We start from the raw sequence: 72,089 nt of genomic DNA on the forward strand, positions 1-72,089 counted from the left end.
ATCCAGCTTGATGATATAAATTGAATAATAGTGTAGCTGCCCCGGACACAGCCAATCAGGGCCCAGTGGCGGTAAGTACCCGTAATGTGACCTTTAATACTATAATAGTGTCACTTCCAGAAACAACTGACGAACTTAATTGAAAACAAAACAAACTGAATGTAGGTAATTGTAATTTGTTTATTTGAAACTTCTTCTAATCGTGTGTCGGTGACAAACGCAAGAGCTAGACTAACTATAGGGTTTATCACCGTCAGTCGCATATAGTCAGTTATAAAATAAATAATAACACCTTTCATGCAACTTTAGGAAAATGCATATACATAATTTATATTGTATATTATGTATAACATCAATAGCGAATAATTATGCTTTCATGAAAACAATTGGCTAACCATTCGATTTTCGTCTAACCAAGACTCAACTCGACTAAAAAAAAATACCTTACCAATATTGTGATATTTCGATTTGCATCAGCTCAACTGAACTGGCGCGTATCATTCAATAAAAACAAATTATAATTCATCAGAGTTATACTCAGACTTTTTGATCTAAGTACTTTGATTTACGTTTTTATCTATATCTTCAACCGGTCTACATGGCTACGAGATTACACCAAAAATCCTCTGGTCACTTTTACGGGTTTCTACGGGCTGGGCGTTATTATTTCTTTACTTAGGAACTGAACCTACCTCTCTGTGGTTCAGTAATAGAAGTAAGAAGAGTTATTGCATAAAGAAGGCTATCACCTGATATCTGAAAAGTTACATGATCCACACTGGCGGATTGCAAGGCAGTCGCAGTAGCTCTCTAGCCTAAATTCTAAAGTGTTTTGGTGTGGACATTTTGTATGTGGAACTTTTTCATTGCTCGTGAGTGTATTATACTCCCGTACATATAACTGATCTCAATCAGATTACTGCGGTGGTCGAAATTCATCGAGGAGGATATTCAAATAGCTTAACGAACCACAACTATGTCTATAGCACTTATATTAAATAGAGAGAGTCAATAGCTAGGTAAATAATTAGTATTTCCTTGTACCTAGACTTGATTTGCTTCTCTCACAATACTTTCTTATTATCTTCATAATGATAACTTATTGATGTTGTTTTTATTCCCACGGTGTATGCATTGGCGTGTGCGGTAGTCATTACGACAAGTTTAGCTTCCGCTATTACCGACTGTACGCCTATAGTTTACTGTACCGCTACTAATAGACACTAATTACACGCCAGATTTGACCGCTTAGATAAAGTATTAGTTCATGACTGTGTGATCTATTGAGATCGCTTAAGTTTGAGTGATTTTTTAAGAAATGATTTATTTTTACAGAGGTAGTTAATAATAATATTATAGGTACCTAGTAAACCCTGTAAAAAATAATCTAGTCAACGCCTCATTCAGAACTCCCAACTCTAAGGAGGACTGGATGAAAAGACAAGGTAATGTTCATGAAACAAAGACATTATAAGGATATTCATGCTACAGGTTAGTTCGAGATTAAATTTAATTTGGGTCCACTACTAAACATTATTAAACCTTAAGGAAATAATGATGCATCAAAGTCGGTGAAATAGTGCAGTGTCATGGTGGTGATTAGTTTCTTTTCGCATACAAACTACATTTGCTACGCTTTCCGAACCTCCACGGACGCAGCAAAGAATCTTTTAATCAAAGCCGTGGGAGGTAAATCAAATTAACCACCATTCATTGTTGCTTTAATTCGTTATTACACGAAATATTCCTCCTCCGGCCATTTTAATGTACCTAATCTAAAAGTTACTTCGCCGGGCCAAATTAATAAATGACGCGATTGTGAATTCAATTTAAGTTACAAAACGTGCTTTGAAATTATACCTATCTGAGTACTTAGGGTTTTTTGTCCTGATTTGAATTTTATAAGGAGTATTTTCGTTTGGTTCACAATATTTGATAAGGATAAACAATAATATATACCTATGTCAATGAGGATAAAGAAAAACATGCTGTTGATTGTTGAGAATTATGTTTTAAAATATGCTTTCAACAATGACCGCAAAGAAATGATACAAACCAATTTAGTTATTTAATTTATAATAAGGCCTTCCTCATTTATTCCAAAAGTCTTCTATTAACCCATTCATTTTTAGCGATAAGGCCGTCTATTGTGTTTACTCTTTTTTATAATGTGAATTATATGGTCTGTTTTTATAAATAAAGACATATTATTGTATTGTACTTTATAATTGGTTAATTTATACTATTTAAGTCAATGTACAAAAATATTTAGGTAAGTACCCTTTAGTATGTTAAAGCTAAAGGTATGGATCAAAATGAGCAAAAAGTTGGCAGTATACATAACTAGTATTTGCAACTGAACTAGGTTAAAAAAAACTACCATCATTTATGTCATTTATACTTGTCAGTATTGACATCATAGCATCATAGACTAGAATATTATGATTGACATGATTAGTGCCATAAAATTACCTGAAACACCAAGTGCCTAGCAAAAATAAATGATATAAGTAATTATTAATTAAGGTTATTACGGGGAAGGCAGAGTGCATATTATTATATGTGCTATGTGAGGTGCATATACATTAGTATCAACTGCTTACCTATTTTAACAACCAAATATCCTAAAAGCTCTTCTTCAAATTAAGAGTTTTAAACATAAATGTGCCCACTGTTTCCCGATTCTTCACAAAAGAAGGCGCCAATTACGAGAGCCATTGACACGGGTGTCTCCAGGACGCCGGCCGCCGCCGGCGCAGGTAGACCTGCCAGAGGAGCGAGACAGATGACCCCGCCTCTCGCTCGCACCCGCAGGCCGGCTGTCGCAACTGGTGGGGCGCTGGCGCGGGCGTGTTTGCTCCAAGCCTGTGCTACATTTTTATTTAGTTTGTAACCGTTCTCTGGCGCCGGAGCACAATGCTCCTGCGGGCCCGCCGCATTCCATATTAGTGTTCCGATAACCCAAACAGATGAGTGATAACGAGATATCCTTTTGAAAGCTTATCCTCGCTTCGGCGCCACATAGCCTTGGCATGAAAGGGCTAAGCAGAATCAAATCCGCGGTCGCGCTGCTTGCCATCGGCTACTGCAGTTTCCTGGTTTATCAAGGTGGAGTCAGTTCTAACTTAATCCTTCAAGTTAGTAGACCAGCAGCAGTGCAGTTTGATGAAGATGCGAATCTTGTGGAAAGGACAGAAAGTGTTGTTACTAAAAATGCAAGCGGCAAAGAAAGCGTGGATAAATCAGTTAATAGTGAAAGTGAACAGAATAAAAACATTACGTTAGATGACATTTTTATTGGTGTTAAAACAACAAGATACAACCAAAAAAGTAGGTTACCAGTGATATTGAAGACATGGTTCCAATTAGCAAAAAATCAGGTAAGAATTTTGTCTTAATTTGAGAGCAGAAGACACGCATGATAATAATAAAGAAAACAAACAAGTTTACTCTGCGCAGACGCAAAGTCATAAAAACTTAACAAAAATATTAAATCAAGCCCACAAACCTGTTCAATGATTCAAATAACACATCGGTTAACATTTGTGAAACATAATATAAGAATAACAATAAAATTGTATTGAAACCTAATACTTCCAAGTTATAAGAGTAACCTATGACATGAATTGTGTTGTGGTTCAACACTAAACTTAAAACTAAAGGAACGGTAATAAAAAGACTGCCTGCGGAGACCCCATACAATAACACCAGTGATTAATGCTCCAATATCTGGAGTAATGTGTCTCCAGCTTTATTATTATTAGCCTCGGTTTACGATAATAGAGATATCATCATTTTTATAAACCAGCCCTTTACTATCTGCTATGTCAATATTATCAAAACAAACTTTATCAGGTAGGCAGCGCGACTTCACGGTAAATTCTCAGAAACGCTTTTTTGCAAGATTGTTGTGGTTTGTATTGTGCAAATCAGTGTCAAGGATTGTATATTACGAAGCATGCAATCGAAATAATTACATTTACCACATCTGTAAGAATATATTCCCTCCAAAGCTTTCTTCAAGGCAGTGAAATCAACAGAGGTAATTGTCTAAAATGAGTTTCGCCTTCAAAAGTGCAAGTTTCACATCACGACCCGACCATTCTAATCTATCGATCTTTAAACTGTTCAAGAGCAAACAATAGTCACTGGTCGGCAATACGGTCGTGCTTATAATTCTCGTTTCCTGAATCTGGAGCGTGCATAATCGTGGGCTAATCCGGGCCGAAGGACCAACATGAGTAAGTGGTCCTGCGCCTGCGCCGCGCGTGTCTCGTCGCGCGCCCGCCACGTGACCCCATTCCGGACCTACGGCCCTTTATGTTTCACTTTGTACTTGTAGCAGTTTTTCGCTATTCAATCATGCCGGTGTCATTCAACTTGATCTTGTCTCGTTCTATGGTTCCCACTAGGGCATGCAATACCGGAACAATTTTCAATACCGGTATTGAGTTCCGGTATTACAACTCAATACCGGGATCCCGGTATTAATACCGGTATTAGACATCCTTGTAATAAATGGCATAAACTGTGATTAAAGGTCGTATACATCAAAATAAAACAAGAAAATACAATCATGTTCTGTATTTTGTTGTAGATTTTTACGAGAATTAAGTTTTAGAGTTTAAATTTTAGAATAAATTATTTTTTTTACATCCGGTGCCTGTTTACGCATGGTCAACAGTAGATTTCTAGCAGCCGAAAACTGCATAAAACGGTTGGGAACAAGTGCGCTTTCATAGTATATAGGAAAATAGGAACACAAGGCTAACTAAATCTTAATCGCTTTATTTATAGCCTAAAAAGTCCGATTCCGGTATTACTTCAATACCGGTATTAACTTTCAATACCGGTATTGAAAAAAGCGGGAATTTTGTCCGGGATCCCGGTATTACGGATACCGGTATTGCGGTATTGCATGCCCTAGTTCCCACATTTATTTATGTTTATTCGTGGATCAAATGAAATCAAGTTTTATTTTTATTTTATTCTATTCTATAACTTCAATGCCTTGCACGCGTCTAAAATTTCAATAGGTCTGATCTGTATGCATGTATCCATCTGAACCAGCCAGCAATGCATGAAGCTATTTACAACCTTTACATAATAAATATGTAATATAATATAGGTACAATACATCAGTGTATTTTGGCAATGTTATATCGGTTCAGGCTCATGCTTCACTGCTCACAATATTTGACGACCTGAATCCAACACTTTGAAGCACCTATTCTGGATTTATATGTCGTAAATTCGTACCCATGATGAATGAAAAATAACCAAATTAAATTATTAAGTTCATCAAAAGGTTATCCGATGCAAAAACATCTCCAAAGTAATTTACCAGTAATGAAGTTCAGTGGTCCAAAGTCTACACTTTTGCACTACGTTGTACTTTTCACGTTGTTTAAACAAATTTTATCGATAAAAATATTTTTTAAATTGAAATAAGTACCTACCTACTTATCTATGTTTTACTACACGCTCTGGCATTTGGAACTTATTACGAAATAAGATTGCCCAAGGAATCTCATAGGTCATAGGGTGTAAATTAACTAAAATCTCCCTTTTGATTAAAAGTCTTTGAACTATTGTTTGTTTGTTTCAGACATGGTTCTTCACGGACATAGACAACCCGCTTCATCAGTATCAAACAAGTGAGTATTATTAATAAATTTTTTTGATTCGAAGCCTAGTTAACTACTGCGATTAGGTACAAACTCAAAATTTTGAATACAATTTGGCTTAAAAATTCAAATCATTCACTAGTCATTGAATAGATAGTTATCTAAGTTTTCGTACGTACATAGATGAAGATAAGTACACTTGTCAACTTTTCGCTGAAAGCTTCTACTACTACTAATACCATATAATTTACTAATTAACAAACCTAATCTCTATCTCACACTTAATAATGTTTTTCTAGACGGCCACATGGTGGACACGAAGTGCTCGCCTTTGCACGAGCGCCAGCACCTGTGCTGCAAGACCGCCGTCGAGTACGACCACTTCATCAACAGCGGGAAGAAGTAAGTCCAGATTGTCATAGATAACTAAAGTACATATAGTATTAATAACGTGAATGACAATGCTTAAGGTACCTTTAAACACCGATTTGCTAGAAGGTGCGGGGCAAGGTAGTTATAATTGCCTTGTTCAAAGCACATGATCATTGTCAATATGAGAGATCGATATGATTTTTAGTTGTCATTGAAAATTCTCAATGACGATTAAATCATATCGATCTATATTCTTACTAAAATATTTGCGACAATAAACGTTCGGATGAGTTTTTCGGTATTCATTGATACCGCATCGAAAATTCCCTTTAACTCAACAGACATACGGCGCATATACCACTAGCGATAGCGTGAGCTTCTAAAATCAAATGAAATTGTGAAATCAATGTAATTTTACAACTTCTTTTTGAATTTTAAAATAAATAATTAATCTACATTGTGAAATATAAACTTTGCCTTAAGTACCAACATGATGTGTTGATGTTGAGGCCTTAAAAATCTTTTTTGATATCTGATAATATGATTCGATAAACACGATCAGGGAGAAATTCTTCAATGATATAGGAACATAACATAGCATTAGCAATGAATACCATTATTATTAACATTAATTATTCTGGAGCTATGAAGTACCTAATACACCTACAGTAATAATATGGTACATGTCGACAATTATAAGGCAATCAACAGAAGATTTGTTTCATACAAACAGTGATCATGAATGACAGATGTTATTAATCTGCTCACTAATTACTGAATGAATCTCACGAGTATAATAATATACTTATATATTAATATATACTAAGTTAGTGCTCACTTATCCACAAAAAACGCAAACTTTGCGTAACCTTCAAAAATATTTGAACAAGAAAAATCTATCTACAAAAAATACTTTTAAGTTGAGTACTACAAACCAACATAAATGATAAAATTATATTCATCGTGGAAAACAGTCACATTACAAAGAAGAAAATTCAAAATTGATGCTGATTTACAATTCCTATCGTATCCACATCAGGTAGAGTAAAAATATACAAGGCTCGAACAAGATTTTAGATATTTAGACGATGTGCTTACTTTACGTCGTACGATAATAATGAGAAGTTTAAAGGAGCCATAGATCCCATTCCTTTCATATTCAGGCTGTAGCAAACACATTATTGGAGACATAATATTATTCTAGCCTCAACATCAACTTCTCATTTTGATGGTCAACAGAGTGGAGTCGAAAAAACTACAGTTTTAACTAGACTAGTGGATATCGCTTTTTAATAAAAACAAAATGCACTTAGTTGATGTTTTTGAAGGCCTGAATGCTTCGGTATTACAAATATTTACTCAACTACCGATTGCTAGGCAGTAAGCTGTGTTTTTTTTTTCATTTTATAATGAAAGAGCGTTGTATTCTGTGAGCTGGTCATGAGTTTAAAATTTTTAAGTAAACTATATAGTGTTATGAGTAGTTCTGATTTTGTGGTTTCAGAAATAATAAGATGGTTTTGTATTGTCTTAATAATAACTGAAAACGTGAATTTAGTTATTGTGAAATTGTAAATGACATTATTAGAGATTTTACTTTTTCATTATCATCAACGATTATTATTTAATCATATTCCTAATTATTTTGCGTCTATAGCGACAATAATGTACCTATGTATTGAAAAGAATTGGAAATCGTCAAGAAAACACAGAATGTAGGTATAATGAATAATACCTAATTTTGGAATCTTGACTTGTTCACCCACGCATGTATAATGCCTATGCTTAAAAGCAATACGAGCCCTGTTCCCGATGCTATGTAAATGCAAATAAAATATAGAAATCATGTAAAGTTAAACATAATACAATTCAAAGATATTAAAATCGAAAATAAATATTTAATATATATTTAGCACTGTTCTTTTTAGTTCAAAACTCAAAAAGGTACACAATATACATTACATAATATAGGTACCTATAATTCTTCATAATTATTTGTATAAAAAAATATAAAAGGGTCCTTTTGCCACCTTTGACAATGCGTAATGATGTTGTTGAGCACCTATTCGTAAGCGCCATTACAGAGCGACCGACATTTTATTTATAATAGCATGTAGATACAATGGAAGTCCGTCTACATTTAGAGCGTTATAATGTTGTAAATGAATCCTTATGACGAACAGACTAAGAACCATATACCAAACATTAAGTGTAGTATCATAAATGGCTGCCACTGTACCAACGTTAAACATACGCATTAATTTTGCAATCGCTCGCAAGCCACTGGAACGTGTAATCAAAAGGTTGAAATACATGGCCATTTGTCATACGGTTTTGCTGCAATTAAAATATTATCTGGAGTCGCTTATACGCACTTCTGGCTCCTGTTATTTGCATGTCAGGTAATGTCACTAAATTATACAGTTACTGCGTTCGTAATGATCGGTCCAAGAATCGGACCTCTTTAAAAATACAAGTTTATAAACTACCAGCGTGCGCTGAGCGGCTGTGTTTAAATTGTGCTTGGCATGGATGTTAATTAATAGTAATCAAGTATAACATTGACTTGCTTTAGTTTTGTAAGGATAAACAAAAAAATAAGTAATTTAAAATCAGACATTGTTAATCGATTATTTATCTCTGATAAATTTCTTATTTGTGTAAATCTAGAAATTCTGGACAGAACCTATGCTTACTTCAGGCAATATCACAGCGATTCCTTGTCAGTGGTGAAATAAGCATGTTGGACGTACTGACTGAAAATTGTAAATATTCAGTGTCTATGATTTAGTCTAAATCCATGGGGCCCATCAGCGAATTTACAGTATATTTTTCTAGTTTCAAATTCTCTCAACAACCCTCGCTCACAGACTTCCATTGTTCCAGATGGTTCTGCCACTTCGACGACGACAACTACGTGAACGTGCCGCGGCTGGTGGAAGAGCTGAGGAAGTACGACCCCATGCGGCCCTGGTACCTGGGCCGCACCTCCGTCTTCAACCCCATGTTGTATCCGGAGAATGTGAGTTCCTATAGGATTATGGTAGCCGTACCAGCTTGTACCTACGAGTTTTGATAGTTACGGCTCTGGTATACCTGGGGCACATTCCGTCTTTAACCCCGTGATGTATCCGCAGAATGTGAGATCCTATAGGATTTTTATTATGTTACCCCAGTAGAGGTTTTGATGGTCTGTGCTTGTGAATCTGAAAACTGAGTTTAATTGTTTTGATGTGATGAGGATGATATACTTACTGAAAGCTTTTTCAAAATCATTCTGTCAATAATTATAAGATGGAATTAAATTTTAAATGATGCATCATAATAATAGTTCACTTAAATGAAGTATGTACTCTCACATAAACATAGTACAACCAGTAGTATAACCAACATTGGATAAACTAAAATGTATGTAACTATAGTCGTTTGCAATAGAATCCAACAATCATGTAAACAAATATGGCGGACTGACATTGACAGCGTATTGTTTATGCCCATAGTGATGTCATAGTGTTCTAATTAGATTAAATATATAAGCCATAGACTATAAAATAAAACTGATTATATATAAAAAAAGTGTAAAACAAATTTAAATCTTCGTCTTCGTCATCATCACTATCAGAAGTGTCGCCAGTGACCGTAATTATAAATGGAACCCATGGAAGTAATAATACAACAGGAATGCGCACTGCACCGAAAAAACGAGCCGACAGAGATAGTCAGCACGGAGCCCTCCATCTCTTTCTATTTTTGGTGACCATAATTTTAGGTAATTCATGAGACATCACTTCTAATCTATCATGTCGCGAATAGGTGTCGATGGTCTCAAAGTCACCTATTATTCGAATAATTCGATTGCAATGTAGGTACGAATGTATTTAGGTGATATGACAATTGAGTAAACAAATGGGGTGAGGGTAAAATTTGTATAGATGTGTTGTTGCAGCGCAAACTGCAATGTAATATTGATTTGTTTTTTTTTTCCATATCAATTAGATATTCCCAAGGTTTGAACTAGCAACAACAATCTGTCTTTTTACCAAATTCTACTAAGATGAACTGGTTTTAATTTTATTAGAGAGTTAGGATTGACGTAAATAATAAGATGAGCGAAATCAAACAAGACACATTTTTATAATGAGTATAATACGAGTACAATGTATTTATTGGATCTTCTTTATTTACACGTTTTACTATTCTATTCTATTTTCTGTGGGGAAAGTAGGTACCTTATTAAATTAAATTAAATCTGTCCTTCAATATGCTCCTCAAAGTTGAATGAAACAGGTCCTAATTAATGGAAAGTGATTCAAAAGTACGAATGAATGGTCACCCTAACCATAACGTCTCTCACAACAGTATAAACGTCATCCGTCATCTTGACAACTTCGGTCTTGTCCTAAAGTATTTAGAAAAACTACCAATATTTTTTATATTATATTGAAATTATTATTCATACAAATACCACATATTTCATTAAAATTACATGTTTATAATGATTTACTATAAATTTGTTTTTGAAAATGATATGATATACTGTAGTCTATGAGTTAATTTAATATTTTTTTTACATAGCTCTCTTCGTAAAAAATCTACTAAAGTTTACACAACTAAATCCTGGCAATTGTTAGAAAGAGAGGAAGGGCTCTGTGGTAACCCTCTCTATCGGCTCGCGGCCTCTTTCACTTCAAATATAAATCTTAAGGTGAATTCGTTAGGTCTAGGGTAAAAGTACTAGTAACTGGCAGTTTAAGCGACTAGCAACACAAAAAAATATATTAAAAATAAAGTATTGGCCTGATTTAAGCATTGGTAGGCTTGAATTACTGGCAATAAGATGACGAACAATTATAGGCATAAATGGTAAAGATATATGATTAATATTCGATTTTAATGAAGTTTATATCCACTACCCCCAAAAAACCTAGTAACTGGCAGTAAAAATTAGTAACTGTCACATGATGTTTCAGTAACTGGCACCTTTTAAAAAATCATGCAATTAGGTCAATAAGTACTCTAAAATCAATAATATATTTGATATTAGGTAATGTACTATTACCTGTCTAGGTTTTGTACCGGTAAGACTCAAAATCACCGTTGTAATGGTCGACTTCTACGACAAAATGACAGTACAAGTATGCGACGAATCGTGGGTCCATATGAATGCAACAAATCGAGAAACCCTTGTGTAGTGTTTGTATCTATACAGTAGATATAACGCCTTGTCTCATGTACACAAGTAGTGAGGTAGCAGTCGGTGGCGGGCTGAGTCAGTCTGTGTTTGACCGGCGAGCCGACTGGACGTGTGCCTGCACGTGCGGCTTGGTGTTACAGTGAGCCATAGGTTTTGCGTGCTGTTCAGCTATACACGATATAATTGTAGACCCTACAAGTGGCGACGAGGAAAAAGGTCAGTGAAAGTTATATTTATGTATGTACAAAACTTTGGTTAGGAGATATGTGGATTTTTCAGCTAAACACATTGCATTGTGTGGTAACTAGTTTACAAACGTTAAAAATGTGTGAGATCATAGTATATGTGATCATCAAGTTCGTTTTTCAATATCTTATTAATTGATTAGTGTGATTACTTATGAATTTCAATGCAATATTATAAAAATGGCTAATCAAAACATTTTTTGGTGAGGGTAGTCTTACATTTTTATATTAAGTAGTCAATAACTTGATAATGGCTGACGCCACGCCATTAAATAATCTTATTTACATACATTATGTTTGAAATATATTTTTTGGTATTTACTGTGTAGTCCTTAAGTAGGTACCAGCAGTGCTCATATCACATACTGAAAAAAAAAAAACAGTTGTGTCAAATACAGTGACTTGTCAATATAAAGAGTCAATGTAGAGTCAATGTAGAGTCAATGTAGAGTCAATGTAGAGTCAATGTAGAGTCAATGTAGAGTCAATGTAGAGTCAATGTAGAGTCAATGTAGAGTCAATGTAGAGTCAATGTAGAGTCAATGTAGAGTCAATGTAGAGTCAATGTAGAGTCAATGTAGAGTCAATGTAGAGTCAATGTAGAGGCAATGTAGAGTCAATAAAGAGTCGATGTAGAGTTAATTCAGATTATTGCAGAATGAGATCTGACAACTAGGTTAGTAAAATAAAAACAAAGATATGCTTCGGACTTCCATTAAATTGGTAGTAATTGGTTATCATTGAATTGATGACATGGATTTCCATTAAATTGGAGATAATTATGATTCCATTAAATTGGATTGGTGCTTCCATTAAATTGGATGAGTTATTCCATTCAATTGGAGATAAAAAAAAGACCATTTAATTGGCGTAAGCGTTCCATTAAATTGGATGAATATTTTCAGGGCGCCCCAACAACTATGGCGAACATGCTGCCAGCTCCAGAAAAATTAGATCTCGAAGGCGACAACGCTTCTGTAGGATTACGATGGGAGAAATGGAAGAGATCATTAGAAATCTATCTTGAAGCAGCTGATATAAAGTCTCCATCGAAGAAAAGAGCTACGTTGCTATTACTAGGGGGTACTGGACTACAGGACATTTTTTACAATCTTCCATGTGCCAGCGCTGTGACTCCAGAAACCGATGTATTTCAAGTAGCAGTTGAAGCATTAGATAATTTCTTCCGACCCAAACAGAACAAAACTTTTGAGAGGCATGTCTTCCGATTAATTAAGCAAGATGAAGGTGAAAGTTTCGAGAAGTTTTTGGTTAAATTAAGGGACCAAGCGAGTAAATGTAAGTTTGATAAGCCGGACGATCACATAATAGATCAAATAATTGAACGGTGCCAATCGTCAGAGCTGCGGAAGAAGATTTTGATAATGGGAGAGACGGTGACTTTAGACAAAGTAATCACAGAAGCAAATACATTAGAAGTGGTAAATCAACAGTTAGTATGCTACGAACAGAAAAACAAGGAAAACACGAAAGATGAGAATGTGAATTCTATAATCAACCGAAATACAAGGGTTATCAAGAATGATAGGAAGGTTGAAGAAGGAAGTAATAAACCAAAATGTGGCAGATGTGGCAACTTTACTCACAGCCCTAATGATTTTAAATGCCCAGCTAAGGAGAAAAAATGCCATGCTTGCGGTAAATTGGGCCACTATCAAAGATGTTGCAAAACCAAATCAAACCAATTGAAACGGAAAATAGAACAGGGACCAACATGGAACAGAAACAATTTGAAGAGATTACGGCAAGGAGATGCAATAAATTCTCTAGAAGGACCAGATGAAGAAGTTCAGTATGTTTTCAATGTTAGCGACGACGCAACGATTGATTGCAACGTAGGCAATGTCAAACTAGAGATGCTAATAGATTCAGGTTGCAAACTCAATTTGATAACAGATAAGGCGTGGGAATACTTAAAAAATAATAAAGTGAATTGCTCCAAACAAATCAAGGAGCCCAATAAAATGCTTATGGCTTACGGGTGCGTGGAGCCCTTGCAGGTTAAAGGCTCATTTGAGGCGGTATTAAATATCGGCACACGGTCTGAGAAAAGCACCATTTATGTAATCCAGAATGGGACCCGGAATCTACTTGGGAAAGACACCGCATTACGATTAGGCGTTCTGAAGCTTGGGTTAGGAGTGAATCAAGTTCGTGAAGAACAGAAACCATTTCCGAAATTTAAAGATATTCTGGTTGAAATTCCGATTGATAAATCCGTAAAACCGGTGATGCAGCCTTACCGAAGGATTCCTATACCAATAGAAAAAGAGATACAAGAAAAGATAAATGAGTTACTGTTTGCTGATATTATTGAAGAGGTACATGAACCGTCTTCGTGGATTTCGCCAATTGTACCCATTCTTAAGGACAATGGGGAGGTTCGATTGTGTATCGACATGAGGCGTGCAAACACGGCTATACTAAAAGAGAATCACCCATTACCCTGTATGGATCACCTGTTACCGAAAATCAGGAAAGCACAATACTTTTCTAAATTGGATATTAAAAATGCTTTCCATCAAATTGAGCTCCATCCGAATTCACGCCACCTGACTACCTTCATAACATCCAGTGGTCTCTACAGATACAAAAGACTGATGTTCGGAGTGACCTGTGCGCCAGAGTTGTTCCAAAAATTATTAGAGAAAATGCTGATAAAGTGTGATGGGGTCATAAATTTTATCGATGACATTTTGATTTGCGGTAGTAGCGAAGAAGAACATGACACGAGACTGGCAAAAGTTTTAAAGACACTGAAGGAAAACAACGTTCTCTTGAATGAGGATAAATGTATCTACAAAGTGCAAAAAGTTAATTTTTTGGGACATGAACTGACACCGGGTGGAGTTAAGCCCTTACCGAAATACATGAAGAGCATTAAAGAATTTAGAGTGCCCAACACTGTAGAGGAATTACAGAGTTTCCTTGGACTCGTCAATTACATTAATAAATGGATACCTAATTTGGCTACCATGACTGAGCCATTGAAAGAACTGTTGAGACTGAAGTTAGGAAAGAAAGCGAGTATCACTCAGTACTGGACAAGGAAGCAAGATAAAGCATTTATTACGTTGAAGGAGACATTAACAGGAATAGAGACATTGGGTTATTATGATGTTAAAGATAAAACACAGGTGATAGCTGATGCCAGTCCTGTTGGTCTAGGAGCAGTGTTGGTCCAAATTGACTGCAGCGGGCCTAGAATAATAGCTTACGGAAATCGTACACTGACAAGTTGTGAGCGTAAATATAGTCAGACCGAAAAAGAAGCGTTAGCTCTCGTATGGGCTATTGAACACTTTAATACGTTTCTTTTCGGGAAAGAATTCGACCTTATTACGGATCATAAGCCGTTAGAGTTTTTGTTCAGCCCAAAGTCACGACCCTGTGCGCGCGTGGAACGTTGGGTTTTAAAGCTACAAGCTTATCGCTACAATATTAAATATAAGCCAGGAAACACAAATATTGCAGACCCCCTATCACGGTTGTGTAAAGAGGTGAACAATATAAGTGAAGACAAGGACTACGTTAATCAAATAATACAAATAGCGAAGCCCCAAGCAATCCGTTTAAAAGAATTGACTGACCATTCGGAAAAAGATGCGGAGATACAAAGTGTGAAAAGGGGAATTTACCATGGTGAGTGGGATGAGTCCGTTAAAAAGTACAAGATTTTTGAGAACGAGCTTTGTTTCTATGAAAACATTCTTTTGAGAGGCAATAGGATAGTTGTTCCTGAGAAACTTAAGAAGCAAGTACTGAACGCAGCCCACGAAGGGCATCCCGGCATAGTGGCCATGAAGGGAAGATTACGCTCAAAAGTTTGGTGGCCGAGAATAGATAAAGACGCGGAGACAATGGTGAAGAGTTGCAAAGGGTGTACACTTGTGTCTCTACCCAATCCACCAGCTGTAATGAAGCGTCGGGAACTTCCAGCAGAACCCTGGTTAGATGTTGCGATAGACTTGCTAGGGCCGTTACCCAGTCACGACTACCTGTTAGTAGTCGTTGATTATTATAGTCGATACAAAGAAATTAAACTGACCAAAACTATCACCAGTGCACAGATGATCAAATTATTGAAGGAGATATTTAGCCGCCTGGGGTACCCTGTTTCTGTAACTGCTGACAATGGACGTCAATTTGTGAGTGAGGAGTTCAAGGATTTTTGTAAGGAATGTGGCATAAAACTCTTCAGTACTGTGCCGTATTGGCCCCAGATGAATGGGGAGGTAGAGCGTCAAAATCGCGATATTTTAAAACGCCTCAAAATAAGCCAAATAGAACGAAAGGACATCAAAGAGACGTTATATGAGTATCTCATGATGTATAACTCAACCCCCCATTCAGTAACTGGGAAATCACCATCGGAGCTCTTCTTTAAGAGGCAAAATAGGGATAAAATTCCAATGATTAGGAACATGACCAGTCAAAGCGATGATACAGAGATAAGAGACCATGACAAAATTCAAAAAGAGAAAGGGAAAGAATATGGAGACCGGAAGAGAAGAGCAGAATCACCCGACATGAAAGAAGGAGACAAAGTGTATGTAAAAGAAATTGAGAAAACTAATAAGCTTACTCCCAGCTTTAACCCAACACCACATGTAGTGGAAAAGTCCTTGGGCGGGGACATTACAGTGAGAAACGAAGAGACTGGACAACAGCTCAGAAGGAATATTATACACTTGAAGAGAGTAGAAGGCCAGTGGGAAGCTGTAAATGACAAATCGGTCGAGCAATGATATGTTAGTTGTTGAGACACTCCAATTGATTATTAATATAAATTGTATCTAATTAATGTGATTCTGGTGAGGGTATATTGTTCTGTTAAACAATAATAAAAATATTGATAAGAAAGGGATGTAGTGTTTGTATCTATACAGTAGATATAACGCCTTGTCTCATGTACACAAGTAGTGAGGTAGCAGTCGGTGGCGGGCTGAGTCAGTCTGTGTTTGACCGGCGAGCCGACTGGACGTGTGCCTGCACGTGCGGCTTGGTGTTACAGTGAGCCATAGGTTTTGCGTGCTGTTCAGCTATACACGATATAATTGTAGACCCTACACCTTGGATTCGGAAACGGAAATGGAGAAAGCAAATGCTTGTGGACCTTGATGTATTCATTCAGCAGCTTGGGAGAAGTGACCTGGCTAAGTTGAAGACTGCTGACGGTAGTATAGTTGCCTCTAAGCTGAAATTTCTTGAGGAAATTTTAGGATTTTACGGCTTTCAGCTTCACATGCTCTGGGTAAAGACATAATTAGTACAGCTCTTCTGAAAGCTATTACTATGCTCGAACAGCTTCTCTCTCAGCTCTCGAAGCTCTTTAACAAATTTTGTTTATAAGTCATGTTTTCAAGCTGTTTTATAAGGTCATCACGAACCGTGTTTCTATCAAGTTCTTCAAGGACTATAAGAAAGCCTTTGATTCCATTTAGACCTGCGCAGTTCTGGAATTCCCTCGTTGTAACATGCATAGCGGCCTTAATGCAGCAACAGTATATTATGTCTACCTTGGACAGTCTATTCGACTAGGCAGAAGGAACTTCGAAAACGAAGCTGTAAGGTGCATAAAACAAAATATGTATTACTGGATTGGACTGCATAAGGGAAGATTTGACAAATTTTCACATAACTAAATGCCTGAAGGCAAAGGTCTTCAGTCAATGCGTCTTACTGGTGATGACGTATAGATCATAGACGTGGACACTGACGGTTGGACTGGTCCACCGAATCAATCAGCGGGCATTGGAAAGATTGGTGGTTCTTTGAAGGACCATATCAGAAATAAGGTAATCCGTAAGAGAACTTGAGTAACCGATATAGCTCTTAAATTCTGTATGCTCAAGTGGCATTAGGCAGGCCATAGCTGCCGAAGAACCGATGACCAGTGGGGCAAACGCGCTCTAGAGTGGAGACCACGAACAGGCAAGGGTAGCGGCGGATACCTTCGGGCCAGCTGGACCAACGACCTTATAAAGCTGACCGGTAGTGGCTGGATGAGGAAGGTTGAGAACAGAGTGCAGTGTCACTGCTGGTGAGAGGTCCAGCAGTGGACAATTACAGACTACTGTAGATTGCCTTGATTTTAGTCATTTTTCTGAAAAGAAACATGAAAGAAATGTTTACCGCACCAGTAAGTGCCAGTTATTGGGGCGTAAAAAAATGTATGCAGATTAGTAACTGGCAGACCCGTGCCAGTTATTGAAACAAAGCTGCCTAGACACTGGGGGTTTTTACAGTGCACTTTAAATCGTATTTTCTGTCGATAGAAGGTATAAAATAGCTTAAAATCACAAAACCCAAAATATTAGTAACTGGCAGGGGGGTGCCAGTTACTAAGTGAAGATATAAATTACATTTCAGTAACTAGCACCCTCAAATATAACTCAAAAGCAACTAAAATCACAGTGAATCGGGCTATTATGATATTGATTAGACCTTCCCCTACTTCCTTGTTATTGTCACACTATCAAAATCTTATTTATTTTCGCGAAAACAGGCCATACAAATTTTGGTGTCTCCTTAAGAGAAACTTAACGCACGTGCATTTTTTTGGCGATCTTCGCCGCTTTGACTGAGATAATTTCCAGCGCCGGAAAATACCCACCTAGCGCCGTAAAATTAAACTATAATATCAATGAATAATTGGAGATTACTGTAAACACATCAAAGATGGTCTTAATATATCCAAAAGCTTAATATATTTAGTTTTATAGTCAAAGTGCCAGTTACTGACACATGCCAGTTATACCACGATTTACCCTATTTTTGTTTGCATCATTTTGATGAGTGCGCATTCCTGTTGTATGTTGTAGTTGTTGATGGAACCACTGTGTCATCGCTTGCCGTGTCTAAAATGCCGTCTAGCTTTTTCATTTCTTCCTCTTCCTTTTTTCGTTTTGGTTAATTATATTAAGCTCTTGAAAAAAAATTATTATTGTATTCAAATAATATTAAATTAAAATAATTTATTAAATTAAAAATAAAAGATAACTTCAGATTACGAACAACACTAACTTTTCAATGACTTATAGAGTTCGATGAGTAAAAAACTAAGATGACAGCTTGTCAAATACTTCGAAATTTTTACGTTGCAAATGTTTTAACAAATTTAACTTATAAATACAAGTTAAATCGTGTTGAAGATAATGTGAAAACAATGGTGCGTTCGTTGAAATCAGACTATGTTCATAATTGATCGTCAAATGTGTGTGATTACGGAGTAATCGTGACAATTTGGTTTGTTTACATGATTGTTGGATTCTATTGCAAACTACTATAGGTACTCATACAGCAGCAACTTTTTTGATGACCAACCAAACGAAACAAATGTACACAATTTGTTATATTTACCGTCTGCTTATACGGTATAAATTGAAATTAATTACCAAAATAGTGTAACATCTCATGCGCTAGCACGAATTTACGGTTGAATTGAAAGGAGAAGCTCGAGTCCGATTAGGTAGCGATAAATCTCGGCACCCGCGCCCGTTCATACAAAATCAACTTAAAGGTGTGAAAACGTGCTCCACCTATAGACCAGCTTAATGCCCTATTCATGCGTCGCTCAGCGTCTGATTTCATAAAAGGTAAACGTCGCTTTCAGTTGCCTACCGCCTGCCTACTTAACTCCTACCTATTGGATTTACTAAGAAGATATTTGAAACTACAACAAAACTTACTTGAGTGAAATAAAAGTGAAACAAATACTGCTTTGAATTGGCCATGAAACATCCAGAGAAACCCTACGTTGTGTTGTAACCCAATAAACGAAAGATAGTGAATTAAATAAAACTATGACCTAGAACTGATTACATACTTCCTACCTGCCTATAATTATTGACCTATATACTACAACTTTGATGTATAACTTTTATTTGTACGATAAATACATATTTACAGGTAAGTACATAAAGATAATAATATAGATAATAATGTTTTTTGGTGTTGGTTAATAAGGGAAGCCCCTCCATACGCTTTGTAGGCCTTGATCACTACACCCGATTGAATCAATATATAAGACTCTAAAATAGATAAATAATAGCAAATATTCAATCGGAGCCCTCGTGGAACACAACCATTGACTTGGACATTCCTCCGACCAACTTATTAATCACTTCCCTTGCTCCTAACCTTATATATTTACATGTTTTATATTTATTTCATGTAAATAAATCAACATGAATACATGTTGTCAAAGCTAAAGGGACAATCATATTTATAATCATAAATTAACTGAAACTAGAATAGTTCAATAATTTACAGTATAGTAACTTTATTAAATCATGAATTTCATAATAGATAAGTATTTGAAAACATAATAATATGACTCTAATTTTGTAGCCAAGTGGGAAGTGATTTAGGTATTATTTTAAAAGATTAAATATATAATATGAAATAGTGAATATTCTTTGATCTTATTGGAATATAGGATAATTGTTATGAAATAGTGAATATTATATAAACTTATTCAAATATATTATAAATAGTTGTAATAAATATATCCTAGCTAACTTTATTCCTACTATATCCGTGCTATCTTTATTTACATTAGAATTTATTGATTTAACAAGGAAACAAACACTTCTATGGGTAAGAATTTACATAACTTTCTGAAAATATGCAAATTGGACAGGAATCTGATCTACCTTCAAGCCATTTGTATTTATTGAGCAATATAGGACCAGAAATGATTTAGTTTAAGTATCTAGGACCCTTATTTGTGATATCTTGACACTTATTAGAGTAAATTTCTCCGTCAATCAATTCTTTCCCTGCGCTGTTACTTGTTTTTAAACTCAAAGTCAAATAATCTTCTCTGCCATATAGATACTACAATAAATCATCTTTGAAAAGTTTATTTAAGTATGTATCTACTTTATTCTTTGAATAATTACTATAGCATAGATTCTATAGAAGTATTTATTTACCTAATGAAAAATCAATAATTTGAACAAAGAACCATAGAACAAATTTGAAGGTAGGTGTATATTTTTTATTTGATAAGAATTTATTATTTTTGAAGTGAGATCTATTGTCAGGTTTTAGTTATTTGATAATCATCATCATCATCATCACCAGCCCGCTTCTGCCTATTTGTATCTATCCAGAAGTCCCTATTCTAAACTAAAATAAGTTGAACCAAAGCTAAAATAAGGGAATGTGTAATGTGTAGGTTTTTCTCTAGCTAGCTAAATACTGAATGAGCGAGGTAGAAGACCTTTAGTGTACCTATCTAATCCCTATACCAGTGTGATGGAAATTGCAGCCGTGGGTTAGCGTCCTTCAAGAAATAAAGTGTAGGTATAACTTCTCAATCATATACGAGAGACAAAAAGTAAATACGAGTAGAAAGGTGACTTAGCTTCGCACACGGTGTTCCGCCTCGGCTCCACGCGCCTGGTCCTCAAGCTCCCACGGCACCGATCACTCCCTCCATCTGACCGTCTGCTCACCACGGCTGCTCACAAAAAAGTGAAAAGTGCCCACGCGCTGCTCGCTTACGTGGATATTATCCTCTACCCTCAACTCGCCGATATCAATATTAAGGCTCACCTACACTCAGAATAATTATCTTGATTATTCTGTGATCCGAAATCGGTACAACGAAGCTTGGCACGAAGTTAGCCGACACCCTGAATGATTTAATAGACAACTTTTCCAAAAATCCCACGGGAAAACCCTTCCAAAGCGCAACAAATCCCTCGGAACATCCAGCCGTAGTTTAAATTCATTATTTGCGAAATAGTTAATGTTTCGGCATCGATGGAACATTACATTCAACCCCTTATATTTTTGTAGTATCGCAAGTATATTATATAATTGAGATATGGAAAAAATATACACAATAATATACACCACCCTTTATTTTCGCAAATATCAAATTCATAGAATTTAAACGATGAAAAATTTGTAAAAGGAAATTCCGATCATCACCTCAATATGTCTGTGTGTGTGAGTGTAAAATGACTCAGATGATTAGCCAACAAGATCCCCAGAAATTATCAAAAATCAACGACCATCCCTATTATTATTTATTATTTACATAACTATTGATCGAATACTTAGTAGATTATTCATGCTCCAATAAACCGGGAACAAGGGGATACCCTGTCGATCAGAAGGATCCAATACTAAATGAGAAACCACAGAACCTTAAATTTATTTTTAAGAATTCTATGGCATCTTCAGCACGCCCTCTTAGAGCACGAACTCTCCCACGCCCTATGTTTTCGACGATGCATCATCAATAGAAATTAATAAAGTTCAAGTCTCATTCTAACAATCCCCAGGAACAATGTCCACCAATCTCCGAGCTTGATGTAGAGTGTAGAAATATCAAGTATCACTTTACCAAAACTAGAAAGAGAATTATTATTGTGAACCATTATTGCATTCATGTTTACAACTGATTCACAACTTTTCAATCCCCCTCCAATCCAGCAAAATGACAAAAGTAAGTACATGTTGAGTATAGAATATTATGAAGATACTGTACATACAACAGTATAATTTGACTATGCTGTCCTAACCTAACACCAAAATCTTCATAAATATTCTCTTTTGTATAGTGTTGTGTGATTAAGGTGAAATCGGAATCTTTCCTTCAGTGCAGGAGAACAGCCATGATATTTTACTAAAGCCACTTTCACATAACTACAAGTTTGTAGGTATTATTTTTTTCAATACATAGGTTCTTAGATATTCAATTCACCACAACTCTCATCCTCTTTCTCTGATTCACGCCACTCTAATAAACATCAAGGCCTTTTTCCTCCCCACTGATTAAATCAATAAAATATCATGTATCTAATTATTAATTTTCTTTTCTATCATTTACCTACCTAAATTGAAAAGAAAATACATCTAGTTTATTTACACTTCGATCAGAATGTGTTTTTGGTGTAAAGTGTATTTGTTTTCCGTCATGATCAACTTTTGTTATGTAGATATTTTTCTAAGCAAATTGTTTCAAAGTAATTATTTTTTTTTTGTGTAAAGTGTAGTGTGTCGTGTGGAGTCTGTAAAAGGTACTTTGTAAAAACATCTATAGCCTGTATAGACGTCTCATGTGTTAATGCGTGCATAGCTAACTTCAATAATAAATCGACTAAAGCGTTTGTACCACGTTTGTGCCCGAGTAGAACCGCCTTTCTTCGCCAATTTACTACAAAAGCAAGACTAAGAGTGTATGGTGTGTAAATTACTTGAACCAATTTGCACACTACTAACTAACGGTCCGATACCCATATTGCAGGCTCTGCCTAATTTAGGGTCGGATGACCGTGTGTGAGATGTCCCCACATATTATTAAGTTAGTAGTTTTAAAATGAAATTAACTATTTTTTTATAAAAATCTTTTTTCTTTTAAGATTTTACTTTTTTTTAAAAAAAATTTATTAAAATACTTATTACATAAGTAGCAATAATTCTTGTATCTACACTAGTTGATCATTTGGAAAATATTTGTGAAATAAAGGCAACTTTTGGAATAAATTTCTTTTTTTTTTTAGCTAAATAAGTACCTATATAATAGGTAACTCAATCAAGTTTTACAGAAACAATATACCAAAGTTTCCCTTATAAATGTGTGTGTGTGTGTGTCTGAACGAAGTATCAATAAACCCTTCATTTCCCAGTTGTATTTGTCATGATTATAAATCGCACTCAATATTAAATAAGTAAAACTTCATTCTTCATCATCCTTTAATCAACTATGTAAGACCTGGCCAGGTACCTTTAACATTCTTATCATTCAGACTTTAAAATGACGTTTAAAGTAGTTTTCTTCCTTCCACATTCTTTGCCCTTTCAATTTTTCGAAACATTATAATCACGACATAATCCCCGGGAAATGGCTATGTAAATACCCTACCATTTTGTTTTCTCTGTAAAAGAAAATTATATCAGATCAATTTTACCAAAATTGAAAGTTCCTACTCTCATGTAACAGACAAATCCACCCCAATATTCCATCGATACCAAAACATTAAAATACCGCCATCTAGTTTTTTTTCGTCAACCTATTACACTAATACACTATTTATTTTATCAAATATGTCTAACTACTACTTCTACTTCAACCATTTTCTACCCTCAGTAACTACCTAAGTCGAAAATAATGTTACTAGGTAACTAAACATTTTTCTGAGATATTACAACTCTCCCTCAAAACCCCTATTTGAAAAACACGGTCTCCATAATCCTTATTCTAGGCTGTTTGTGTAAATGTGCCTTACCTGTCTAACTGTCAAATTTATTAAAACTAAACTGTCAATGTCAACCTGACATAACCTTAACCTGTTTGGCTGTTTTTTTTTTCTGCACTAATCAAAACAAAAGCATGCGTCGTTGTGTTCAACAACATCGATCGCACGAAGAAATCTAAAGTTTACCCGATTAAACTTACGAAACTCTAAAATAATGAGTGAATCTTACAGGTAAGTGTCATTATTCTTTCAAATACCCTGTATGCATGCTACTAAGCTAAGTCCTCATGCCCAAATTATCGTGATTCAAAATAAATAACCTCTGAATTGTTAGTTATTTATACATACAATAGCTCTGTTTTACGGATCTTGTGTTTATAATAGACTTATTGTTATACACACCCTTTCTTCTATTGTCGCACACCCTTTCCTTCACACTGACCAAATCTAACTCAATTAAATATCTCCCATACAGTATTGAATTAAAACTGACAAGACTAATCAACTTATTTTAACTTATTGTCAACCCCTCACCTATAAAATAAACATCCTACTAATCCACTCTTGCACTCCTACATTTACTTAATGTTCTCGCTACTTTATATGAATTATGCCTAAAGAGTGATTTGATTTATTTCAGGAACAAACTTAACAATGTAAATCCAACCACACCCCTTGCCGGACCAAAACATATGATAAACCACTGATCAAACCATCCACTGTGACAAAACATTCACAATGCCTCACTACTTATAGACCAAAGTTACTATTCTTCAATAAGTAAGTACCCTTTTTTTACATATTGTAATACATTTTTTTAATACTTCCTCTACTTAAATTTTGTTAGACTGTTATGAAAATCATACCCCTGTAGATCCAATATTGATTACCATTCATAAAGCCATTCCCTAAATGTATTATCCTATTAGTCTACTTAAGTTATATTGAACTAAATAGTCATTTCCTGAATTTTTATAATTATGTAAATCATCACAATACTTAGCTTTTCTAATTAAATTCTATTCTTCTTTTCAGGATATGACATACTTTGTGAATGCTGATGATGATGATGTTCTATATTTGACAACCAAACTCTGAGACTATATACTATGAAGTAAACATCCTGACTCAGGTGAAGAAGTGTATTGCAACCGCGCTCAAAATAGGAACAACTAAACTACCCGCATAATTCTTAACTTACAAAGAATATATTGACACTAAATGAGGTCCTAGCCTACTTTATATGGTCTAACACTTTATCAACAACAGTTTACTTGATCTACATTAATTGTTTTCTAAATTTATTGTTATGTCTGACCAGTACCCTTTCATCACAAAATATTTTTTATTATTTTTTCTTTCAAATGAGATTAATGTTATATTTTCTTTTCTTTATTAACTGTAACTCATTGTATTTGTTTAGGAAAATGTCTGATAACATCTGTTACTAATTGGCTCTCTGGAATCTGATAATTAGACATTTGGACCTTTCCGGTTACTCTAATTTAGGATGATAGCATAGATAGTGTTACAGTTCTATCCCAACTCCTATGATCAATGTTGTATAATATATTATCTACTCTTTCAAACATTCAAGTATAGTAATTTTAGAGCCCAGTTTTTAAGCACCTAGTCGATGACAAGCAAAGATCCAATCCAGAAGCACAATCAACCACATCAACAAACCAAAGAACAACAAAACTCATACAACCAATACCAAACTGAACCAACCCAGCCAAAAGGATGATTAATAATTATAGACTAGTTGCTATAACTACCGATCCCCCCCCAACCAGGCCAGTCCAATCCAGCAGCAATCATACAAGCCCCGCCACGCAAACTCCTCGACCCACCAATGCAGCCGACCGCACCTCCAGACCAAAATCCCCACCCCTCATCTACCTGAGCCAGAATGTCTATATCTATTCTAATAATTTCAGGTTGTTCATAAGGACTAAAATGCGCCGTCTTTTCGTTACATTTGTTTTTTTTTTTTATAATTTTTTATTTTAATAAATTTACTGCTTTTACCTAAAATAAGACCATATCATTATTTTACCTACAACCCCTATTCACTAATAATTCCCTAATCAGCTACATAATCAGAGGAACCGTTCATAGTGATTCAGAGCAACACTAATATGACCTACCTACTATGTTTTATGTTATTCTCTTTAAAGGTAAGTAGGTACCTTAAGTAACCTATTAAATTTTATAGATACTTAATGTCCTGAATAAGAATCCATTATATTATACAACTTCTGATGATTATATCCTCTAACTCCACGAGAAACATAGTCTTATACACAAACAACCCCTGATGATGATAATGATTATTTCCCCTTACTCCACGAAGAGCATATCATATCACAATCATAATAATAATTATAAGAGCATATCATATACATATCACAACCCCTGCTGATGATGATTATTATTTCCTCTCCATGAAGAGCATAGCCACATACAACCCCTAATCTTTTGTAATTTTTTAATGAGCTACATAACATTACTACAACCCCTACTTATTAAGTACATTTTAATAAATGGATTATTTCCATTTCCTCATCCTAACTTTATCAACTACCTACCTATCTTCACAAATGCTTTCTTATTACGTTCCGTTCCAATACAAAACCTAGTCTCTTGCGCTTCCTATTAAATTTCTTTCGTTTATAAGTTCGATCACTCCACGGCAACAAATTGTGATTATATCAAGGATATAATCACTTTCCTACCCCTAGTATGTAACAAATCATTACGAACAAGAGACTTATTATAACGTAAACATATTGAGAGTATTAGTACGAGTAAAGTGAAAAATTATAACTTGCAGTGATTTTCATGTAATGTATAATAATGCACACAGCACACTGCCAAATATTATACTTGTCTGTGACGCAATAAAAGTTACTCTGTTAAAAAAAATAACCTTTTGTCTTTTATTGTTTGTGGTGCAATGCTGCATAAAGTTTTTTCAAAACAAACTTTTGAAACTTTCTTCTAGCCATAACATTAAAAGAAATGCCTTTATGTGAAAACCGCCATATTGAGTAAATATTTACTTACTAATCTCAAAGGCAAACAACAAAACTTAATGTTTTTTCGAGACAAACGTAAGTTACCTATCCTACTATGCAAAAGTGAGTTAATATTGTGATTTATTTGTAAATAAGTACTATATTAATCAAATTGGCTTGTTAAATTCCAGATAAAAGAACAGAAATCTACCTGCCTGATATCTAACATGAAGAGATGAAGCAAATTCCCTAACAACATCTAATATCCTGGTCTTTTCGGTACCAAATTGTAACGTTTCGCCCTACCGCCTGCCTACTTAACTCCTACCTATTGGATTTACTAAGAAGATATTTGAAACTACAACAAAACTTACTTGAGTGAAATAAAAGTGAAACAAATACTGCTTTGAATTGGCCATGAAACATCCAGAGAAACCCTACGTTGTGTTGTAACCCAATAAACGAAAGATAGTGAATTAAATAAAACTATGACCTAGAACTGATTACATACTTCCTACCTGCCTATAATTATTGACCTATATACTACAACTTTGATGTATAACTTTTATTTGTACGATAAATACATATTTACAGGTAAGTACATAAAGATAATAATATAGATAATAATGTTTTTTGGTGTTGGTTAATAAGGGAAGCCCCTCCATACGCTTTGTAGGCCTTGATCACTACACCCGATTGAATCAATATATAAGACTCTAAAATAGATAAATAATAGCAAATATTCAATCGGAGCCCTCGTGGAACACAACCATTGACTTGGACATTCCTCCGACCAACTTATTAATCACTTCCCTTGCTCCTAACCTTATATATTTACATGTTTTATATTTATTTCATGTAAATAAATCAACATGAATACATGTTGTCAAAGCTAAAGGGACAATCATATTTATAATCATAAATTAACTGAAACTAGAATAGTTCAATAATTTACAGTATAGTAACTTTATTAAATCATGAATTTCATAATAGATAAGTATTTGAAAACATAATAATATGACTCTAATTTTGTAGCCAAGTGGGAAGTGATTTAGGTATTATTTTAAAAGATTAAATATATAATATGAAATAGTGAATATTCTTTGATCTTATTGGAATATAGGATAATTGTTATGAAATAGTGAATATTATATAAACTTATTCAAATATATTATAAATAGTTGTAATAAATATATCCTAGCTAACTTTATTCCTACTATATCCGTGCTATCTTTATTTACATTAGAATTTATTGATTTAACAAGGAAACAAACACTTCTATGGGTAAGAATTTACATAACTTTCTGAAAATATGCAAATTGGACAGGAATCTGATCTACCTTCAAGCCATTTGTATTTATTGAGCAATATAGGACCAGAAATGATTTAGTTTAAGTATCTAGGACCCTTATTTGTGATATCTTGACACTTATTAGAGTAAATTTCTCCGTCAATCAATTCTTTCCCTGCGCTGTTACTTGTTTTTAAACTCAAAGTCAAATAATCTTCTCTGCCATATAGATACTACAATAAATCATCTTTGAAAAGTTTATTTAAGTATGTATCTACTTTATTCTTTGAATAATTACTATAGCATAGATTCTATAGAAGTATTTATTTACCTAATGAAAAATCAATAATTTGAACAAAGAACCATAGAACAAATTTGAAGGTAGGTGTATATTTTTTATTTGATAAGAATTTATTATTTTTGAAGTGAGATCTATTGTCAGGTTTTAGTTATTTGATAATCATCATCATCATCATCACCAGCCCGCTTCTGCCTATTTGTATCTATCCAGAAGTCCCTATTCTAAACTAAAATAAGTTGAACCAAAGCTAAAATAAGGGAATGTGTAATGTGTAGGTTTTTCTCTAGCTAGCTAAATACTGAATGAGCGAGGTAGAAGACCTTTAGTGTACCTATCTAATCCCTATACCAGTGTGATGGAAATTGCAGCCGTGGGTTAGCGTCCTTCAAGAAATAAAGTGTAGGTATAACTTCTCAATCATATACGAGAGACAAAAAGTAAATACGAGTAGAAAGGTGACTTAGCTTCGCACACGGTGTTCCGCCTCGGCTCCACGCGCCTGGTCCTCAAGCTCCCACGGCACCGATCACTCCCTCCATCTGACCGTCTGCTCACCACGGCTGCTCACAAAAAAGTGAAAAGTGCCCACGCGCTGCTCGCTTACGTGGATATTATCCTCTACCCTCAACTCGCCGATATCAATATTAAGGCTCACCTACACTCAGAATAATTATCTTGATTATTCTGTGATCCGAAATCGGTACAACGAAGCTTGGCACGAAGTTAGCCGACACCCTGAATGATTTAATAGACAACTTTTCCAAAAATCCCACGGGAAAACCCTTCCAAAGCGCAACAAATCCCTCGGAACATCCAGTCGTAGTTTAAATTCATTATTTGCGAAATAGTTAATGTTTCGGCATCGATGGAACATTACACAGTGCAAACATCACTGTGTTCGCCCTCGTTAGCGGGATTAGCATAATTTTGTCATTTGTGTTTTTGAATGTTTCGCTTTACGTGATATGTGCTTGATGAGTGCTTTGGAGACCATAGCTCTTAGGTCAGAGTACACCGGATTCGGCTTCCGTGTAGAGTGGACAAAAGTATAAATATTATTATAGACGGCTACTCGATCCAACATCGCTGCTGTAGGCGAGGCCTCTAGTTTGACGTTGATGTTGAAGCAATCTGCTTGAAGTTCTACCCGGGTACCCACTAGGCACTCCAGGCTTGCGCAGCATAACGTCTCATGTCCCATCCCTTATGGAACGGTCCATAGTCCAAACGACGCGCAGTCCAAGAAGGTCTAGAATTTCCGCCCAGTTGGAGCGCGTAGTCAACACCCGGCTTTACAGAAGACTACAAGTTTGATTCCTGACCGAGTCCTTTATTCCAGGAGACGGAAAGCGGCGAGGTGTTCTGGTTCGCGACGTTCGGCGCCGGCATGTGCATGAGCCGCAGCCTCGCGCTGCAGATCCTGCCCGTCACTGGGTGAGTCACTAGCGTATAACACATGCTGAGTGGAGACATTTTCTGTGGTCAGGCTACCAATCACAAATATTGTCGACTCTAGTCGATAGGTAATTCGATAGGCGGTTGGTTGTATTGACATCTTACGCCCCTGTCGGTAACGTTACAAACTCCTATCGACTAAAGTCGACAATATTCGTGATTCGTGATTGATACTACTATTGATACTGAACGTGATAAACCTGAGCTGATAAGTCTTATGTACACGTGTATATCTTCGAAAGCTTGAAGGGCATCCGTCACATAATTGGTCTTCAGTTCTTATTTTTAACATTAGAGGAGTCTTTAACTTATCATTCTCTTGCAGTGGTGGCCGGTTCATCAGCATATGCAATAAATTGCGGTATCCAGATGACGTCACCATGGGATATATCGTAGGTAAGCTCTACTTTTTATTTTTGCAAAAATACTTAGACGCATGCAAAACCTTTAAATTACTTTGTAAGCGTATCTATCCCTGGTATATAAATAGTACTCCTGCTCACCAAACTCCGAAAATTTATAAAAAAATATCTGATTGGCGGATACATAACTCATTTACCATATCCTACGTCCTATAGTTTTACCAACCAAATCCTCTCCCCACAGGTCGCTACGGCAAAGTGGGCCTCACCGTGGTCCCTCAGTTCCACTCTCACTACGAGGAGCTGCGCTTCCTGCCGGCGGACTCCCTGCGGGATCAGCTCAGCCTCAGCTACGAGCTGCAAAACAGAAAGGGACGGAACGTGCTGGACGTGCCCGGGTTCAATACTGTGTATGATCCTACCAGGTAAGGATGTCTTTTTAGTTTACTCCGCGAGCCTCCATCCAGGTCGATACGGCAAGATCTTGACGCACTTCCACTTGCAGCAAAAATTCGGTGCGTTTATTCCATCCGATCCACATGGCATATTTGTATCGATCCAATAACGTACAGTCAGCTGCATAATGTGGTATGACTTGCCCGGATTTAATACCGTCTATGATCCTACCAGGTACCTACGGATAAATAATATCATCAGCCTTCGTCAACCCACTGCAGGGTATACGCCTCCTCCATGTTATGCCAAGCTTCACGGTCCTGTGCTACACTTATCCAGTTTGGTCCAGTTGCTTTCCTAATATCATCAGGCCAACGGGTTGGCGGTCTACCAACTGATCACCGTCCCTCCCTCCACTCCAACACTGGCTTGGTCCATCTAAACTTTAGATGGACCAAGACTTTAGATTCTAAAGTCTTCTCGCCTTGCCAGATGCCATGCCCATCTCCACCTATAATAATATGTTAGTTTAACAGAAAATTTAAAAAAGAATTATGAATACGTATATAATCAAGTGATGGCCAATGGCGGCACATGATCGGGAACGGTGGCCAGTTTATAAGGAGGCCTTTGCCTAGTAGTGGGGCACGATCTAGTAAAATAACCATGACCAATGACCATGGCTCGCAGCAGTAGTAGAACTCGCTAAGCTCCAATTTCATGGCTGCAACACTGTTTAAGGTTCTATAAGGTGAGACTGGTTAGCCTTTACAAAAAACGGGTGATGCAATTTTACGGATAATAATTATACCTATACAGGGTGTTGCAAAAAGGTACTAAGGCGTGCAGCATGTTAAATAAAAACACAATGTCAAAATTCACGAAAAAAAAAACATTTTCCATAGAAACATTGTTGGTCATGGTCACGTGACTTTTTACTATGGAGAATGATATATTTTTTAGGCTGTCTATAGTTGTTCGTTGCTCTGTGGTATAAAAGATTCACAACCCACTTTCGGTCCATACGTAATAAGTACCTAATGGTTTTTTTATTGTTTCAGGTTCATGTCTCTTCATTGCTTCCTATTTCCGAATGAAAAGTTTTGTCCAAGATAGCACTCATAAGGAAATAGTTCTGGTAACAAGTGAAACCTATGAGGTATTCCTCAAGTAAATGTCCTACGAGATCTCATTGAGCGACATTACTTTATTGGTTGTAAAGAAATTATTTGGTTTGTTCTTATAGTGATTTAAATCAACTTATAGAACATAAGGAACATCTGAATTTTTGAGTAGCCGTAAACAAAAATGTTGATTCCCTGTTTTTGTCATTAACAAATCAATTTGCAATGAGTACATAACATGTAATCGTCAATACACCATGTTTTGAAAGAATGATTTATGTATAGAACAACAACATTAAACTATAAGTTTTATAAATTCTGTTTGTTAAGCTAGTAGGTATACAAAAATACTGTGATATAGTTTCTAATTATATAGTGGCACTAATGTCATATTAAAACGTTAAGTTTAAGTAAGAAATTAAAGGTTAATTATTATAACTTCATTTAAAAGTGGTGCACAAACATATTATTTATATTCATAATATATTAAATCATGGAACATAGAAAGTCATGTATGACCATAATTATATTTGTATTATCCTATTTATGTAGCCTGAATTTTGGATGAAAAGATTCATCAAATATAGCATTTACCTTTTATTAACTTTTTTCAAGATATTGTTTTATCCAGATGATAATTTATGTAGATTTGCCTATCTAATACTGACACTTAAATATAATACAGCAATGTATCTTTGCCTTCCCCGTAGAATCTATAACATTGCATGGTTTTTTTTAATTGGTGTGCTCAACTGCACATTGAGTTATGTACATGATTCATAGAAAATATTCTATGTTTTTGTAGGTTATGTATATTTTTATATGACAGTCAATTGTTTTGTATTTTTGTTTTTATAAATATATTTATTTATCCATAAACGTATAAAGTTTTGTTTCATTTAAATATTAAGGGAACCCAAACGTTTATTCGAGAGGCCGTGCGTTCAAATCCTGGCATGCATCAAATCAACAATATAATTCGTTTTTGATTAAAATATTTCTCAGATCTACGTCTCAAATACGAGTACTATCTATGATCCGAAAAAAAAAACTGAACGAAAATGAGCTATGCTACCACAGATACCCCTCTTTTTGCGTCAATTGTTAGAAATAAGGAATTCTATACAGTAAGATCTCGCGGTGAAGGAAAAATATCGTAAGGAGACCTGCACATCTAGATATGTACCTATGTGTACCCTGAGATCATTGTACACATTTTAAAACAGCAATACGGCTCGCTTGATCACATGAGTAAAAAATGTGTAGGTAGGTACCTACAGCAAAAAACAATCTTATATTTCCAATAGCAGTTCTACCTAGTAGCACTTACCTACACATCCTGTCTTAAATCAGCATTATTGAACAAAGCATGGCTCAACGAAATAAATAGCAAGACAAAGCAATAACTTTATTTACCATACACATTCCACATACAGTGGCGTCAGGTTACCACGAGACATCAGACGGACGCTGCCATTATAAATACGCATATACATGTCCTAGATTTTCAATATACGAACAAGATAGTGTGTCACATACAAAAACAAAACAAAAAATTGTTAGCATTCTGTTTTAAGTTCAACCTATGACCACCACTTGTACCAATGAAGCTCAGCCGGGTAAGCGCCCGCTTTTCACGCAAGAGGCAAGAGATGCGGGTTCGAATCCCGGCGCTGACATGTACCTACAATGTATACCATCACTCTTACGGTGAATGAAAACATCGTGAGGAAACCTGCATAGCTAGATTTAGTACATCTAGATATGTGAACCCACCAACCCACAGGGGACCAGCGTGGTGGGAAATGGTCCAAGCTTAGGAAGGCAGTTTAGACCTTGGGGATAGAATAAAATAGTGTCACAAATCTTCTAACCGAACTAATTAAAATAAGAGGTCAATGGAAGAAGTGCGATGCTGTGTCGAGACGTTTCTTTTGCAATGACACTCCACCCGGTTCGTATATTGTTGATCTAAGTACGCAGTACAATAGTATAACATACCGTGCATTTCTGTGTATCAGCTTTCGCGGTGAACCACCTTTGCGCTATTATGAATTCCTGATACAAATAGTAGCGTTAAGATAAGCTGAACATGCAAAGATAGAAAAGTTAAATGAATAACAGTTGTAAGTACATAGGTATCCGATTTTGCCGATGAAATTAAGCACCGTGCGGCTGCAAAAAAAAAGTATTCCTTAGTTCATTGCACTACCTATCTATCTCTCTCTACTCTACACGACACCCATCCAAGTGACCAAAGATTAAATTAAGTGTAAATATTTTAATGTGCAATCTTTAAAATATTTGATGTACCTATAATAATGCTTTTAGCATTAAGTCCACCTTTTGTACACTTATGTTATATTTGTGCAATAAAGTATTAAATAAATATATTTTTTGTTCCCACTGGCAAATGTGTAAACGTTCTAATTCCTAACAGATCACGGCTAAAATGTGATTAATTAATGTGATTGACATGCTCCATTCGCTCCGCAACTCAACGGGAGCACCTGGCTACGCGACTTCTAGGGATCCGTATTAATTTAACAGGAACGGTAGGATAATATTTTGCGTGGTATAATAAATAAATAATATTCGGATTACAAAAATACTCCCTGACATCCATTATTTCATTTGGCTTCTTCTTCTTTGGCTAGTTATGAATTTTCATCCAAAGCCTAGGTCTAGGTTTATGGTACAGGTAGGTAGATGTTATCTATGTCTTATCATATTTGTATAAATTACGCATATGTATACTTGTATAGATAGTATGCATGAATTGAGAGTTTTCGTGATTATCTTGCTGTATTAAACGTCGGTTAGTAAAAAAGTAAAAATGTTTATTTAGGTATATTTATGTTACCTAGGTATAATCATAAGCACAAAGCATTTTACATTTATTAAAATATGGATGGTTAGTAAAAAAGACGAACGCGAAATTGAAACATTGTAGCAGCGATGTAAATTAAGTTAAAAAGAGATTAAATACGAACCCAGAGGACCGAAGCACATTGTGCACCTGGACGTATTTTTTTAAGTCGATAGCAACCTGCAAAGTCACTTTTCGTAATTGGTCCACGGACGTAGTTCGACCCAAATTCGGTCCGGTACACTATTATTAAACTCTTTATTGAACAAAATAAATTGTTACAAAGGCGAACTTAATGCTAGCAGCATTTTCTACCAGTTAACCTTTGGTGATGTTGAAAAAGTGATTGGTAGTGCTTACGATAGAAGATGGTCTAAATTGAATACCTAACCAAAATATTAATATAACTATACCAATACAATATAAGTAAATAATTATATACATGATACATACATACATATATTACATACATACACATATACATACATAAACTTAAAATTACTATCATCATCATCACATAGATAGGGATCAGTTAAGCTGAATGTTCTGCTCTTGGAGGTAGTGGAGACGAACTTTAGATTTAAAAAGATCTATAGACTTAGTTTGCCTTATATCCAGTGGTAACTTGTTCCACAAGCGAACCGCTGTCACAGTGAAAGAATCAGAATACCCTGCCGCATTATGCTCTGGGGTACGAAAGAGAAGATTGCGACTTGACCGTTGAGGACGGTCAGAAAAGTCGAAGAACGTGAAGCGTTCTGTTAGGTAGGATGGGGCACAAGAATTATAGACTATACTATGAACGAGGGATAAAATATGAGCATTCCTTCGGTGACGGATATTGAGCCACTTGAGTTTGTTACGTTACACTAAAGTGAATAGTCCCGCACAAATGAGGGTTTAAAACGATTAAACCCTTTATGGCATGTTACGAGCCATATTTTCTGTTAAACTTTTGCTTCATAAACGATGCGAAGGTAAAACATTCAGCTACACTGAGTTTTCCGGACAATTAGACGAGGGTTAGTAGAAGGGAAAAATATAAAAAAAAAACTTAGCGAGCTGTTGAGCTGTAGCGAGTGTTCTTGTACCTATAGTACTGTCGTATGATGTTTAATTAGTCTAAGTTTAAACTAAACTAAGAAAGAAAGAAAAAAATATTTGACACTTGTGTGTTTCTTTCTTTCTGAGTGCAGATTCGTAAGTAGGTTTGTACTTTACAAAAAATACACAGAAAATATTCATTGACCATCAGATAAACAATAAAATAAATACTCGAGGTAATTACATAGGTACAAACTTAGATTTAACCGTTGATAAGAGCTAAGTCGTGAATGAGTAGCTAACACAAAATAGGAGGGAGGTTTAATTAATATAAGTGGATACACGCCGTAGTTTGAATAACTCACTACTCAGTCTATATCGATAATAGGTATAAAATACTGCTCAAGACATTCCATTTTCAGTGACTATTAGGTACCTAATAGTACTTACTACCTACTTAGTCCAATTTATAAAATCCCCAAAATTTACAAGTACTTATTGAGGAAAAATTTATGAATTGGAAGAAGTGGTATTTGTACATTCAAAATTAAAAAAAAACAATTTAGAAATCAATGTTCTACCGCAACACTGTACACGTACCTACAGGGTGCTTGCCCTTATGGAGCAATTATTTTGCGCGAGTGTAGTAGGATTGAGTGTGCGTCCAAACTGATCATAGGTACAATCAGTATATCTACACATGATAAAGATAATATACCTACTATTTATTGCACACATACAGGATTCATACACATTTATATAATATAATGAATGAATGAATAACAAAAAAGAAATAGCACAATCGGCGGTCTTCTTACTAGAAGTGATTTCTTCCAGATAGGGAAAATAAAGGTAAGGTGTGAAATACGAGATATTTAAAATACTTACCGATACACTCACATACAAATAAAACGTTCCAGTGACATATGGAACGTCAATGGCAGAAGGAACTTTTTCATTGCATGTGAGTGTAGTAAGCTTTAAAAAGTAAGTTGAAATTACTTATTTTTTCAATTCCCAATTCTATCGTAAATTTATATTAGCAAAATAACATTCAAATGATCCGTTCAGTCAGCCGGTATCTGTTTGGACTTTACGGTAAGTGGCTCACAATCTTTGTACGGCATTATTACCGGGCCCAGGTGGACGGAGGGTATTGCAGTGTCGCCGGGTCAAGCCGTAATCCGATAAAATGTTGGCTAACCATTATGACTATTGTTTCCATTGTTTTAGGATTCAATTTAAAAAAAAATGTACTTGTTTAGGCGAAATATGTACACTGTTTTCAATTAATATAGCTTTCCCGCGCGAGTTTCGCATCGCCTTTAAAGGGTATCCCGATAGGAAACTGAAATATAAACCGCATCAACAAAATCGGTTCAGCCAAACGCTAGATAATCACGCACAACATACTTACATACCTACATACGGGTCAAACTGAATATAATATAGGCCTCAGACCCTCACTAGCTGCTAGCACTCACCTAGTGTCGGGCGGACTCGTGGCACCACACCCAGGCACTACCGCTCTATAAATAAATATATCTACATACATACAATCTACAGTTACAATGTTACAATAAACATACAAGAATTACGACCACTAGTTTCTAATGCAATGGTAGGGTTATTTCTACGGCCTTACAAATAAACTTATTCTAGGCATAGGATAAATACGGTAGTGTCTAACCCGGCTGGGTGTGGTGGGTCACAAGTTGCAATACGCTTGCTCTGAATGCGAGAAGGCTGGCCATACAAATGCCAAATAATTATGTACTATGCTATGCTATTATTATAGTTCGTATCGCTTGGTCTAGTTTCCTGTGTTTTCCCCTTTGAAAGGAATAAATGATATATAGTATCTACTTTTATTTTCTATGGTATTTACATAAAAAATACAGAGTTGTCCATGTATGTCACCACGACCCATAACCTCCCCATTGGCGCACGGTCTCCTTCCAATGAAGGAAGGTTATTTAACAAAATGTATATTCTAAGTACCTAGTCTTATAGTACGACAAGATAACCTAACTATATTGCTAAATTATAAATGGTGTTGCCAAAAAAAGGGAAGCCAGTATTTGTACGGCCCCTGATCTATGTATCTGTGTGTCTCGTACCGTCAGAACAACCGACATGCATACTAACGAGCTATGAAATGTGCTCTCGCGTTTACTGCCCAGCGCCCATTACGGAACGAGAGCTGGACAACTTGTAATGCTTTGCTTTTTAAAATAATCATAGTTTTTTAAATTTATGTAATGAATTTAAGTACTTTTTTGGAATCTTCGGCGCTAAACTAGGTAAATTGATAGTTCTCATTTTGCTGTAGGTGTTACGTCGTTGCCTGACTATATTTTTTTGTTAAGTATTTCTTTTCTGTAGTCTGGAGTAGCACTTAGCTATAAAAAAGCTTTTTAAATCAACATCATCCTACATATACTTTTGGAATAAGTACATAGTTTATTCTGCGTGCGATATCGGGCGTTTGGTTGTGGCTCCTGGACTACTGCGTAAATAAATGTTCTCGAGTGGTCAGAAAATGACTGCATTCCAGTCACGACGCCATCTACCGGGCAAAACAATAATTTACTGTTCACTGCAGACAATCCAAGCAGGTGTTCCGTAGGGGAGCGGCGCTTTTGTTTTTCTGACTTTTCTATGTTGAACCCTAAGAGCATCGATATTGGCTCGATATTTTTTTTGTGTGTAAGTTTGGCTTATTTTCATGTGGACGGTACTTTAATAATATCTGTAAAAGTATTTATTTAGATTTTAAAAAAATATGTGAGTGCTAAACATCTTTACTTTAGAAAAGATAGATGATGATAATTATAATATATCTGTGGTGACAATAGTACAGTACGTCTTGTAAAGGTTTAAAAGTTTATCTAAAACTATGACTGTGTATATGTGCTCTATAACATACAGGTTAGTATTGGTACACATTAGTATTGGTTAACGAAGCAATTATACTGTAGGTGATAGAATTGATTAGCTATGTGACAATCCAGTAATTATATGACAGTGCTTACCACCACGGTCGAACAATCTGAATTACCTACAAATAAAGGTCAACCTATAGGTAGATGAAAGATGTTAATTTTTACATTTTACTTCAATAATTTGCCACTAAGTTTTTTTTTGGTCATCAAATATCGAATAGAACAATGGAATGCTTTTACGAATTTTAACTGAAAGGTATTATAAAGTGTTATAATCACGGTCTAGTTAAAACATAAGTAAGTTTATCTTACTTGGAATAAGTAGAATATTTCAAATAGTCATGCCATTCATAAGGAACTATTACACAGATAAAATTTGCTACATTAGCAGCACAGACTATAAACTGGTAAATAAATTGATGCAATTTAGTGCACAGGCTCACCTTATAGCATAGCGACCCTAAATTATAGCAGTAATAATATCAGAGCAGATTGCGAATGGACAGGTCTAATTATCTATATCTAGGTGCGGGATTATTATATGAAATCTAGGCTGATAGGTGTGGCTGAGCAGCTGCAATCTTAGGTTCTACATCGATGTAAAACGTGCCTATTTAATTATCTATTTTGCCATTCTTGTCCTATGATCGAGAAAACTAGGTTTAGTTGTTACGCATTGGAAGCTGAGAAAGAGCTAAAGGACTAGGTTTCGGTAAAGGATGGTAATAATTCGATCACAACCGGAAAAAAAATGTGTAATACTGAAAGAAAATACATATTTATTTAAGACCGCCCAAATACACAACTTCGTGACTACTAATTTTAGGTAAATATACTGCTTAATTATATATATGCCGATTTGTCTTTTTTAAATTCTATTGTGTTATTTTTTAATCTAATAGGCAAACCAATATCTTTGGTTTTGTTACAATAGAATTTAATTATGCAAATATTGGAAACCGGAACACTAACTTCATTGTTATTGTCATAATCACAAATCGAGTCCATTAATAAATTGTTGGTTTTAGAAAACCCATTTGAATAAATTTTGACATTATAACAAAATGTTCGTTTAAATTACAAAATTATTCGCAAAAATACCACCTGTGGTGGACCGTATTAAATTTTATTGACTTGAAACACCTCGTAATTTCCTATTTTCTCTACAAAAGGTTGATCATCACGTGTAAATTATTACGCCATTAATTTTGTTATGGCATATTTCATTCATCGTGGACTCTACCAAGTGTCAATTAATTTGTGAATTATTTTCATAACACGAAAACGTTCATGACGGAAGCAAAACATAAACTTTACCTTCAGATGTGACTCTGTAAATGTAGAACTCAGAACTATCATGAAACTTGGTTTTCCAAAATAGTAGGCCGTCACTAAACCTCAGGCATCGCTTTTCAAAAAAAAATACACAATCATTTGTTTATATATAAATTGCCTAAATACCCACACACACACACATATTTTTTAAGCTCTGAGCCATCTTTGTACTTTAGTAAGCAAGTGCATAGGGTATCAAATCTGGCTAAGTTTTACTGTAAGTACACCTATGTACTTTGTTAAAGTAAAACTTATAGTATAGAAAGGACACGCATTAAACACGGCCTTCTAACGCTGTCGATAGCATAGATAAGCCCGGCGCTTGTTCTACAACGGTTGCGGGTAAATTATTGAACGCATTAGTTTTAATGCAACACGATCTGGTAACTGGACAAAATGGCCGCTTACAGCCATTTACATAAGCGGCCAGCACACCTAGGACAAACGACATTACAGAATCTTCTTCTTATTGTGTGGGTGACAAAAGCTAGACTATTGGTTTGTCACCATGGTTAAAGGATTGGCTATACGGTTAAGGCCAGTTTTGACTGGCCAGGTGCCCAAGGTCATCAGAGCAGGACTGTTTTTTAAGGTGGCTTGCACGACAAATTTAATCAAAATTTTGATTAACTTTGTTGTGCAAGCCACCCTTTATGATTAAAGATTTATTTATGAAAAAAACTCATTAATTAATACCTATATGCTGCAGACCACAGTGTAAATGAACTTATTCATGAATGCTTCAGCATCCTTTCATTAAAATACATGATTGCATTGCTTCATTACATTTATTATATGGGTAAATAAAAATAGGTACTTCAATTCCTATACATCGCGATATAAATAATTCGGATCCTTCGTACTTTGTAGCTTCTACATGAATTTTGTAGCCACCCTATTGCAGAATTATTATGAATTAATCATAAAGAAGCGCTGTATTTTTTCAGAAAAATCCAGACCACATCACGAGGATATTGGTTCAGCCACCGCAACACTCAAGACGAACATTAAACCTTTTTCGATAAAAACCTTTGAGGCCTGACATCGAATCGCCCGAGGGACGTCCAAAACCACAACTCTAGTAATATCAACGCAAGAACGGCAATCTCTTTCATTTAAACTTTTTATCAGTGAGCCTGATCTTTGGAAGCTCTGTTTTAAAACCACTAATAAGCGATGTGGCGGAGAATAAGCTGTTACGAACGGGAATGGCGATATTGGAGGTTTTAAGTTAAACTACCACCGATTCTGTGGTTTCCCTGGCCGATGGGCGACGTGTCTTTGCGAACCATGTGCTATTCTGAAGGCCTAGCACAGGGTGCAAGACTCGTAGGTATGCTTAGAGGTGATAAAAGTTCTTGTTTAAGTTCGCTCTCACTTTGAGACTTTGAGAGCCAGGCCTTCTGAACAGCTATTCTGTATGAATAGAATAGTTCTATTTCAAGCAGGCTTAGTAGGTCGTTTACATTGTTTTGGCGCTGATGATGATGATGTTTATTTACATCCATGGTTGACTTATCCATGAATCTTACATAATCACTAACCTATGCTAACTAAAAGTCTTACTGCCAGTTTCAATAACTCTATCTACCGATGACTGGTTACTTTCATACTATTTTTAACCGACTTCAAAAAAAGGAGGAGGTTCTCAATTCGTCGGGATATATTTTTTTTTTTAATATTTTTTTTATGTATGTTCACCGATAACTCCGCCGTTTATGAACCGATTTTGAAAATTCTTTTTTTGTTGTATTGGGTTGAGCTTCCAGGTGGTCCCATTTTTTTTTCAGATTTTTATCTCACCCCTAAGGGTGGGTAAAGGGGTAAAAACAGGGTATGAATTTCCATTTTGGACACATATTAACCGATTCTAATGAAATTAAGAACGTAAATATAGTTCTTATAACAATAAAATATAATGGTGACCTTGAGCTGATCTGATGATGGAAACGAAAGGCAGTCAAGGGAACTCCTCAACGGTATATAGCAACTACCTCGTGTTTAGGCTTGAATGATTCGTATTGATTAGTAGGACTTTTTGGTATCATTTGCATCTTACTTTTGATTAAAAATTATTGCAAATAAACTAAAAACTATAAAATAAAATAATAATTTAAAAAAATAAAAAACCGACTTCAAAAAACCACTAAAATGTAAGTAATAATTTAAGGTTTACACAAATTATATGTGACAGTACAAATATACCTAAGCAGGAACTGTTCTTTTTTGAAGTTGGTGCCATATTTCTTCAGATTACTTTGTCACTGCACCAACATCAAAAAAGAACAGTTCCTGCTTAGGTATATTTGTACTGTCACATATAATTTGTGTAAACCTTAAATTATTACTTACATTTTAGTGGTTTTTTGAAGTCGCTTTTTTATTTTTGGCACATTAGAAGTTACAACTTGTCTAAATCGTATCGTATTTGCAGTTCATTACCTTAAATCAACAGTAGTACCTACAAATCGTTTTATAAATGAATCAATGAAATCGACTTTGTCTTTATATAATATCCAAAACCTTCCATTTACAAACAACACATGTCGCATCTTCATCTCGACATGTACCTACGACAAACCATTGAGCAAAACAAGCCAACATGTCCATACGAAGCGAAGGCAAAAAGGGCATTCAGTTTATTTAATTATCCATCAAAACCTGTCCACACACGGAGGACGAGTCCATCGGATGGACTTTAGCTTCTTAAAAACTAATGTACACTCACGGGAAATGAAAAGGTTCCACTGAGAAAATCACCAAATTACTCCTAAACTGAAAAGGCTAGCTTAATGATGCATTCTGCAACATTGAAGGATATTCAACAGAGCATCAGGATATAACCAATTAAAAAGGGTACTATTTTGATTAAATTTAAAATAAAATATTTGAAAAAATTGGGGTTGTGTGGTGTCGGCATTTTGTGAGTGGAACTATTTCATTGCCCGTGTATATCGTACATTTTAATGCAATCGATAAATTTGATGCACGAAAAAGAGTCGTGGTTAGCTCAGCAGCGCTCCGAAGTTCATTTTCCGCTAGCTAGTGTGACCTCCTGTAAGTTGCTCTTGCGCATCGCAAACATCTAATTTCGCTGGACGATTAACATGTTGATGTGGACCCGTTTACCACTCGGATACCTGACGGACCTGTCCTGAGGAAAATAAAATAAAAACACTTATACTTTGTCGAATGTAAGTGTAAGCAGCTTAGATAAACAATATACGATCGTTCTTATATTGTTATTCTGAGGTAAGCACTATCAATTGGCTATTGTTAATGCTATTAGCCTTCGTCAGTTCGTACATAATAATAACAAATAATTAAGTATATCGAGGTAACATTTTCGTTGTAAAAGCTTAGTGTTACAAAGTACAAAGTGTTAGATTAGAACAAGCGAAGACCTGCCTAACTATACTTAATGGATGTTTTCTTCATTAGCTTTGTATTAAGACACTAAACAACTAATTATTTAATTACTAACTAATTTAAATAAAGTAGAATTTGTACGTAGCCAGCTCACAAAGCTAATGACTTCACCGGGTAATAGGTACAGATGAAAGGTACCAACTTAATTGTAACAAATTTACCTCTTTACCTGTACTTTTTATTATTAAATATGTAGTTTATTTCAGATTCTTTATTCTGTACCGATATTTTTACTTACTTACATAAATATTATTATAAATTCACTTAGGTAGGTATATTTACAAACTACATTATCACACAGCCAAATTTTTTATAGCCAATGTTAATAAATGTAGTTAAAATATCCGTATAGGTATTCCAAATTTATAAAAAGCTAACTCAGTAATACAAATAATTATTATGTGATCCTCCTACGCTGACGACCGTATAATTTAAAAGTAAAGAATCAATACTAATAATAGTAATATAGACGGTGTGGGCGTGAGATCCCCATAGTTTGATGTTGTGACAAGGAGGAGGGCTTACGAATGCTGGAATTAACTACAAAGTTAGATATTATTATTATGAGTTTGTCTTTAAAAAAAATATTATTTTCATAATCCTATTTAGGAAGTGGCATGTAGCTAATAAATCCATTTGGAGTGGTCAAGAGTGAAATACTCTGTCAGTTTGAAAGTTAGGTAGGTACCTATTTCATTTGCCGTTGTGTAGGACTTAAGTTAATGCTCAGGTATTTTTACACAAGTGAGAAACTGGCAGGCCTACAGTTCATTGATATTATTAACTAAATACTGAGTAAAACTGAAAAAGTTTAGCCTCTGCGTAGTCCGCATTGTATTACTATGATTCATTATTACACTAGTAGGTAAAATTACGATATGGGGCAGCTATAAGTAGCCACAAAGCGCAGATTGGCGTGCTTTTAATGGTCATGTCATGACTACTCATGACACTCTTGACTTATACCGGTGTGATGGATGGGTGTTTACTGTTTACCATCGATAAATTTAGCATTCGTGTTATTTACCTTTAATAGATAAAATCTAGCTCTTATTTACAAATGCATACATACACGTTAGTACTCAGTGAATACATAGCATTCCCATCCCAGTCGTTGTTTACTCAATGATACATATTCAACAAGTAAAATTACCAAACTAAATTATTTTTAAATGGGTTCCCCACTTACCTACCAATCCTCTAGTCAAAGTGTTGGAAAAATAAAACACGAGCATATTTCGTATATAAATAAAAGAGAGGTGGTACAGTAAGTAAGCTCTTTCCATAAATATGTAAACAACAAATGCGGTCCTCAAAGATGCTTAATGGTTTTTCGAGAGTAAAGCTAATATTGTTTCGGTGCTCGATGGCTTCCCGTATTTATGCCTCCACGAATGTTTTCGTCAATATTTTTTTGTTGTTTTTCCAATAACCATGTGAACGGTGGTAGGTGGGTACTTCTGAGGCTGGACCTTTATGGACTTTGGTACTTTAGTTTTAGTTCAATGATTTGCTATATTTCAATGGTAATTGGTGTTTAATACTAATGTAACACGCTATTTAAAATGATAAAGACACGATAGTCATGCTTGAAGAATGTGGGAAATCTTGTTCGCTTTTCACGGACTCTGGTTTTACGATACAGTCTGCAAACACGGCTTATTATTTTCACTGAACGGCCTCAAAGCTCCATTGGAGGAAGAAGTTCCTTAAAGACACCAATGTACAGTTAACATTGCAAGAATATCATATGAGATTATTTTATCGAGCATTTTTGTACGGCTGGACATGGGCTGGACAGTATAGGTACGTAAGTAAAATGCTCGTTCCTTCCCGATGGCATGCCCCATTCCAGTTATATTGGCATGATATTCCTGTGCTTTCATAAGAAAAATGTGCCCGTAAAATGGCCCGCCCCCTATTACATTGGGACTAACATAACACTCTGGCGAAAAGTGGGTGCAGCAACGCACCTCTGCCTACCCCGCAAGGGAGTACATTAGTACAAGGCGTGAGTACGTGTGTGTGTTTTGTCATAAGAAAATGAAATCAAGCATTTAATTAGCAGAATAGTTGACAATTAGCATAGCAATAGGCACATGCTACAATAAAATCCACTGAATGGCAATCTAAATTTTAATTTAAAAAGCTCATACTGTGAATGTATAACTTACAACAATCGATATATATGTAAGGCGTTTGTTTTGAAGGCGTAAATTAAATTAAATTATCATTATTATGGGCGTGATATTTACAAGGCGCTACCTATTATAAACCGGTGGGTTGGCTTCAAATAATTTAGTGAAACTAGGTGTGGCGGCATGAAACTAGATACTTACGAACTAGTCTAGAAAGCTGGTGGACTGGGCAAATCTGTGTCGCATGCAAAGTTATTACAAGTACAATATACTTACTTACCTTATTTGCTAAGAATATTATAGTCACTTGCATATCATAATTAATTATTAGCCCATATTCAAATATTATTTTAGTTGGTCATAACTTTATATCAATTTACTATTGTTGCTGCCTCAAAGACTGCATCTTGTAGTTGATCTGTAATTAAATGTCAACTTATAATTAAAACATTGTTTTCATATCTTACGATTAAATAAATACATAAATAAAAAATATGCTAAGAAAATAGATGTTAAAACATAAAAAAAAACTTATTCCGGAATTGGCAACGTGCTAACGCCATCATTCCAACATTTTTGTTACACGCTTCAGCAAAAGGCAATAGGATTCACTTTGTGATTCCGATATTGCTCTCCTGACGATTGCTACAATTTCTGGATGAACGGGCCATTCTAGAACCCTTTTATTGTTTCATTTGGGAACTTTATTGGCCGGCGGAAACGTTCAGGAATTAGTATTGCTCGATGCTTGTAGCATGAGCACTAGAGAACTTTAATGATCTCCATGCATTGCTCTACACGTAGTGAAGAAATGTCACTATGGGTTCCTAAAAAAAGATTTTTGTACGACTTATAGTTAAAAAATTTATATAATTACACAGGAATAAGACCTTTATTTTTTTACTAGGCCTTTTGAAAATTTAATGGATTTGCTTCATATTAATCCAGGCAGACTCGTCATGAGAGATGCTTTTTTTCTTAGCCACAGGACAGGACACATTCGTCTTGCCACTTGAGCCCTATTGTCACAGAACAAGAGACGGTCATCATCGCAGTTTATGTGGTCTGTGGCCGCGGCCATAAACACCACCTACACGGCCAGTGCAGATCACGTGACCGACGCAGCTGCGCAAGAGTTTGTGGAGAAGTACGCCTTGGATGTTGCGGCTTGAACCCTAGGATTTTTCATGTTGATAGTGTTTGAGTTTTATGACCTGATGTACCCCATAAGGTTGGCCACCATAATACTCAAAGGATTTCCCTAAGGACATTTAATTATTATACTTCACCTCTGTGAACCACCTCCTTTCATTATCTTCTTTTTATATTTTTTATGCTTCCTTAAAAACGATAATATGCTCCCTGGTTGGCCCGGCGTAATCCGAGATGCAGCGTAATTCCTGACTGTGTATAGTGCCATACAATACAACTACAAATTATTAATGCACTACTTTTTATGTACAAAATCATACAGAATGTGCATGTTGTGGTCCCGATCCGCCCTCGTCCTTGCGCGGGGCTGGCGGCGGCGCACGCGCACCTCCCGTGCGATTACCGCGACTTAATTTATGCGCGCGGACACTCGGGCGGGGCCACTCACGAGGGCCCGCGGCGCCCGACTACCACCGAGATACTAACTGCAATCCGATTGTAATAAGAATCAGGCTACTCTATCATTATAATGCTTGAAAGGGTCTATAAGGTAAGTTGATTATGTTGCGGATTAGATTACGCTCAAGGTTTGGTTTGGTAATTGTACTTTGCTTTAGTTACTTTCTGTGTTGGCTTTGTTGCAGCTTTTACAAGAACAGAACTTTTGAAGTTATCAGTAAGTAGTATAAGAGGTAGGTAAGTAGGCATATACACAAAAACAAAATAGAACACAATATACTTACATTTCTTCATTTCAACTGTCAAATTTAATTTCACAACCTGATACCCTATGAATCTTTCACCCATTAGTTGCTTTGTTTTAAAAACAACAACCGTACCACTTAGGTGCCCACGCATCGATGCATCGATTCTTTTAATCGTATCAGACTTCATTTTAAATCTCAACTCGATAAAAGTATCGGACTTAATTCCATTGAGAGATTACACGTCTACATCGATCATGGTTTGGACAGCAACCGTTTCCGCTTTTGATCTTTTATATCGATTAATTGAGACCGTTCGATTCCTTTGATCGATCGTTAATCTAATAGAAGTAATTAATTATTACTGAAATACCATTAAGATTTTCTGTTCTCAGATACAGACGGTACACCTTTATAAGGTTGTAAGGATTATTTGACATGTTCGTTAAGCATATACAATACAATACAATACAATACTCTTTATTTGCACCAAAATAGAACAATACAAAAAAAAAACTTAAAAATAAAAACAGTACAAAAAGGCGGCCTTATTGCTTATAGCAATCTCTACCAGACAACCTTTGGATGGAAGAGAGTTATAAAAAAATAGAAATAAAATTAGAGGTAGCTGAGGTGCAAATGTATAACACATTACTTAAACATACACTTAATAAATAAATATACCTAGCAAGAAAATAAATAAATAAATACATAATATATTACATAATATATATTATTATACCTATATTTACATACAATAATACATAATGACATATACTTAATTAATTCCCTTATTTATTAACTACTTCCAGCTCTCTTCCCTCTACTCCAAGGTTACATACATTAAACTATTTGTATCTTGGTGTTACACCAAATGAAATTATTTTAATGAAGGGGGGCTGGGTACCTCTTTTTAATGATATCCTATTCGCGGTGGTGGATGACCGTACTAATGAAAATAATATGTAGCTATCGATATTTTGCGATACGTACAACTATCAATACTATCTTCTTAAGTATAATAGACAAAACAAATATACTCGTAGCTCATCGTAGCTCAAAAGAAATCCTTATTTCGTATTATTAAATATTATATGTATATTCTAAAGACATTGACCCCACAAGTGAATTCCTTAGCTATTCTGTGTTAGACCAGATGTTCAGAGACGAAAGCGCTCAGTAATGGGATTATATTACACAGATTGGAGCCCCGCCATCGCGTTCACTGTATGAACAATATTTACATCTTTTATGAGGCGATACAACGCCATGTAATGTCCTTCGTAGTCTATGTGCGGTGGTAATACGGTCCCACCCGCAGTATTTATTACGCGGCCGACTTATATTTTATACTAGCTGTTCCCGCGAGCTTCGCATCGCCTTAAAAAGTTTTCCCGTGGGAATTCCGGGATAAAAAGTAGCCTATGTTCTTTCTCAGGGTCTACACCATATGTATACCAAATTTCATTCAAATCCGTTCAGTAGTTTTTGCCTGAAAGAGTAACAGACAGACAGACAGACAGACACAGTTACTTTGACATTTATAATATTAGTTAGGTTTAGGATTAGGATTTTACGATGCAGCCGGGGTAGAGCTTACTGTATACAAATTGTAGAGGGAAGGACTGGGATAAGATACATTTTGATCCATTTAAGGATGAATTTCTACGCAGAGTTGGATTAAAATTGGCTCGGCGATGGCAAGAAATTACAATCGTATAAATACGTAATAATCGTTGTTTTTTTCTAAAGTGGGTGACCCTGTTCCTCTTCATCATTAGTTTTTGTATACTTAACGAGATCGAACATCAATAAAATATATTCGGTCGCATCGTATAAAGAATTGGTTTAGACGTTGGATGTGTATAATTTTACATAAAATTAGTCGTATCAGGACCACCAACAAAGACTGATATTCAACCCTTTCGTCGTTAATGTTCCATAATGTGATAGGTCGAAGAGAGAGCCGTCGGGTGTATCTAATTTCATCCTTTTGGTCTAGATAACGTTGGCATTTATGATACGTTTCTTCGAAATTGTGTTTATAATTTTGGTTTTTAGTAAGTACTCAATGTTGATGTTTTTCGGATCTCGCAGCTCTTACTACTGTTTCATGAACACAAATGAAAGCGATTCAATTAAACTGATACTGAATGAATTGTTTCAATTTAATTTAAACTGTGTTTCGGCATAATCGTCAGCGCACTGTACCAATAGCACAGCAATTAATGAGATTGCGCCAGAACTACGAACACTCCCAGTTGTGCCATTGTCTTAGGCGAAAATTGATACTGAACCAGTCCTACGTGGGTAATGGGTACACCCACTCGGTGAAGGCATTGTCTTATGTGTCTATTAGACATCAAATGTAAGCCTTATAGACAACTACACTTATATGCTAATAATAGTAAAAACGGTTACGAAATTCGTATGCGATTATTGCAGCTATGTCGATGTCGTGAGAGGATAATATACACAAACATCAGTTAATGAAATTGATTTCTGACAAAGTTTTCAAACTTGTGACACAAAAGCAAGAACAAAGCATTTTTTTGTAGAATTGTGCTTGGCTATGAATACCTAGGTCAAAAAAAAATGAATTCGTGTGTAATGAAATGAATGACAAAATAAAAACAAGGCAAACCTGCATACTTAATTAATACCATTAAGTACTTAATCTGGGGCGACCCAAACGTTCCTAATTAGCGAATTCCATTCGAGGCAGATACCTACCAATGAGAAATCAATATTTATTTTTTCCGCCTATCTCTATCTATATATACACACAGGACTCTACCAAACAGGTGTAATACAAAACGTTCAAGTTAAATAAATACAGTCAATCAATCGATACGGCTCTCTTTGATGCCTGAAGGGGATTCATATCTTTCAATATGAAGGCTCTTACCTGGCAAGACGCCAGCCACCGCCAGATATTTACGGCCCCCGATAAATATTTATACAGACCGATACCCACATACCTAGCTATGTACCTACATACGTGTATGTGTAGGTACTTTGTATCACTTACCTACGTGACTTAAAATGTACTGGAGCTCTTCCACCGAAACTCATAAAATGGGTATAATAAAGCGTTTACGACCGACGAAGCATTAGTTGAGTATCGATTGTACGATGAAGATTTTTGGAAATAATGACCTTATTAAAGTGAAGTAAAAGTTTATTACGATGTATGCTTATTAATCGATTGGTTCACTAAATTTGTTGTTAATTTATAGGTAGATAGGGATGCTGAATTGCTGATGCTGCATTCTGCGCTTTTCGGAACGTAGCGAATTCATGTTTTTTTTTCATATTTCCGTTGTGATAACTTGAAAATAAAACTAAAATCTGGTTTAAAACCGAAAAATATTGAACAATGCTCTTTATAGGACAGTAAATGAATAACGAAGCTTTTCAGTTACGAGAAGAAAAGATTTAAGTAAGCGCCCGCTGCCTCGAAGCTTAAAGTAACTCGGTTAGTCTAATCAAGTTCCTTGGGTCGCAGCACCTTTCATAGTCAAAGGCGCTATTATACTAATAGCGGGGCTATTATCTATTACATAAAGTGTCAATTATTACCTACGGGGAGCAGTGTAAACGCGGCATGTAAGTCAAAATTGGCAATTTATCCATACGAGGACGTGGAGTGTGGACCCGGGGTAGATAATGCCCGGAGGGTTATTCTATACTGACGAAAAACGAACGAAAGAGAGCTGTCGTGCGGTCGGCACGATTAATACAACGAGATAGAGTCGCGGCTGGCGCAGCAGCGCTCCAAAACTTAGTTTTTTGTCATATAGAGTGACCCTCTGGTTCTGCCGAAAGAGCCCATAAATTGAGTTTAGCAACTATCCGGTATCCACTTCGACGAGGTACAACGAGCTTTTATATCCGGAACAAAAAGTTGTCTAACTGCCCCTTGATTTACTTTTTCGTAGTATTTCGCCCTCGCTACAATGTTTTGTCCGGTAACGTAGGACGCAGGTAGACTCGCGTAAGTAGCTATAGCTAAGGCTAATATTTAGAGGTAGGTAGTTATTTATTTTTATTGGAGCACTAAAGCGTTAATTGGTGCCTTAATAGCAGTTGCTATTAAACAATCATGGGGCTCGTCGGCCAGTGAACCAGCCGTCATCATCATCATCGGATTTATTGCGGGCTCCAATTTAACATGGACGCTTCGAAAGTGGTTTGAATTGAGGCGCTGCCGGTAGCCGTTACTCACATCATATTTCATTACATTCCGTTGCTAGATGGAGATAACAAGCCTGTGGGATAACAAGCGACGATCGCATGTCACTACCATCTTTATAACAGTGACACTGTCTGGCAACCTTTATTTTCTTTTGTCCCGATTTTTCTTCGTTGCCAGTATCGCTTTCTTAACCTGCCCGAGTGTTTTCTTTAGGGCTATTTTTTAAGCTGGGATTTTCCTTCAGTGCAAAAAGTCAGGGATACACTTCAAAAGTTTTCTACTTAATTTTCCACCTGCTACCTGGTCTACTATCTGTTTTCCGTGAGTTTTTAAATACTTAGTTACCTACCGATTTCGTAATGACTTTTTTTATTTATTTATTGAACTCTTTAGTGTACAATATTACAGTATTTACTTTAAATAAAAAAGTATATTTCCTATATACATTATACTTCTCTGTGATTATTGTTAATTCAATTCAATTCAATTCAATTCAAATCATTTAATTCAGACTCAAAGTCCATAAGATAACACAATTAATATTCACAATCAAATTTAAACACAATAAAATACATATACATAAATTTCTAAAAAATAATCAATGATATTAAAATAATATTTTGACTGCAGTCCTGTGTATGTTAAGGTTGACCAGTAAAACGCGAGGTTGAATTTTTATGGACCATAATAATTATTCACCCTGGTTGTTTTCATGAACCGAACAACCACAACTTTCAGCGGAAGTTAAAAATAGACCAAGGGGGGTCACTCTATATGACCATAAACCAAGCTCGAGCCCCAACTCTATCTATTGCACGACAGCTCTGCTCTCGTTCGTTTGTTTTTCGTCAGCATAGAGTAACCCACCAGTTTCGCTAATATTTCGCCCCGCACCTTCAGTTTTAAACTTGAGGTCCCTTGCTAATCAACATCGGATCTACAACAAATAAGCTGTTCAGTGTAGATGGAGAATGCGCCCGCATATTGGTATAATACTGGTGGGAACTGCCGACACGTGTTCGTCGTGTGAACAAGAACAACTGCACAGTATAATATAGCGGTGTAGTGGCGGAGGTCTGAGTATACCCAATTTACTTAAATACAGAACTATAATATATTGTGCTGTGGTGCTATAAAAAAGATAAATATTAAAGGACTGTCTTGGTATGTACGCATGTTTTAATTTATCAATCACTGATAGAATTTTAAACCATAGACAGAGAAACAAATTAAAGAAACATGACTCATGAAACTTTAAATAGTACCTAGATACTGTATTGTACATAAGTCCTTAATTTGATGTGATTAGTAGTAAATCAAACTTATTATAAAAGTACTTCTAATATAAAGTAATACTTATTATTAGAAGCCCAAGTTAGCTAAGCTTACACGAAACTAATTTAAACTATCTCAGAAATGGTTTAGGTGTATCTTCTGTATGTGATTGTTGCTGTGCCGAGACGTAGGCCGGAGGACATTGTTCCTGCTAATAGATAGTGGATGCTTCAGTAGTGCCTTCTCCTTTACAAATTAAACTGGATATTGATTTCACTTTGAGCTATGTAACGGCAAAGTAAATAGGTATTGTAACCTAAACTAAACTATTCGCCGAGTAGGTAGGTAGTTAGGCTTACGATTGTTCATCATACAAAACATTTGTACTTACTGAGTTTGAGTCAGCACAGCAGAGCACCATACTAAATAAGTCACAAGGCTTCTAGTAGGAACTGGAACGATGAGGGCACTGACATGCAGGCATAGGTGAGACCTTTCCACAGCAGTGGGACACAAGATTAACTAAATAAAATTCATTTGTATTATGAATAAGGCCCCCGTACATTTTGAACTACAGTAAAGGTATATGAACGAATGTTCGCCGTCCTTGGTCCGATCCAACCTTACACAATCTCGATGATAGTAACAAAAGCCAAAGTACCAGGAACACATAACATTACAAGAGCTGCAGCTACTCGCATTAGTTCCTGCATCGATAGGCCGTGTTCCCCGCACGTGCTTCAACCCAAAGTACCAGGGTTTAATAACAATAACGCTTCAGATCTCCACTACACCAATCAGGACTCTATCTCCTTATACTACGGATGGCAATCGAATGGTGGCAAACGGAAAGTATTATACGTAATGCTGGAGTGGGCCGCCCGTGGAGGCGCAAAGTCGTTATGATAAATAGTCAGACTGATTTAAGATAGTGCGCTTGGCACAGGAGTATCTGTGCAGACCACGTCGTATTTTGAGGAGGTGTTTGGGAAACGGTTTGATGTTAACGTAAAATTTGCTGTATGTAAAATATTGACTACTTCCTATGAAGGATGGACGTATACTTTGTAAAGCATGAGCATGAGCCCTATCACAGCTGTCAAATCCATGGTTATTTACATGGCATAAGTATCTATCAATCAAAGGTCACAGGGTTCATGCTATATTCAAAAAAGTATAGATTTCATTAGTTACTATTTCTGTAAATAAAGAAAAATCTAAGAAGCAGTAAAACGAAGGTTCAGTGTTTCAGCTGGGTCTGACACTTCTTGTCCGTGTGAAAGCGGAAAACGTAAAATGATTTTATTCCAGCTACAGTTTCAGTCTCATCGTTTTACTCCGGATGCTGAAACAAGATAAACAAAACAAAAGCTTTCAACAGATGGCGCTGGTTCGAAGTTCCATAGAATAATGAATAGGAAGAAGTGAAGTCCGTACCAGCTGTGGAATATAAATATATATAATAAAGTTGTTTTACTAAGGTTATAAATAAGTTATAATAACAATCAAGTTTTTTTTATATTCCACGATTGGTATGGGTTTCACTTCTAACGCTGAAATTTTAGAAGGAGTAACCCCCTCAACCTTCCCTCATCAACCCACTATAGCACTTTTTCTACAACAGTAGCCTCTAGCGTCACATTTATGAAGCTAATCAGTAATTTTTCATGACTACCTATATTTTATAAGCATATTAATGCCTATAGTCACATCTACTAATAAATTTATTCTTTGTGAATTTAATACTACACATTGACGCTTCCTAGCACGTAGGTACTGGTATAAGAAATAAGCATGAATGACAGACAGACTGCGGGTAAATTTATTAGCACTTTTATATTTTACTTTGTAAATAAACGGAGGCACTCATGCTCCTTATAGGGGGCTGTGGGAAATAACGAATGAGGTGTATTTCGGAACACTCACGGAATCTCCTCATGTCTACTTTTATTAAAGCATTGTCACCAATATACCTACGCTGAGAAAAAATATACTTAGTAGTACGGCGTATTATGCTTATCAGACAGAAGATAGGGCTGGTGGAGACATTAAAAAACCATTAAACTCTTTCAAAATAAAAAGGAGCCACAAAGCAACACCATAAAAAACCAGATGTTTTCTAATCTCGGCTGTCAAAATTTGTGCCGAGAATAACATCGCCATAAAAAAAATAGATTAGCGCGATTTGGCGCCAACCGTCATGGAATCTGACACGTGAGCTATTTGGGTCATCGTCATACTTAGTTAAGATTTAATAAACTATTAACATAATGTTATTCCATGTCATGTGTAAGTATAACGCGTTGGAAATACACAATACGTAAAATGACGGGCGTTACATAAGTGGGAATATAAAGGAGTAGAGACAGTCATACAAATAAGGCTATTTCCATATTGCTCCTTTATCTGCGTGCGTTTATAAAGCCCAACATCCAAAAATAGACCAAAATTCCCTTCACTTTTCGTCACCGCTGTCAAAATTGTAACAAAACAGGTGCGCCCGGCGCGGCGGTGGACCTAAAACATTTGCGTAACGCCCACTATAAATTCTCCCTAACGGTGCACACTTCCTGACTGCAGCAGCACAGTTCAACGACCGATAAAGCTAGCAGCTGTACCGCGAGCCTATAGCCTCGTAGCCCGCTTTAAATGCACAGTTTTACGCTTATCTCGAAATGCACAAACATGGAATCAGGGTGGGGCCGATTTTCAACTGCAGATAGCCTCAGTTGATCGACAACGACAGGGCCAGGAGTAAACATTCGATATGCTAATGTTTACAGCCCGACAAGAACTTGTCATTATGACTAAAATTCATGATTCGTAAAATCTAAATGCTAGAATGCGAATTAATCCTAATTAGATTAGAAGGACGCGTTGCGTGTTTTGAAAATATACAAGGCCAGAACGCAGAGGTTGGGACTGCTCGCGTATATTTTCAAATTGAAATGGTGCCATGATTTACTTGAAAGTATACAAGGCCATTACGCAGTAATCGCGTATATTAGTATATTTTCAAGTAAGTTAGACCAAAATTATGGCTTGAAAATATACTACAGCAGTTACCACTGCGTACTAATCGTGTATATTTTCAAGTGCCAAGCAGCAATGCGAGCACTTGAAACTATACGTGATTAGTTACCAGGTAGTCATGTTGAATTGTTGCTCTCTCTTTCTTTCATGCGAAATAGTAATAAGTCTATTGCTTTCTAAACATTTCATGATCATTCCGCACTTGGCATTATTTTCGTAACGTGTTTTAGTTTACATCGTACAGTTAAAAAATAAAATTGATTTAAATTAAACTGTAGAACTGTTGTAAGTAAATAGTTAAAATGATCTCAGAAGAGGGTATAGAACAATTCATAAAATGACAGTCCACTTGTCTGGCAACTAGTCATAAGAACAAAATCTGTTTTAGTTATTAAGTAGATATTAGAATTTACATTCATCTCTATCTCTGTGTTGTAAACCGTGTTTTTTTATATGGACAAATTGTCTGAAATAAATAAATAAAATAAATAAAAATAAAAGGCAAACACTGTGAGTTCAAAACTTGATAAAAAATATGTATTAATAGGTCAATAGGGTATAATTAATACCTACTACTCTCACGAGCAATGAATAAGTTCAAGTAGCAAAAAGTCAACACCAAATGACCCCAATTTATTAAAACATTTAATTTAGAATTTGATCAAAATTTTCATTTTTAGGTGGTTATAATAATATTTTGATGCTCAAAAAATGTTAAATGTACTTAAATATTGCTGACGGCGTCATAAACTAGTTTTTTCTGTTCAGGAGCTATCGTCACTGGAACTTTTTCATTGCTCGTGATTGAAGTAGGTATTACTCTTAATTCATTTAAATTATAAGATACTAGTATTCTTACTTGCAAATATGATTTCTATAAATATCAATTTATCAATCAAATTAGAGCTTGTTCATCTTTATTTATTAACATTAGGTATATTGGTATGACAGGCAGAACAAGTAAATTATAGTCATGTACATTTACCGAAATAGTTAAGTAAGTCAGAATCAGCATGTAGGTATAAATTATATGCGACAAGTACGCCAATCAAGCAATGTGCGTAATAGCAATGTATATTTTCAAGAACGATTCAGTAAATCCCAACTTGAAAGTATACGCGATTAGTACGCACAAATCGTGTATATTTTCAAGTAAAATATTATTATTTTTCACTTGAAACTATACAGTGCTAGTACACTATGGGTGCGTTCTGGCCTTGTATAGTTTCAAAACACGCGGACGCGTTTATATCTCAAAGCCATTATCCAAATAGGATTAGCAAGAATTAAAGTCTAATGAAAACGATTTATTTTACTATTATTAGTGGCATATTCTACTAAATAGGTGATAAAAATATTTGGAATGGCGTAGGCGGCTCGATTTACCATTTCCTATGACAGCTTTAGGCGTAAAACCCCAGCGGCTCACGAAATCACGCCTTATTAAATGACCGTTTAAACCAGTGATTCTCAACCTCATTTTGGCATTCATAACATTATCAGCCAATAATCTTTCACTTCTCGAATTAGGCCTCTCCCAAGGAGGCACAAGGCAATGTCCACGGTAGGTATTTAGCAATAAACTACTACCGAGTGACCGAAACTGAAATCAGAATTTGGAAATTCGCGAAAAAAAAATAATCATTTTCCATAGTAAAAAAGTCACGTGACCAACAAAGTTTCTATGGAAAATATTATTTTTTTCTCGAATTTTTAAATTCTAATTTCAGTTTCGGGCTTAGATATAACATGCTGCACATGTAGGTTTCGGCTTAGTTTTTTGCAACACCCTGCAAGCATCCTGTATTTGTTAAAAAAGCTATTTAAGTACCTAACTTACAAGTGTAGAATGACTCTTTGGGAACCCTTAGCTTTAACAAATACAACAGCATTTTTCAAAGAAATGTCGCCATTGACTATTTCTCTATACTTTATACGTCGTAACTTGACATTAAATTACTGTATTATGCGGCGTTGAGATTTGATCCCACACTATTTACATCTAAATTGTATCATCGTTTGACAAATTTAAGTGGATTTTTAAATGGAAGTGTGTTAATCCTCATAAAGTGTGGTTACAGCTTTACTTTTGTTAAAGTGAGCGAGATTTGAGAAGTATTTTAGCTCTTTTGTTATTAATTATTAAATAAATGTGTGTACAAATAAAGAATATTCTATATATCTATATTATTATTATTCATATATTAATCTATATATCATAAATAAGACAACATGCAACAGATATTATTTACTCACACCATGCGTTAAAGCGGTTTTGATTCTCAGTGCGCATGCGTCATTATGGCGCATTCTCGGCACTCAACAGATTATTATGTGCTTTTGTGTCCGACGCGTGCAGAATACTAACAATGACCGTACAAAGACCTCTTCGCCTTCCAAAGCCTTAGATATCGATTCAATTATTGAGAATATTATTATTATAAGTATTCTTCCACTGGTCGGCAATACACATATCAGTAAGACCTACGTTTTACTTTTCTTTCTTTCGTTGAGTCCAATTATTTCTTAAAAAACTTACAATACATTTTATCGTCAAAAAACGCTGAAAGCCCTCGCGATATAATTTGTAATAAAAATTAGTTCACTAACCTGACATTTAACTGCAAGTTTTGTCACAACAAGTTTACAATACTTGTTACATTTGTAACCGTTGTTGGAACTGTGAGATAGAATAGCTTGTTCAACACCCACTTGGTCTATCTATCTACGGTTACTATTAGGTACAGTTCATAAGCTGAATAAGTTCTGTAACTGCGGTGATAAGCACTTCGAAAGCTAAACCTCGACGACGTTGAAATATCGTTTGCCGCAGAAAAAATCTGCTAAGTACACATTTCATCATCAACGTGTACCTGTAATCATCATCTAGGTACGGGGCATTCTCCTCTATTCCAAGGAGCGTCACGTGTATTTGTATTTTTATTTGTATTTGTGTTGTTTGCCTTCCACATACAGCTATTACTAATGCCACTACTACATGTTATAAAATTTATCCATCATCAAAATAAATTTTACGAAGTCATGAAACACATTCTTCACATAGTAGTATTTCGGACATGTAGCTCATCTTACGACATGTTCTATTAAAACGTCTTAACTAATCGAGTGGATCCAATTCAGCCCATCAGCTCAATTGCTCTTAATACAGGGATTGCTCACTCGCGCCCAAATACGATGCGAAATTTTTTAATTACTCCAAACTGGGTCCGAGTTGTGAGCATAAAATATAATTAATTGGTCTGGCTGGATCACGTCGAACTGTTGGGCATCCGGATTCATATTTAATGCCTCTAATTGCAGCATTTATTACAGTTAGAAATTGGACCCGACTGGGTTTGATAGTTCAACGGCTAGGTGATAGATAAAATTGTACGAGTACTACATTGTTGAAGACCGAAAATTACGATGATGATGTGTCTTTATTTAATTTCGGCCTTGGAAATTTTCATCCACTCCTAGCCTGCCATACTACCTTCATACTACGGCCAATACCATAAATCCGATATAACTTTTCAAATATTGAACTCTCTCCATGTGATTTCTCTAGAGGCTTGCCAATCGCATGAGTGCTTGTAAGCTCGTTTACACTATAAAAAAGAAACACTGAAAGTTAAATGTTAACAGAGATGCGATTAACAAGTTCGTTTAAAATAACGTCTGCTAATCTAGCATCGATCTTCTGTATGTTGTTGTTGTGCGAATGTTTCTTTAACTTGCTGCTACGAGTCGGCAACCGGTGCCGCGGGTTTCATTATAAGGCAAGATGGAAGCCCACCTTACACATTACAAGGTAAACAACTGCCTTATAATAAATGGACTAAAAAGTCTGGTTTAATTAAAAAGTTATTTGCGGTTGAAATTGATGCAAAAAGTCTGCGTTTCTAATTAAAAAGCTTATTTTAATCTCCAAAAGAGCCGCGTATGTTTAAATAAGATCATATAAGCGAAAACAAAACATTAGGATTACATATCGAAGCTGTGCGTCGACGGCGGCCGATGCGCGAGGAATTTCTTAATGAGATTAATTGGTTGCCGATTTTGTTGAAAACAAATAAGACAACACCAAAATATTGGGACGTTAATGAAAATTTATGTGATCGGGACGAGCCGACGACGCGGACGTCGGAAATAATTTAAAACATTATACCTATTATTCTTACCTGAGATTTTAAAAGAAATAAACAACCATTATTTCTGTATTTTTGTACATAATTAGTATTTTTATACATAATTAGGTACTTAAATACTTACATTCATCTTATTGAATGGTTCTTGTATAGAAAGCGGTTAAATTCAAATCTAAAATTACGGGTCTGAATAAATATTGATCCTCGCCACTCTTACCCCATTATTTACAGCGCTATGCTAAATTGCTGCAGCGCTATCCTAGCTTATGGCTAATAGCTTATAATCAACAGTACGCTCAATGGCGCTAGCTGCACATCTGGCTTTCGTTACACTAATGTAAGGTCTTGAGATAAAGTGCAATGCTCGTCCTCAAGTGCTCAACTCTTCCCACGGTCCAATATCTCTCCCTTTAAAACGTCTACAGTCATACATGTAACATAATGTATGCAAATGACGGTCAACCGCGTTTGTCAGGTTACGTCTAATTTGGATAAGTATGAACATTGACAACAGTGAAAGCATTTTTGGGTGGGCATTCCTGAGGAATACTTATTTATTTATTTATTTAATTCTTTGTTGCACAAATATAAAAAATTAATGTACAAAAGGAGGGCTTAATGCTAAGAGCATTTTCTACCAGCTAACCTACAGGAGGTACAGGATGTAAGGTACAGGTAGTAAATGTATATTTATATAATTTTTTGAAGAGCTATATTTTAAAGGTTCAATTGAATCGAAACATTGTGATTAGATAGGTTAGAAGAGTCATAATCACAGACCGTAACATTTTAAATTATTCCTACAACTACACACTTAGGTATACTAAGATCTTAATTTTCAGTGTTTTAGTTAGTTGTTAGACAACATCCACAGGTACGAAAACTTACGACAAACTTTGTTAGCATAATAGATGTGGATGTAGAATGAAATTATAACAAGCTCAGCTCTGCAGACTCCACCATTAGATACTGTAAGACACAAATTGTAGTTGATTTATTGCCCGCTTCTAGCTAATGAAAGCAGAAACTTTTCCAAGCAACTTCTGTACGAGAGACCGCTTTAAAAGCAACTACCTCTATATTTCCAATAAAGTAGTTATGAACCTTCTCTAATGCTTTGAAAGTTAATTAAATTTCAAGTTGTGTAAGATTGCTCTACTTTCTGGCAATTATTTATTTGTATCAATTCTCACGGTTTTAATTTTAACGAGATCCATTAAGAAATTTGGACGACTTGTCTGCAAGTTTGAATTCTACTTTTAAGTTGCAGCTAACAACCTTTAATTATCAAGATAAAATTAAAGCTGCTATACCTTTATATTTATTTACTATATTTATTAACTAGCTTTTCTGAGCGTTAGCTTGGCAATAACTATATCCCGTGAGTTTTTTTACAGACAACAGTTTCAGTGACGTTCCCGTTGCTAGGTATACGGGCAATCTGTATTTTATAAATGTATAAGTTTCACTCAAATGTAGTTAATAACATGTGGAACGGTATCTCTTAAAGCCTCGCTCAAAACAATGCGATGAGAAAAACCCCAGCGATGTAAACAAAGCATTCATACCTCACAAAGGCTGACTCTGCGCCCGACTCACAGCGATTTTCAAATAAAACACAAATTTACCCGGAATTTCTCCAGGGACCGTGCTAGTTTCTCTGTTAAATAAATGATCTAATTTAGAAACGAATATGTAAGCAGCGCAAATATTTAAATCGTCTGTTGTGGTGGCGTTGTTTTGTCTTTGAACAAATTTGTATAGCTTTATTAATCACACCGGACTCCAGACTTTGCAGAGTATTCTCTGACGTAATACATCACCAGCTTCGGTCAAACACATTGTCTTTCTCAGCAATAAAATAACATTTCAAATTACACCACCACACTCCACTCCGAAGCTAATCCCCACTGACCTCTATGTTTGTCGAGGCCAGTGCCAGTGCTAATCCCAGACTATCCCGAACACTATTTGTTGAACTTCACCTTTTATCGCGAAAGACTAATTACCGATTTAAAAAGCCGATTAATTTTTGGGCTTAGATATACCATGCTGCATATGTAGGTTTCGGCTTAGTATACCCTTTTTGCAACACCCTGTATACAAATGGGTAAAACGTTGGCTGGTAGAAACTTGCAATCATAAGACTACTGATGTGAACGGAGTCAAGACTGTAAGGGCCTGTTTCGCAATGTCTGGATAATGGCTACCTGTGGGATAAAAGACATGCTTCGTCACTGTCTGTAACATAATTACAGAGAGTGACAGTATGTCTTTTATCCCACAGTTATCCATTATCCAGACATCGTAAACCAGGCCCTTAGAGTAACAATTTGATGTCAGAATTAGTCTGCGGAGTTGGTCTCGCTGATTATCGCCGGTCACGACTTTAATATCCTCCTGCATTGTGGTGACTAATCTAATTCCAGATTTACACTTTTATACACTGACGAGCAATGAACAAGTTGCTTAGAAAACTTCAACTCCAAATGAGCCCAATATTTTTAAATATTCATTGATCGTGAGTGTATGTGATAGAAAGCAAATAAAAGCAGCTTTTTCTATTCATAACCGTTTTTTTTTCATGCGACTGTGTGCAGAAGGTATTTAATTTATTTATGGTTAAAGGTATGATTTTTTACACTGCAAAGTCACTTATGACTCGACCCCTTCACTGGCTTTCGCTTTGCGAGTGTGTGTGTTGGTCATTACGAATTAGATAATTATCTTCGGTCACACATCAGTAGACTTATCGAGAGCTTGTTATGACAACGATTTTCAGATTCAAAATGATCGAATTGGACACAAATTTCTTCGTAAATTTATCTAATTTCGTTTTGAGTTCCCAGCGGTAGCGTTAAGCCGATAAAACTAATATTTTTTTTCTATTTCTATTTTTTCTTACCTAATTGATGTAAGCAGCGCAAATATTTAAATCGTCTGTTGTTGTGGCGTTGTTTTGTCTTTGAACAAATTTGTATAGCTTTATTAATCACACCGGACTCCAGACTTTGCAGAGTATTCTCTGACGTAATACATCACCAGCTTCGGTCAAACACATTGTCTTTCTCAGCAATAAAATAACATTTCAAATTACACCACCACACTCCACTCCAAAGCTAATCCCCACTGACCTCTATGTTTGTCGAGGCCAGTGCGCAGTGCTAATCCCAGACTATCCCGAACACTATTTGTTGAACTTCACCTTTTATCGCGAAAGACTAATAACGTTAAAACTCTTTTTTTGTTGGGACTGGTGTAGTGGTTCAGTAGCCCTGACTGCTATGCCGAGGGTCCTGGGTTCGATCCCCGGACGGGGCGGATATTTGTTAAAGGACTGTTTTAGGTGTTACGGAATGAAACGTTTATTTGGTGTGATTTATCCGCGTTCTCCTACCGAGTGTGGAGACGATGGCTATAGCCCTCCAGTCTTGTAGAAGGATCATGTACTACCGTGGATTATTATACGGGCTGTGAATCGTTACATTCTAGTTCTCTTTTTCTTTGTTACGTTAAAAAGAAAGCCATTAATGGAAACAGGAGGGCATGTCAAATGACTGGAACCGCACAGTTCCTGCCATTGTCTCACTCAGTACTCGAGCTAATACAGATCAGAAGGTCCCACGCTCTCTGACGATTACTAAGAAAGTACTGTTATATCAGTAACACTCATTGTGCTGCAATTTTTATATTTCTTCACTTTTATATTTTCTGATCTTACAGCTAGCAACAACTGCAAGTTACAAACCGGATAAAGTCGGATTATGTATGTTTAGGTCGTAGATTTGGATCCTACCTAATGACTCCTGGATTATCCCAGTGATTCTATTTCAAAATACTGATAAGAAAAAAATATGCTATAATGCGGCAAGTTACTTGGCGACCCTCCTTGCGGGGTGAAAGAAGTGGCGGGGGCGAGGTAGCACGACATGTTACACACGTAGAAAAGTGTGCCCGGATTAATCTCGCGATAGCTTGTAACTATTTCTGACGTAAGTAAAATTTTATTCTATGAGTGTTCCCGTAAATGTCATATTTGACAGCATTAAAATTTGGATGTTTACCTTCAGAATATCTACCAATTTGAATTTATTTATGTAAAAGTGTTTTATTTTATAAGTCAATTTCCATGTCACTTTCATGTTCACTCTCTGTTTGAACTTGTTCATCGTCGTCGTCATCCTCATCTTCATCATCGTTTTCATTAACTTCAATTATAAATCTAAGACAAAAACCAATTTATGTTTAATTTACAATAAATTATAAATAAACAATAACATACCTGTCCAATACATCGTCAAATACTCTATCAAATTTATAATATTCGTCTTAATTTTTTATGACATGGTAGTCACAATTTCTCCACTTTTTAGGCGAATAATTAGAGAAAAGCAACTCTAAGTCTTTTATCTCTTTATCTAAGTTAGAGTCAATCGACGTTCTTGCGAGCTCGCCTTTCACGTACCGCCACACAAGTTCAATAGGATTTAATTCCGGGTGGTATGGGGGTAGGCGAAGCACGATATGACCATTTTCTTTCAAAATTTCATCAATTTTGTAATTTTTCTCTGTGTTTTGCTCATTAATTACTTTCATTAAATCACATAAATTTTGGTTGCTTTCCTAGTTACAAGAACTGACAACTGACGCACTGTCATATGGACTCTTCGTCTTTGTTGTTTACTTTTTCGTATCTGACTGCGCAGTACCAACCTTTAGCCGCGTAGCATGACTGATCCGGTACGCTGTTCTACAAGAAGCCCCTATATTGAGACATTATACGATTTGTTGTTATTAACGTTATTTTGTTGACGAATTATAGATACCTAATAATAATATTAAAAAGGCCTCAACACTCATCCTAAGACTAATGGTCTCAGGATCAATGATCTCATGTGGGTCGCACTCAAATTATGACAGACTATATAAGACATGTGGCCGCCTCGGCTGCGCGGCCGAGACTGCCGTAACAATGACATGCAGTGCACGCGTTGCCCTTCCCCGCTACCCTCCCGCTACCCGCTGTCGTCTTGGGTACCTCGTCCCCTCCGCGTCTTTCACCCCGCAAGGAGGGTCGCCAAGCAACTTGCCAATCTATAGTAAGCCTGCACGTCTAAATTCTGTATAATGTATGCCAAGTCAATTTCAAATCCGCCTATAAAAAAAGGAAGGTAGACTTTTGTTCCAACTATATTTTATTTTTGAAAACAAACCCTTTGTGCAAAGTATGAGAGTGAAGTGTGGACAGTGAAAGCACGGAACAAATTTAGCCTTTTCACAGTAGGATCTTATTTAAAGCAAGTGGCATGTCGACACTTTTCAACAGAAATAGTGCATCATTATCTCAACCTAAAAGAGACCTTACAGCAAAAACTATAAAGTCACTTCTCTAGTGCCACGTTCAGAGTATGTTTTAGTTCGGATTTAATAAAAAAAGATAATTTACGTCCGTGCGGTGTTGATTTGCTTTGGCCTGTAGTACGTCAGTGGTAGGGTGTAATTTTGCTTGTTAGTGTGTGGTCCCTTTTCCGGACAATGGCGTAAGTATAGGATTAGGGTAAGGATGTGATTCCCGACGTCAGCGACTCCGCGCCCACCGGTTGAGGGGTCTGCGCGTGACTCGAGGAGTCAACTAAACCCATGTGGGTACACATATTAGATGGAGGGTGCAATAGTGGGTAAAACACAATAAACACAAGGTGTTTATGGAACCTCATACAGAAATCTTGCGAATACTCTTAAAGACAAGATCTTGCTTTTTCTTCCTATTATCAATGTTAAACTGCACAAAACAAATTGGTACAAAAGCGAACTTAATGCTTATAGCAGTCTATACCAGTTAACATTTGGTGAGGTTAGTAAAATAAGTAATTGTTGAAAAACGGATTGGTAGTGCGCTAAGCTAAGTTGATTCTTTTATTTTATTTATTAAATAAACGCGACATCAATCTCTTAACACCAGACGTCGTAAGTATTAGAAATTTCAACTAATTAAAGTTAAAAACAAAAAATACAAACTCCTGTTTTCGTGGGAGGTCAGTAATAGCCGAAATCATGGGCCGTCCGTGCGTCTTTGAAGTTACAAAACAAAAAGCCATCAAAAAGCTTAGCATTAATAAGTTCCGGTACATCACGGTAACTGATTAGTTCACGTGTCGGGTCCCCTGACGACACTTCCACCGCCTCCGTATTCTGAGGACCGGGAAGATGCTGTCGAAATGTGGATTACTTCTTTACTTTACCTTCCTATCTACAGGGTGTTGCAAAAAGGGTATACTAAGCCGAAACCTATAGCCGATTCATTTTTGGGCTTAAATACCATGCTGCATTATGTAGGTTTCGGCTTAGTATACCCTTTTTGCAACACCCTGTATACAAATGGGTAAAACGTTGGCTGGTATATAGAAACTTATAATCATAAGACTACTGATGTGGACGGAGTCAAAACTGTAATGCCAATTTCGCAATGTCTGGATAATGGCTACCTGTGGGATAAAAGACATGCTTCGTCACTGTCTAAAACATAATTACAGAGAGTGACAGTATGTCTTTTATCCTACAGTTAGCCACTATCCAGACATCGTAAAACAGGCCCTTAGTGTTACAATTTGATGTCAGAATTAGTCTGCGGAGTTGGTCCCGCTGATTATCGCCGGTCACGACTTTAATATCCTCCTGCATTGTGGTGACTAATCTAATTCCAGATTTACACTTCTATACACTGACGAGCAATGAAAAAGTTGCTCTTAGAAAACTTCAACACCAAATGAGCCCAATATTTTTAAATATTCATTGATCGTGAGTGTATGTGATAGAAAGCAAATAAAAGCAGCTTTTTCTATTCATAACCGTTTTTTTTTCATGCGACTGTGTGCAGAAGGTATTTAATTTATTTATGGTTAAAGGTATGATTTTTTACACTGCAAAGTCACTTATGACTCGACCCCTTCACTGGCTTTCGCTTTGCGAGTGTGTGTGTTGGTCATTACGAATTAGATAATTATCTTCGGTCACACATCAGTAGACTTATCGAGAGCTTGTTATGACAACGATTTTCAGATTCAAAATGATCGAATTGGACACAAATTTCTTCGTAAATTTATCTTATTTCGTTTTGAGTTCCCAGCGGCAGCGTTAAGCCGATAAAACTATTTTTTTTTTCTATTTCTATTTTTTCTTACCTAATTGATTTTTATTAACATTGATTAAACACACTTTAATCCTCTTCAAAGTCGATAGAGCTTTTGCAATTGAACACAATTTCACAGAAGAGACGCTAATTGCTCTTAATTGTCCAATAGTTACTCTTAATGATAGACTACGAAGTATCTGTTTGTAATTGCTCAGCATGGGAGAGAACGGTTTTTGCTCTTTTTAAGTTCCTCCTCGTCTCCCTGCGCTCTCAGTTATTTTACAATAAGTATAGCTATAAGTAGATGGAGGATTTAAATAGGTAAGTATAGTTTTTATTAAATTTTATTACTTAGGTACCTATATTCATTTAAATAAATAGATGAATAGAGAACCTCCTCCTTTTATCCAAGTCGGTTAAAAACATTGATAATTTCACCGCATTGACTTTAGTAGGTACTTACCTACTGTTTTATATTGAATTAATCCAGTCTTACCCTTTACATACAAGACCTGGCTGGCATGTTTTAGTTACTCTTGTATATTCATACTTATAGAGTAGACTCGTTTACTAGTTTCCAATATGTTATTAAATATCGAACCCTTCGCACAGAAATTAGACCGGTTATTTTAATCACCGTTGCAGTTGTTCGCTGCGCGGGCGCAGCACCTGTCGCGATGCTCGGCCCTGATTGGTCGGTTCCATGCCGCATGAGTCAATAACATCTAACCTCTCCCGGGCCACCCTCAACTTTGTTTTCTTTACCCTTATCTTATTCTTCTAGTGTTTGACTTGTGAATGTTGATGGATGGGACATTTTAACGTTTATTTAAAGGTAAGTTGACGACCGAATGGCGTGACGACCGAATGGCGTAGTGGTTAGTGACCCTGACTACTGAGCCGACGGTCCCGGGTTCGATTCCCGGCTGGGGCAGATATTTGTTTAAACACAGATATTTGTTCTCGGGTCTTGGATGTGCCCGTAAAATGGCAATAGGCCCGCCCCCTATTACATTGGGAATAACATACACTCTGGCGAAAAGTGGGTGCAGCAATGCACCTCTGCCTACCCCGCAAGGGAGTACATTAGTACAAGGCGTGAGTGCGTGTGTTAAAGGTAAGTTGTGATTTTGTCGTATGTTCAAGGTTTCCGATTTGTCAACAAAACCCCAAAAAATCAATATTTTTTAATTAGGTACATTGATTGAGTGTAACCTATTAGGCACACGACCGTACATTCAATAAATAACGAATAGATTAAAAATTATAAATACGCGCCAATCAATGTGCCACTTCAAAATATTTGTATCTCGAGTCATTACTCTTCGGGTGATATCTCTTCATCAGTAAATATTTCATGTGTATAAAAGAAATGTCTATAAAAACCCGTAACCGCAGTCGCTTTGGCTACTTCAAAACCCGTACCGAGATTGACAATCGATGATAACATTTTACTTCTGGCTCTAGGCTCCGCATTATACAAATAGACGGATTGAATACGGCAAATTGATTGTAGTGATACGTCACTCTGAAGTCTGACTGGATCCAAGGTAGGTACATTGATCGGCTCCTACTATACGATTCGGCTATTGCACGAACCGGCAAGAGATTTAGTTTTTGGTAAGTATGCTGAAAATAAATTTCACAAAGTGAAAATTTTAGTTATGGTTTCTTTCAAGTAATATAAGTAACTCATTTTTTAAAGTGTTAATATTGGTAATTCGATTATAACTAACTATTTAGTGATGTGTGGTTCAACTGACATTATCATCATCGTAAAATCATATTCTGTGAGCTAACTGACTGTACAAGGAACGGTCCACAGGCCATCGTAAGTGGTAAGAGCTTGATAGTGAATAATAGACATCTTATCAAAAACTGTCGATGCGGTGTTGTTGATAGTGTAGTCGGCGATGTGAAATTTCACTTTCCGAACTGGTTCAGATCATGAGGTGCTACATAAAACGACTTTCATATTATTATTTAATGAACTAAGTACTTAGTTAGTTCTAATTGAGACTAGACTGTACGTAGTTAAATTCCACTATATACAGGATGAGGAAATGTTATTAAAATTACTGGGAACTTAGGAACTCAAAGATTGTGAAACATACAATGTGAAAACACATAATACGACGTACCTCTAAATGTAAGTAGCTACTAACAACACATGAGAGCAAGACCACTGGTCTACCCTTCGTATCATTTCAGATGTATTCCACATACTAACAAAACATCTGATAGCATTGCCAGCGGCGAAGATGTTAAGCCCCATCCATACGCTTGCTGTTTGTCACAAACACGGCAAACAGCAAACAAAGTCCCAAACACCAACCACAATCACCGAACACAAACAGCCATCCACATGCTCGGCGAACGCTCATAACATTCCGAACCGGCAAACACGGCGGACGACGAGCTATTACTTTCTGGTTGACATATTTTTATTATATAAATTAAAGCAAGAGAAAGAAAAAAGGAAAATAAGAAGAAAGCAAAGACGATGGTGGGATAATAATAATAATTAAAAAAAAAAATGACTTCTTCTTTTTAATTATTATTTTATTTTATAGTTTTTAGTTTATTTGCAATAAATTTTAATCAAAAGTAAGATGCAAATGATACCAAAAAGTCCTACTAATCAATACGAATCATTCAAGCCTAAACACGAGGTATTTGCTATATACCGTTGAGGAGTTCCCTTGACTGCCTTCCGTTTCCATCATCAGATCAGCTCAAGGTTACCATCATATTTTTTTGTTACAAGAACTATATTTATGTTTTTAATTTCATTAGAATCGGTTAATATGTGTCCAAAATGGAAATTCATACCCTATTTTTACCCCTTTACCTACCCTTAGGGGTGAGATAAAATTCTGAAAAAAAAATGGGACCACCTGGGAGCTCAACCCAATAAAAAAAAAAAAAGAATTTTCAAAATCGGTTCATTAACGGCGGAGAAATCGGTGAACATACATAAAAAAAATGCGCGCCAACGAAAAAGTGTAGCAAGTTGATACGTCCGCCTCCCGCAATGCTAGCGCGCATACTGACCGCTGCCAGACGTGTGGATACGTAGCGAACTGTTTGCCGAACATCCTTTGATCTGGCAAGAAAAACCGACACCGATGCCGAACACTGGCGAACACAAACACAAACAGGCAAACAACGACAAACACCCATCCACACGTCAGTGTTTGCTGTTTGCTGTTTGCTGTTTGCCATTGTTCGCCGAGCGTGTGGATGGGGTATTAGGAGTCCATTCTATTGACAGGACGTAAAAACGTCAATCGTCAGGTTTATCTCGATTGGATACGAGCTTTGAACCCAAACCGATAACGAATTTTACTACTCCCCGCAGACGATGTCTTACATCTTTTACTGGTAAGAGCAGAATTCAGGTTAGAAATATAGTAAAGTTTATATAAACTGCAATATCTGTGAAAAAGGTAAAACATTGTGAATGAAACCAAAATAGAACCAGTCCAATCTGGCCATGTTGAAAGCTATCAAATCAACATAAATGTATGACCTAGGTATTCATTTAGGTACCAATACCTTATGGTGGTCAAATGCACTGATTCTTCTTATATATTTCTCCGTTTATTTAGTAGCAGAAATGGCTATTTACATACATACCTACATACTCACTACTGTAATCCCGGAAGTAGTAGTCAGAGGCCTCAAAATGCCTATTTCTATCGATACATGCGGGTCCAAACACACTATCCTACCAGTAGCACGCCTAGTAAAGTACGGGGGCATTCCTTGCTGGCTGTCAGAGCCAGATACCATCACATCGACGGAGAAAAACTCCGGCATCCGTATTGAGGTATTGACCAGCCAACCTCTAATGAACCTAAACTGTTCGCTATGGCGGCGGCAACCGCCTCATCATGGGAATCATCGGTGAATTAGAGGCACTTGTGAAAGTAGCGCGTTTAATTGTAACTGCATGTGCAATAGATGTAATAAAAAATATAAGGGTTAGTCATAGTAAGTACATAATTAATGTACTTACAGAATTCTAATTATGCAAACCCGATGCAAGCTTTAGCGTAAGTTCAGAACTATTAGATTCACTCCTCTTAGAATATTCTACAACATTTTACACTGCGATCCACGTTACTTCGAAAGTACGCTGCTGCGATTATAGTGCTATAATGAAGTGTTAGGTTCGATAAAACGAGTTAAACTGTGGGAAAACTAATATAAACTGATAATTGAAGTTATGCGTTGTCTTATTTATCTACAAGAGTAGTTATCAGGACAAGCTCACATAAGGAGAATATTTGGTTGTGTTCAACAGAAGTTGGGGGTGTCTCTTGGAAGTCGTAATTTTGAAAGACATAAAATGTATCGCATAGTAATTGTGGAGTAGGTGCCGATACTATTGAACCGTTCGATTCACACACGTCAGCCTCACCATCAATTCCCGCCAACACCAAAGATACCAGCTCCTCACAATCACACAATGTTATCGAAAGATAATAATAATATAATAAATCATCAACGCTGTTCTAGTAAGATAGTTCTCGTATGAATAATGGCTCGTTTTGTTACACAATCGACTTTTTGTTTTATTATTATTTCATTGTCTCTATTCACGCATGATTTGAACCCAATAAGCACATTGTCTTCTCTGGTATCCGTATTAAGAATAGATTTCTTTTACCGAAGACAAATTGGCTTTTGTCTTTCTAATAATTACCTACTGATTACATTGAATTGAAATCTCTATATTTATTTCCAAATAAAAGCTTTTATCTTATGAAAGAAAACAATAATTATAAGTATAGAAAGTGGCAAAAGAAATATACTTATTCATGAATTTATTAAAAACAATCCTAATCCTAATCCTAACTAATATTATAAATGCGAAAGTAACTGTGTCTGTCTGTCTGTCTGTTACTCTTTCACGCCAAAACTACTGAACGGATTTGAATGAAATATGGTATACATACGGTCTAGACCCTGGGAAAGAACATAGGCTACTTTTTATCCCGGAATTCCCACGGGAAAATCTTTTAAGGCGAAGCGAAGCTCGCGGGAACAGCTAGT

The 72,089-nt window shown here is 36.0% G+C and overlaps 1 protein-coding gene across 1 annotated transcript; it reads left to right on the top strand.

Moving 5' to 3' along the window:
* The first annotated feature begins 2,395 nt into the window (after nucleotides 1-2,395).
* LOC105390350 (fringe glycosyltransferase) lies at nucleotides 2,396-32,509 on the top strand. Its single transcript, XM_011561638.3, has 8 exons — nucleotides 2,396-3,380; nucleotides 5,609-5,657; nucleotides 5,927-6,029; nucleotides 8,886-9,021; nucleotides 29,629-29,723; nucleotides 30,070-30,140; nucleotides 30,351-30,531; nucleotides 31,564-32,509. The coding sequence occupies exons 1-8, from the start codon at nucleotides 3,033-3,035 to the stop codon at nucleotides 31,616-31,618; spliced, it is 1,038 nt and encodes a 345-aa protein (XP_011559940.3). The 5' UTR covers nucleotides 2,396-3,032; the 3' UTR covers nucleotides 31,619-32,509.
* The last annotated feature ends 39,580 nt before the right edge of the window (nucleotides 32,510-72,089 follow it).

This window comes from Plutella xylostella, chromosome 10 (genome assembly GCF_932276165.1).
Source record: "Plutella xylostella chromosome 10, ilPluXylo3.1, whole genome shotgun sequence".
Taxonomy (NCBI): Eukaryota; Metazoa; Arthropoda; class Insecta; order Lepidoptera; family Plutellidae; genus Plutella; species Plutella xylostella.

Bases quoted from the DNA above. Each gene is read 5' to 3' on its own strand.
- LOC105390350 (XM_011561638.3), top strand. From the start codon at position 3,033: ATGAAAGGGCTAAGCAGAATCAAATCCGCGGTCGCGCTGCTTGCCATC. The intron at 3,381-5,608 runs GTAAGAATTTTG...TGTTTGTTTCAG, and splicing joins TCCAATTAGCAAAAAATCAG to ACATGGTTCTTCACGGACAT. The intron at 6,030-8,885 runs GTAAGTCCAGAT...CCATTGTTCCAG, and splicing joins TTCATCAACAGCGGGAAGAA to ATGGTTCTGCCACTTCGACG.